This window comes from Adiantum capillus-veneris, chromosome 23, assembly GCF_014529385.1.
Source record: "Adiantum capillus-veneris isolate H3 chromosome 23, ASM1452938v2, whole genome shotgun sequence".
NCBI lineage: Eukaryota > Viridiplantae > Streptophyta > Polypodiopsida > Polypodiales > Pteridaceae > Adiantum > Adiantum capillus-veneris.
Window position 1 is genome coordinate 106377287 of NC_140953.1, and position 64304 is coordinate 106441590.

Here is a 64304-nt window from a genome sequence, read left to right on the forward strand (position 1 = left end):
ATTCCATTCAAGTAGGCAAGATAGTTGTGCCCGCATTTGTAAGTAGAGATGATTTCACACCTCCAACGCTGAGGTATAAAAGCCAACTTTTGTAAACCTAAGGGAGACTTATCATTAATCAAAGGTTGAGTTTTTGAGTGTCGTGACTGTGTCTGAGAGAGAGAGTGAGAGAGAGAGAGCCTTATCCTCTTGCTAGCGAGCTACGAAGCCGCCATTGGAGAAGCAACACCACCATTGTGTTAGCAACGGCGAGGGCTACACACCAATACCAAGTGTGCGTGCATTCGGTTTCTACGCGAGGCGAGCTCCCACGAGCTTCTTTGTGAGTTTTCTCTTGATCTGTGTGTCGGAATTCAGCGTGCTATATATCGATAGAACCGCAGCGAGTAGAACTACACATTAGAACCATCGAAGTCGAGATTTGGCGACTTGTAATTTTTGGCCCGTCTTCATACGCAATTACCGCATGGAGTGTTTGCAGGTTGAGATTAGAGTGTAAATTCATAGGGTACTGTCCTTACGTGGTGTATAGACTCCCCTTTGAGTTTGAGGCTGATTCGATGACTTTTGATCATGTTTCGGATAACGTTTGCTCGTAGGACAGATTTCAGTCATTTGCGTTTTAGAACTTAGATTTGATTTCCTTGATAGTGATTGTCTCTAGAAGGTTGAGTAGGTGATTGACATCCATCTATTTGTTTCCATGCGCCTGCGGGTCAAGCTCTGTCCTCGTCTGACATTCTTGTTTGTTGGTTGAGTTCTCGCTATTACAACATCCGCTAGCGGCGTAACCGCCCAACATTTGGCACCATTGCCGAGGACGAAAGCCCTAAGTAGGTGACCTTAGACTAATCCTACGAGGTTATTTGTTTTGTTACTTTGTATATTTTAGTTAGAAAGGTCTAGGAGTGGTGGACTCCGAGGATCTTTGAGAGGTACTAGGAAACTCGTGGTATTCCTGGGTCTTTCGTGTTTGACAATTTTTTGGTTTAGATTAGATTGATTTTTGTTGGAGTTTGAGTGGTTGTTGAGATTGAGGTATTTACTCCTCTGTGTGTGGTAGTAAATCTCTTTATATTTTCAATTGCAAAAAACCAATTTTATTATTAGAAGTAGCTTAGGTAGGACCTGATTTGATCCTGATCTAGAGCTATCAATTGGTGTTCTATTTGCTTGATGTGTTTGTTTGCATGTTGGATCACTAAACCGTTGATTTGGTAGTGAAATATGCAATAAAAAAATTCAGAGAAATTTTCTGTGAAACTGAGTGTTGCTGAGCACTTAAGAGAGCTCTTGGAAGAGTTCTGTGCCAAAAAACTGGAAATCTGCAACTTTAGACATCATACGCGTATGATGTCTTAAGGGCTAAACAGAGACCAAAACAGAAAATTTGACATTACCAGAGTGTTCAGAAGGGGGGTTTTACCCTAAGATCAACATAAAACAAGGGCTTTAACACTTCTAGAAACTCAAAATACCAAGTCAGAGTGCAAAAAACGCAAAGAATAGGGAAAATTGATTCAGAGCTCATTATTGCATTCAGACTTGATAAAAACACTTGCAACTCAAGATAAACACTGGAAGAAGCTTAAAATTGAAAATTGGGCAAATCTGTGAGAAAAGACATCATACGGGTATAATGTTTTTTGGCACTTGCTGAAGTGATTTTTCAACTTTGACTTGACAAGGTTGTTACAAATACTGTGCAAAGCTCAAATATCAATTTTGGACTGAAATTGGGCAAAAAGACATCATACGGGTATGATGTCTCTAACCTAATTCTAGGCATATTTTGATATTTTGCTAACACAGATCCTTTGTACTAGTTGTCTAGAGCTTGTATTTCAAGTTTCATGTCATTTGGATCACATTTGACCCCAAGTAAGTCAAAAATCGGGAAATTGCCAAGAAAAGCCTAATCTGGCCATAACTTGCACAAACAGAGCTCAAATTGAGTTTTGTGAGTGGACAGAGTATAAGGGTGATAATGAGAGTAAGCAAAGCAAAAATATCCAATTTCTATGAAAAAAGACATCATACGCGTATGATGTCTTGAGGGCTAAACAGAGACCCAAACTGAAAATCTGACATTACCAGAGTGTTCGGAAGGGGGGTTTTACCCTAAGGATGACTTGAGATAAGGGCTATAACACACCTTGAAACCTAAAAGACCAAGTCAGAGAGGAGAAAAAACGCTAAGAATACGCGTATGATGACCACTTGAGTATTTGTGAGCAAATTTTGACTTTTGACCTTGCAAGTTGATACAACATAGTGTTTCAATCACCCATAGCAAGATTGGAAGAGTTTGGACAATTAACTTGAGAGAAAATGAGTGATTTGAACCTAGGAGACTGAAAACCAAAAACCTGAGTTTTAAAGCAAAACAGAGTCTCAAATTTTGTTTTAACCACATATATTTGATACTCTAGACAGTGTGAACACTTACACAAACAGATCTGAAATCTGGACCAGTAGACATCATACGCGTATGATGTCTTTTTGCACTTCTGAAGGTGATTTTAGTTTCTGACTTGACCAGTAGCTTGTAACATAGTCCACATCTCAAATATCAAGTTTGGATCAAAATTGAGCGCTTAGACATCATACGCGTATGATGTCTCAACAGTAATTTTGAGCCCAAAAAAAAAAAAAAAAAGACATCATACGCATTTTGGCAACTCTAGGGGTGATTTTCAAATTTTGACTTAACAAGTTTCTTGCAAACATAGTGCACAGCGTACATATCAACTTTTGACCAAAATTGGGCAAAGTGACATCATATGCGTATGATGTCTCAACCCTAAATCTGGGGAAAATTTTGAATTTTTGCTAACACAGATCCTTATGACTTGTTGTTTAGAGCCTGTGTTTCAAATTTCATGTCATTTGGAGCACATTTGACCCCAAAAAAAGTCAAAAGTCGGAAATTGACAAGAAAAGCCTAATCTGACCTTAGCTTGCACAAACAGTGGTCAAATTGATTTTTGTGAGTTGGTAGAGGTTTAGGGTGACACAGATCTGTGAAAAAAGACATTATGCATATATAGTCTTTTTTGGCAAATCTGGAATAGATTTCTCAGTGAAGTTAACAAAAGTCTTCCATCTCATCAAACAATCCCATTAACCAAGTGTCGTTCAGTTTGGATCACGTTTGACCACAGAGAATTGGGATAAACAAACTGCTGAGACTGAAAAGTTAGACTCCTCGAGAAGGAGTAATGTATTCGAGATCTGGCAGATATCTCCAGAACAACCAACAAAGATTAAGGGAACATGTCTCGTTAGGAGATCGTATGGAGATAAATCCATTAGCAACTCTTAGACAAGAAGCCACAAAAGGTCTTGGAGAACAAATGCTACGCTTAGGAGACCACATACATGAGGCCGACTCGTTCTCTCAGTACAATGATTCATCACAGACAACAGAGTCCACGACTAAGCCAAATACAAGATTTGATCTAGATCAAGAAAAGCTAATAGAGGAGTTGGTTCAAAGACTTGCTCCTATTGTTAAGCCAGAATTTAGGGAACCCATGTGGTATGAGAAAGATCAGAATTGGACCAATCACACAATAGAGGAGTGCTACTACACAGGTTCCGTGTGAGATAGACCCTATGAACGACCACTAGCACCAATACAAGCACCAAGGTATGCACACGAGAAATTGCCAGTACCCCTAGGTTTTGAGAGGGTAACACCATTTGTCCGGGGACAACCACAACTTATGTCAGAGATCAAACCTATGGGACTGAGAAACACAACAATGGTGGGCCAACCGAGGATGCAACCGCTAGTAATGACCCGAATGTATTACAATGAGCCTAGGAGATACTTTACTTTTAGGAGTAGAAACGGGATATGGAACATAGGGAATGGTAATGCCAAAACAACGATTACCCCCTACTGCCCAACCAACAGAGGAAAGGTATAACATGGACGGAAAAACGTTGAGATTCATTGCAGAGAGAGGTATAGCACGGTGGCAACCTGCTTACAGCCACCAAGAAAAGCCAGAAGCCCTACAAACGAGGTTAGGCTATAATAAATGTGGTGGTAACCATTTGATAAACGATTGTCCACACACAGAAGTTGTGCTAATCAATGTTTATTGCCTCAGTTGTGCCACAGATCATTTCATTTGTGATTGTCCACAGAACCCAAATAGGGTAGCAAAAGCTACAAAAAATAATGAGTCTATAGTACAGTTACCAAGCAGCTCCGAACACGATAATGTTGTGCTTGTTAAAGCCATGACGAGATTAAAAACGCAAAAAGCTGCTAAAACCCCGTCAAGTGAAGAGCCTAAAACGGATATTCCAAGCGCGACACGAAGACAACGTAATACATGGAAAGCTAGGAAGGCAAGGATGAAAGTGAGAAAAGAACGTGAGGAAGCAATCCTAGCAGAAGAATTAAGACAAACGAGTGAAAGATTAGAGAAATTAGAGAGTCAAAACAGAATTCAAGAAGATGACTCGGAAAAGGAGAAGACAAAAAACGGCAAGGAAACAACAAGTGTGAGCTTGGAAGGGTTGGTGTTAGTTGAAAAGGTACACGAACCATTGGACACACTGATGAGAGCTTACGAAGCAAGAGTAAAGAACACTCAAACCCAGGAACAACGTTGGTTGACATATCCGAACGCGGAATTGGAAAAGCAGAGACTCGAAATGTGTCAGAGAATGATCGAGACTGCACAAGCCTTGTTAGAACCACCTAGAGAATCAAGGAATTGTGGAGCGGAAAACCCAATTCATCAAGAGACTATCCTCTCACGGGTAGTTGAAAAGCCTAACAGTGCACAAAAGCGTGAAAAAATGCACGGGGATGAACGTATAGTGATGAACACAACTGATCAAGAGATGGAAAGTTTTCATCCTGTGATACAGAGACTCGAAATGTGTCAGAGAATGATCGCGACTGCACAAGCCTTGTTAGAACCACCTAGAGAATCAATGAATTGTGGAGCGAAAAACCCAATTCATCAAGAGACTATCCTCTCACGGGTAGGTGAAAAGCCTAACAATGCACAAAAGCCTGAAAAAATGCACAGGGATGAACGTATAGTGATGAACACAACTGATTAGGAGATGGAAAGTTTTCATCCTGTGATACAGAGGTCTTATAAAAGAGACAAAGATTATGATGAGTTTTGGAAACAAGTGAGAGAGGCAAACTTAGCAAATGAGCTAATTTTTCAAGCTAATCAGACAAATGGGGAAAAGGATATCAGGAACCCACCCATCGAGGAATTTGAGACAGGATCTCAGATAGACCTAGATCTGCACTCATACTGGGGAGATAGAGGCTTTGTTAGATCGATAGAGAGTAAACCTCAATCGTTGAATACCTTACCCTCATGCTTAGGAGAGTATGAAGCCAAATCCGAGATTCGAGCACTTCCCTCACGAGGAATCTCTTCAGAGGAAGCCATGGACTTGCAAGGATTGATAGAGATATTGTCAACTCCAGTGACATGCACTATCACCCTAGCTCAGCTTCTAAGACTACGACCAAATATGTGGACAACGGTAGAAAAATGCTTAGAAAAATTTGGTGTAAAAGACCCAACTTCAAAGCTGCAAGAAGGGATACGAGAGTTGAATAAGCCGCAAAAAAATGCAAAATTGGTACCTTTGAACAAGGTCGGAGAGTATTGTGAAGGAGAGGATGGGAATACAACTTTACCAGTTGAATTCCAGGGAGTAGAAACGATGGAAATACTTGACAGCGGAGCAGGGGTGGCCATTGCCACAAAAGAAATATGGAAGAAATGGGAAAAATCGGCAATCAGGAAAACAAGGTTGAAACTCCAACTAGCTGACGGACATATGGAGAAACCTTTGGGACTCTTAGAGAAATTCATAGTGACTTCTTGCGGGATTGAGTATGAGCATACATTTGCTATTGTTGATTTTGGCAAGGAGAGCAACTATGATCTCATATTGGGAAGACCGTTCATGAGACAGTTGAAAATGGTCCAGGATTGGGGTTATGACCACATATACCTGAGACACAAGGAAACCACGACACGAGTAAACTTGAAAGACCATAGTTACAAGGACTTGAATCGAACACCTGTCGAGGATTTCGATTCAGCTACATTAGCAGGAATAGAACTTCCAGCTTGGCTAATTAAACCCAAAGAGCTATGGATGTGTGGAGCTTCAAATTGTGGAAGCCTAAAACGCGAGGAATTTGTCTTAGAAAGGGCGATTGAGGATGAAACTTACATTGGTGAACCCTTTCCAGAGGAAGTTCTTGAACAATTAGAATGGACACACATTCTCGCCACAAAGATGTCTGTGCGATTCCAGATGGTCCCACAACAAAGTTTTGCGACAAAGAAGGATACGATGTAGTTCCGTATTTCATGATGGGAGTAGTGATTGATAAAGAATAATATCAGAGTGATACACGAGCCAAAAAGGATGAGCGAGAAAAGATAAATGAAGAGGATATGTCTCATGACATTTTGGATCGTCTAGATTGGGGAAATGACGCAGACAAGGAGTCTTCAGACAACTCTAGTGCACAAGAGGAAACAATCAAGGTATCAGTGACCGGAGCTATCGACGAAGTCAAGGACCAGCAAGAAGTTCAAGAAGTGATGCTTACACAAAGCTTTAGCAAGTGCACAGAATCTGCTAAACCGAGTGAAATGGCAGAGAAGCTTAATTTACAAGAATCAAAGATTACTAAATCATGCAAGGAGGACATGAAAGACCTGGTAGTGAACAAGAAGATCAAATTCTTGATAAGTACGCATGAAGGAGTCAAGCTAAATTTCACAGCAGAGATTGATCACATTGCCACAACGAATGTTATGTCATATGGCATGTGGTTACTTTTAGGTAAACCAAAGCTTTGAAATTTCAAGTAAAGGTTTTTATCTCACCGGGAATAGAAGTCATAAGTTTGGGGATTGCAGGGGCGACCCTTAAACTACAGGTTAAAGAAGTAAAAGACAAATTCTTAGTGGTGGACTCTCAAAGAATGAGTACACACTTGATTTTGTCCAAGCAATGGGCAAAAATGTTTGAAGAAGCACCTGTATCTTCAACAGTGGTTAAGCCTACGACAACTCAAAAATCTTCGGCCACTATCGACAAAGGAAAAGCTAAAGCAAGTGAAACAGTGTTCTGCAACCAAAATCCTTTACTTCAGTCAAAGTCTTTAGCCCAGCCAATTCACGTACATGAATAAGGCTCTACATCAAAAGCCAAACCCTCGACAACACAATGGAAACCAAAGCGCAAAGTCTATCAACCAAAGTTTTCATCGCAACAAAGCCTCCACAAAAGAAAGAAGCAGGTCAACCAAGTGTTAGTATCCAAGGAACATCAAGGACAAAGATCCAATTTGGGTACCAGCATCAAAAGAACCACGACAAGAAAAAGTCATAGGTTGGATAGCATCAAACAGTTCAATCACACTGCTCGAGGCTACTATGACGAGAACATCAAAGTATGGGTCAAAAAAACAAAGGTAACAGCTTGGACATACCCAGCATGTGGTATCTCTTCACAACAAGATCAACAGGGCATCAAGCGCAGGTCTAACTATTCATACAGGAGTAACAACAGGTATAGGAAGAAGAAGCAAAGACCTTCCAAGCAACAAACATTGAAGCAGTTGTGGGTACCAAAGTCAGAGCTCTGGGGTGAAAATACCCCACAAAGTCAAGCTAAGGTCACACAGCAAGCAGTGCAACGAATGATCCCAATCAAGCTACTGGAAGCACAAGGATACTATACAGGTAACACTCAAATTTGGTTGCCGAAGATTAAAGCTTCCCCTGAGATCATGAAGAAAACTCATGTAGCACAACGTGCCCAACAACAAAAACCCAACTACGCAACCATGAAGGCTACAACTCCAAGGTGGATCCCTCGTCATTGACTATAGGAGCAAGGCTTTTACAAAGGTAACAACAATATTTGGACACTGAAGCCAAAGGACCATCAAGTCGAACAAGCAACAAGGCAAGTGGAAAATCAGGTCACACAAGGAACAAGGACAACTTGGATTCCAAAACCTATAGCCGGAACTCAACAACAGAGGCCCACAACTAGTCTACAGCCTCTTATCAACAAAGGTAAAGCAAGGATACAAGAAGAAGTCATAGTTTTAAAGAACACAGTCTGGAAGAAGACTTCATCAACCATTGCTTCAACCTCAAAACCTCTCTCACCACGCAATATCAGTGTGCTACCAAAGCATGAAGATCAGGTATTTGTCAATGTATTTGACAAAATGGCATCACAAAACCAAACCAAAGAGAATGGCCTAAACCTCAATAGCATATGGAATTGGATTTCAGGACGTGATCAGGTAAGTCCAAGTCGCCATTAAAAATACATGGCATAAGAGTCTAGAGTTGGGCAGCTGAGCCACTAAATGAGTAAAGTGTCAGACCCAAGCTTCAAGTCTAATATTTTCTATGATTCTAGCTAATAGATATAAGCTCAAGCTGGAGAGTTGAGCATACATAAAGTCATGTCGCTCATGCTAGAAGAGGTGAGCATAAGAGTCGAAGTCTATTATTTTGTATGGTGGAGAAAACGGAGTAGTCCAAAAACACTCACGCACTTGATGTAGTGAGGAAGAGTGGAGAAACCTCGTCAACAAAAACCCTTCTTGTGCGAAGTGATAGGTTTTGCTACACTTGCTCTAAGAAGAACCCCTCAATACTCTTCTCTAGCACCGCATCTTGTTTAACATGCATAACTCTGTGCAAGCATATAGATGTCCTCACATTGGACATATGCATCAGACACTCTTTGGTGTTCCACCCATGCACTTACACAAAAATAGGATGATGACTCGAAATGCAACGGAACTTCACAAGAAGTTTAACCTTATAGAGATCAAAGCAACCATGGAGTATCTCCGGGTTTGGACAACCAAAAGTGGGTCTAAACATCCGATTCGGCCGGCAGACACACAAAGCGTCATTTTGGCATAACGGCCAAATTTGGCAACCATTCGCCACAAAACTTCGCGAAAAGCTTTGAATGACCATCAACGACGAATGTCTACAACCAAAATCCAAGGGGAAGCCATTTCACTTACCAATGTGGAAAAAGACGCTTTCAGGCAACAAATGGTAAAAAGTGTTCGATTTTGACTCCCGAACAGGTCTGTTTTCAGCGAGTTAAAGGTGGCGATTGAGGTCGATTCCCCCTATTCTTAACTGTTTTTGCGAGATCTACAACTTTGTAGAAGAAACTTTTTGCAAATTCCTCACTGATCTTCTGATATTCACCTCAGAAAATTTCAAGTTTTCTGAAAATTTCAAGTTTTCCGCTTTGACGCAGTATGCGAGTTTGATGCACTTTTGGAAGACGAGAGGTGCTCAAAATTAAGTGCATAAATTATGAGCTGAAAATGTGATTTCAGCTTCCACAGAGCTTGTGGTTTGAGATTTTGTGGTAGATTTGGGCAAAGAATCACGGAGACGTATACACATCAACAGTGGTCTCTTGAGAGACGCGGTTTTTCGAAATACACAGATATAGCTTCTTTCACAAGTTTCACAGGACACTTTGGAAAAAAGTGATGTAAAAACAATCAAGGTCAACCTGAACCACATAGACGACTTCCCAACAACTCACACAAGCTCGGGACACAACTCTCGAGGACTAAGATCAAGAAAAGTCTACTTCGAAACCAAAAGATGGACTAGAAGACTGAAATGCCTACAAAGGGGGCTTTTAGCTAAACTTGTGATTTTTAAAGTTGAAAACTAGCTACAAAGGCTTAGGGCACAAGCACAGCACAAGCCTTGCATGAAAAAGGATTATTGACAAATCAGACATCATACCCATATGATGTCTCACAGCATTTTTGCACATAACACTCCACTTCTGAGTTCATATTCACTATATACATGCTAATACCATCCAAAATACAAAGTTACTGCAAACCCAAAAAACGCAAAGAAGGGCATAAAACCGACATATGACCGTAGACTTGCAAAAATAGCTCCAAATCAAGTGAAACTTTGTAGGAGTGGTGTAAATAACATGCACAAGCCATCTGGATATCAAAAGTGCAATTTGGCCAAAAATGACATCATACCCATATGATGTCTTTTCACTCATTTTGGGCCAGAACTTAATGTTTTTCATCATCTTCTCATTCTACACATAGAATATAAGCCACACAACAAGTTTAGTACCATCTGGACGAGTATATGGCCACATTAGTCCACTTAGCGGAAAAATCCCGACCTAAAGCCTATTTTTATCCAATTTCAGCCATATTCAACTTCAAATGATGATTTGAGTACAAACAGTACTTTACCACCATGTAAGGAGGTTATTCAACTTCAAATGATGATTTGAGTACAAACAGTACTTTACCACCATGTAAAAAATTATGCAAAAAATCCACAAAAGACATTATACCCATATGATGTCTCATGGAGCAATTTTGACCCAAATTCTTTTCAAATTCCATAAGATCATTGCAGAAGCCATTATAAAGCCAAATCCAAGCCAAAAAACCAAAATGAGCCAAATTGGGCCATATGGACATCATATGGGTATGATGTCTCCAAGGCACTTTGGCACATTTCAGAGCTATTTTGACCATACAGAATTGTTCAACATGTGGTATGAGAGCCATCTACAAAGTTTTATCCATTTGGATTCCAAAATCCAATCCTCACTCAATATCTCAACAAAAGCTGATTAGGACTAAAGTGGCCATAACTTGACCAAATGAGATCCAATTGCAAAATCAGGTATATATCTATGATGTACATGCTATCAACTATATGCATATCAAATATCAAGTGATTTTGAGCACTTCGACATCATACCCATATGATGCCTCTAGCATGAAAATGCACCCAAAATTCATATTTTTCCATATGCATTACATCCTTAGGCCCTGAATAGCTTATGTTTCAATTTTGAAGTCATTTGGATAGTTAAAAGCTTAGTTTCGGTAACCAGTAAGAAAAAGACGCTAACTTTTGAAATTGGAGTTACAGGAGCTAAGGATACAGGAAAGTCGCCTACAAAGCGGAAAAGAACCACACTCAAGGACAAAATAGCAGAAGCAAAACCCAACACTGAAGCCTACGAAGACATGGATGGAAGAGGCAATCCTTGAAGAGCAAGGAATCAAGGTTTATCAAGGGATATTCAGAGATCCTAACCATCGGCAACCAAAGAGCCATCGGGATTCCACTGAAGCAAAGCTCAAAGACGTCATGTCAGGGACGACATGAACGCGGAGGGGGGGGAGTGTTGAGCCGAAGGACAACACAGCCACACTTTTGCAACTATTCATTGTAATAAATGTCTTACCGACATTATTTTTCATTGAGCCAATCATTTGTAATTAGCGGGACTCGATTGAGTTTCCAGATTGTATTCCATTCAAGTAGGGAAGATAGTTGTGCCCGCATTTGTAAGTAGAGATTATTTCACACCTCCAAGGCTGAGGTATAAAAGCCAACTTTTGTAAACCTAAGGGAGACTTATCATTAATCAAAGGTTGAGTTTTTGAGCGCCGTGACTGTGTCTGAGAGAGAGTGAGAGAGAGAGAGAGCCTTATCCTCTTGCTACGCGAGCTACGGAGCCGCCATTGGAGAAGCGACACCACCATTGTGTTAGCAACGGCGAGGGCTACGCACCAATACCAAGTGTGAGTGCATTCGGCTTCTACGCGAGGTGAGCTCCCACGAGCTTCTTTGTGAATTCAACGTGCTATATATCGATAGAACCGCAACGAGTAGAACTACACATTAGAACCATCGAAGTCGAGATTTGGTGACCTGTAATTTTTGGCCTGTCTTCATACGCGATTACCGCATGGAGTGTTTGCAGGTTGAGATTAGAGTGTAAATTCATAGGGTACTGTCCTTACGTGGTGTATAGACTCCCCTTTGAGTTTGAGGCTGATTCGATGACTTTTGATCATGTTTCGGATAGCGTTTGCTGGTAGGACGGATTTCAGTCATTTACGTTTTTAGAACTTAGATTTGATTTCCTTGGTAGTGATTGTCTGTAAAAGGTCGAGTAGGTGATTGACACCCATCTATTTGTTTCTATGCGCCTGCAAGTCAAGCTCCATCCTCGTCTGACATTCTTGTTTGTTGGTTGAGTTCTCGCTATTACAACATCCGCTAGCAGCGTAACCACCCAACAATTGCCAAATTGATGGATTTCATGTCTTCAGAAGTTAGAACCACCATCGTGTCCAAACTATATAAAGACCCTGAGCTAGTCTCAGCTCTTCTAGCCTTCCTCAATGGAGAACTAAAGTTTGGGCTACCACAATTTTCACAGATGGATGGAGATGGGGAGATGCCAATAGAGGAGGAACACTTAGATCCACAACCCAACCTAGATGAGAACCTTGTTATAGAAATACATGTTAACAAGTTGGGACAATACTTTGAGGGTGATGAATCCAATGCGACCATACCAATCACTACTAAGGGATTAATTGTGAAGGGAATCCTTGATGGTGGAGCTGGGGTTAGCATTGTGACTAAAAATTGCTGGGAAACTATAGGAAGACCTCACCTTGCGACCACAACCATAGTAGTGAAGATGGCCAATGGGTCTATTGTTAAACCTATTGGGATGCTAGAAGATCTCAATATCAAGGTCTTTGGACATAAAATAAGAGTTACCTTCACTGTATGGATTTCTCCAAGCACACTATTGCATCGGAGATGATCTTAGGACGTCCTTTCATGAGGGAAGCAAAAATGGTGCATGACTTGTCTAAGAACCATGTCTACCTTCAGTTCCAAGATTATGTCATTCGAGTGGATCTTGTGACGGGTCGAGCACATCCTCTAGGAAACAGGTTTATAATTGATCATAGATCTGACACCACAGTTCACTCGGCCCCATTGCAGTATTGTTACACGTGTAAAGCGGACACTGATGTTGGGGAAGATTCTCCTTATATGGATGTACTACCTGGGATGACTGAGTCGGACAATGTGGATTGGGTCTACCTAGCAGAAACCATAGACACTTGGGGAAATAGGGGGACGACCTGGGTAACACCCGAGGGGGATGAAATTCCACCACTCGTACACTTAAATATGCTATAAGCAATGCATATAGCTTCTGACAAGACTCATCCTAATATAACAAAGAAAACATACAAGTGGGTCCCTAAAGCTTCTTTAGGGACAATAGCTAGTGCTAAAAGATAGAAGCCTAGTAAGAGACATCCCACTCGCTCCAAGAAATGTAAGAAAACGTGGCAGTGGATTCCTCAATGACTATTGGAAGCCCAAGGCTACTATCAAGGAAATGATCAAATCTGGGTGCCAAAACATAGATTGTGTTCTTACTTGTCACCTGACCCATGTGAGACCGATCCCGTAGCTCCAAAACAAATCAACGATCGTGGAAAGAAAAAAGTCACAGAATGCTACACACCCGCTCCAGAGCTAGTTTGGGTACCGAAGAAAGAACGATTTTGTTCCACCTAGCTCAGGAAGGGGGGAGTCCCATGAAGCTTCTAGCTCCTCATGTAATGCATCCATAGAGGTAAAAGCTTCTCCACATCCTCCACCTACAATAGTGGACCTCCATAAAGCTACAAAGGAATCCACACCTCCCATTGTTCAATTATTACCTGATGCACTACTTCAAGTTCGTTCATGGGAGAGTACCTTACCACCCTTGCAACTGGACGAGGCACCTAAGGTAATAGAAAACTACTCGCAAAAATCCTCACCTATTACCAACTGGAACAATTGGTTTCAAAGGGTGACGACATCATTCCAAAAGGTATGATCTAACCGAGGGGGGAGTTTTTGCTGACAATCATCATTCACTCACTCTCCTCTCAACCTTCCTCCCTGACCTCTTAATCTCCAATCTTAGGGAATGTATATATAAAGCCTTATACTAACAAAAAACAAAAATAATAAAGAGCAAGAGCAATTAGCAAACGAGTATGCACAATAAAAGTCAACACATTGACCCAGACCTACACATTCACATCCGGTACAGTGAAACAGAAACCTATGTCATCAAACACCTTTGATCCTCAGCACTCGAGTGATGGAGGGTAGGTAAGATTAGTACGATAGGAGTGTTTCTATTTTAGAGTTTAGTGATTAGCAAAGTTCTTTTTTCCCACTTATATGCCTCTTAGAGGTATTCTTTGTGTTTTCTAGTGTGTACAGGAACGTGTTGCTGTGGTTAGGATTTGGACCTTCATGGGATCTTTCTCTCGTTCACACTTCAAATCAAGCGTGACCATCAACACAAACAGGTGTTTCTTGTCCATTAACATTTCCCCTTATCTTTTTGCATCCATGTTTGTCTGCTTTAATTGTGATTGGTAGCATAATATTCAGTACATTTTCTTAGTACCAAACATTAAATTCAATGTAATATTTTGTCATAAGCACTTGTCTAGGTTTAAAAAGAAAGCAATCTGACTAAGTTAGTTTGACCAAGCTAGGTGTTAGAGATCTTCTTTTAATACCATGGAGAATGCCTTCCTAATAATCAATGGTTACTTAAGTTCTTAATCCGATTTAGGCAGCATTGTGTGAAATGTACTACGGCTTTCTAGTGGGCTTAGTCCCTATTGACCTTTAGCTTAAGTATTATAAAGGGAGTTTACTAGTGTGATGAGCTTGGGGAGGGTAACAGTGTTATATGACCCCCCAAAGTTATAAAATTAAAATGCTAAAAACGAATAAACAAAAAAATCAAGTGCCACAGTGTAAATTCTTAAGCTGCACGAGAAATCTCAGCTTGATTTGGTACTTCACTCACATGTATCGCCTATGGTACTAGAGCCCTAGAGGTTCCCAGTGTGGGCACTTTTCCTTGAAAAAGCAAAAAACCCAAGGCATACAAAATAAGCACACACATCAAAATTGAATCACTGTGAAAAGACTTTGGGGGGTCAAAGAAAAGGTAATCAGTGATTTCATGAGAAATTCCTTTTATTGTAGCTTAACTACAAGGTCTTCTAGGTATAGCCTCTAGTCAGCCCTCTAACATAAAATACTTGGCTTTCGCGATTAAACAACTTAATTGACCAGAGAAAATTAAGAAGCTTACCCATGGTATTAATAGTCGATCTCTAGTGCCTTTCGATCGTTAAATTAGCGACCCTAGACTTGCTTAATTTTTTACCTTTACATCTGTTTATGCATTTGATTATATTGCAATTTAATCTTTATTGCTGACAAATGGTTTAAAATTCTGCTACCAATCAAATTGTCTGCCTACAACTGCATATGCTTTTTAATCGCTTATGAGAATACAATTACTGTGCCAATGTTGTTTGATTTTGCAATGAACTGAAGAAGGCTAAGGACATTCATCTCAAATGCTCTTCCACCTCGACGAAAAAGCTTCAACTCAATAGCTTCCGAGGACGGAATCTACATCAGGAAGGGGGGCATGTTCCTCACGGCTCACAGACACCATATCAACTACAACGGACGTTGTATTATTTACTTGGTAGAGTCAGGTACCGGGCTTGTCGGTCCGATAGGAAAAGGGTAAGAGTGATCGCCGATGAGAGGCGCACTCTAACTAGAACATTCAAGGGATTAGTTGGCTAAGCATGGGCGCCCAAGTGTGAATGGGGCGAGCTCATATAAAAGTCAACTAAACCTAAAATTCACTCATTCTTTCATTTGTGCAATTGAAGAGTGCTCTTGCTCCATCTCCATCTTCTTCTTTTTCATATCCTTGTGTGTGTGTGTGTATGCGTGACACACACACACACACACAGAGAGAGAGAGAGAGAGAGAGAGAGTGAGTGATCGAGCATTGCGGCGGCACGACGACGGCGAGGCGGTTGAGCGTGGCGTAGCGACGTCTCCCTCTTCTTCGCGGCGAGGAATCCTTCATGACAGGAAGCATAGAGCAGTGAGTGACACACCAACGCCATCTTTGAGCTTACTAGTTTAGGCTTGTTGTGTGCTTGGAGCCATTTGCGGCTCGCACACAGTGTATCGGCAAGTTCCTTGCATTGACACGTGCGACATATGCGCACAGTCAATCCATGGGATGAAGCTGACTTGACTAGTGCATAGAGGCTACAAGAGGTTGTCAATCTCTCCAAAAACAACTAAAAACTAGCATCTAACTCAAGTTACACTCAAGTGACTGAACTCACCAAAAGCCAATCGCTCATCGGCAAACAAATCACGTCCGTTACAACATCAAATGATATCCAAACACAACAAAACTTCTAGGACATGTTTATAAGACCTAAGCACACATGCTTATGGTCTCAAACCCCACTTTAGGTCAGGTTCCAAAATCGCGATTATTAAAAGCAATGGATTTTTGACCTAGTCGTTTTTGACCCAGAATGCATCTAAATGCTTAGCAATGATGCCCCAATACCCCGCCTATGCTTAGTTTTTTATTTGAAAGTGTAAATTTCTAGTTATGATGAAATTAGGCCGCAGATCGGCGATGCAAAAAGCTACGAATTACTATGAACTGCTTACGTCAATGCATAGAGCTCTTACCTGGGGTTGCAATGCAACAAACGCGACTGCAATGTGACAACTGGGGAGGGAGTAGGAAGCGCGAGAAGGAGAGGAGTGCTATGTATTTCATTATCCAAAACTTGAAAATAACTTACAAAAATTGGCCTTTATACCTTAGCCAAGGTTTTTGGTGGTCAAAACTAATAATCTGGGAGTTCTACCAAAGATGGGTAATGATAAGCTGATACAATCTGGAAGCTTGTAGCCCCGGCTCATTAATTACAGAGTTTATCTGAGAAAATAGGAATTACAATGTTCTCAATTTATCAAAATAATAATTGTTTTACAATGAGAACTCCGAAAAATGATATCCGTGTTATTCGTGTTAGCTTGCTGCCAACATTCCCCCCCTCCTTGCCTGTGTCATCCCTTGACACATCTTTATGGGCTGAAATAGTCTTCGGACTGGCGGCTTGCGAGGCGGTCTTTAAGCGCATTCAGTGCCTTTTGGTATCTGATTTTCCTTTCTTTATCTGACACTTGCAAAAATTTCATGGTTACTCTGTTCTTCAACTCCGCCGCTGAGTAGCCTACAATCCTTGAGGTTAGATTGCTGATCACTGGCGCAAATATCTTCATTCGCCAAGTGAAGAATCCCATGTAGAACGTTTCCTCGAACGCCAGCATATTGTGTGAAGGTAGAAACATGCATCTGGCGTAGAAGCCATAGAGGACTTCTTCGGAGGTTGGCCACCGAGATCGTACCACATACCTTTATTACCCTCAAGGAATGACATCCACAGGGGGCCTACTTGCTTTGGCTCATGGAAAACTTCAATACATGTGAGCAGCATTTGGCATATTTTATATAACATTGCACATGAGAGATCCGATAGAATTTTGAAGAAGGACATAGCACCCGTTACGATTTTCACCATGTATTCCTCTATGGCCAGTCCCTTTTCTGGAGCTGGAAATCTTGAGTGGTTCAGCCAGGTTGACCGCTTCTTCGTCAGTGTCTCATGCGCTTTCCAAGTCCTTACTCTTGGTACAGGATAGAAAGTCGGATCTCTTTGCAGGGTGGTAGGTGCTCTTGTGAACAAAATCAAGTACCTTGGGTTTTTGTTCAGCCAGCTCAACCTCCACTTCGGGTGGTCTTTATCTGCGCCATCTATTTGCATGTCTACATAAAGCCTTTCTCTAACCTGTAGTAACTCCACTTTTATCAGAGGGTATGGCAGGGACTATTCATGCCATTGTGCATTGGTTTGATTGGGAGTGAGTTGTGTAACATTGACAGAATGAATAACTCTCAACTCCCAATCCATTGCTGCCTTCCACTGCTCATCCACCTCTTGTGTAATCTTTTCTTTCAGCGCATCTTCTTCAGCCTATGAGAGTTGGACCATGGGCACCGTGTCTGCATCTGTAATTTTTATATGAAAATCATCTACACCACTTAGCTCTGTTGTGGACTGTGTTTCCAGTTTAGCAAATGACACTGAGGGTATATCTATTTGAGGCTGCTCCGAAGTGCCTGCCTCTTCTTGCATTTCTGGCTTGCCGTCTCTCAGCAGAGCTGGTTAACTCTTTTAAGCTTAGCTATTTCTTTTAGCAATTCTTCTTCTCTTTGGACCCACATCAAAGACAGGTCCCTCCACTGAGATTGCTCTATCTTTAACTCCAGCTCGAGGTCTTTGTTCTTTTTCTCTAAGGCCTTCTACACTTCATCTGTCCCTTTGATCGAGGCTCTACAATTGAATTCTCTTGTATTTGCCGCAAGAAAATTGCATGATCATTTATTCTTTGTTCTGAGTATTGTAAAGAAGTGTTTGTGACATCCAATTGCACTTGAATTTTTTGAGTTGATAGGGTTGTCGTTAGAAGTTCATTTGTAACTTCTGCCAGCTGTTCATCCTTGGCTTTAGATGCATCTGATAACTTTACATCCTTGGCTTTACATGCATCTGATAACTTTGTAAGCAGATCACCTAGCTCCTCCATCTCCTTCTGCTATCTATCTCTGGCGAGCTGATGTTGTTTAGCTTCGGCTTTCATTTCTTGCACTTGCCTCTGAAGATTGGTGATGACATTCATTCTGTCTTCTAACTCTCCTTGGAGAGCGTCAATCACCATCTTGAGTTCTTTAGCCTTTGTGTTGTGGCTAAGTGCTGCTGATCGGAGTCTTTTCGTCATATCCTGCATTTGCCTTGCATATTCGTTGACTTGTAGGATTACCTCATCATTAGACTGCCAGTCTTCATGTCTTGCCAACTGGGTGGATGTTTCTGCAGCCTCTTTGCGGCTACATCGTGGCAGCTGTTTCTCCTTCTGCTTTGTCATCTTGAGGCTTTGTGGATGCCTCGGCCGTTTCATGTTGTGTTGAGGTAGAGGGTTGTGTCTCGACCTTCTCTTGCTGTGTTGCAGTAGAGGGTTTTGTCTCGGCCTTCTCTTGTTGTGCTACAATAGAGGGTGCTGGCTTAGACTTTGTTGTGTCCTCTTGTGCAGTACTTGTTTCCTTTTTTGGCTCGGGTTCTTTCTCTGGTTGCTACTCTTGTGTAGTGGTTGCCTGTTGTTCAGGCTCCTGTGTAGCTTCGGCTTCTGTGGCTTTCTCTTGTTCAGGCTCAACTTTCTTTCTCTTTTTGTTGCTCTTGTGTAGCAGTAGCCTCTTGTGTAGATTCTTCTGCTTCTTTAGTTGGCTCCTTTGTGGTGTCTTTACCTCTGTAGGTGATGGTGGTGGTGTCGCCATAGGATTATCCTGTTGTTCCGTAGGCGGTGAAGTGGGTCGGGGAGACTCGTGACCTTGGTCGTGTTGTGCCTCTTCCCTTGCCCTTTCCTTGGCTTGTCTCTGGTCCTATGCCTCTTTTGCTTTCCTTGCCTCTTCTTGGGCTTCTTTCAGCTTCAGGGATTCTGCATCTTGATACATTTTTTTCTAAAGATTTTGTTGGATCTTCAGCCTCTTTTCTCGTGTGATGCTTTGTCCTTGGTCCCTTAAGTCCACTAGGCACCCATTTGTTTGGGTCCATTCCCCGTGCTTGTCGGCTACGTTAGTAAGCCTGTTTTTCTCTTTCAAAGCGGGGTTGCTTTTGCACGGGCTCTTCTTGGTGTGCGGCCACAGCTCTTCTCTTCATCTCTTCTCTTCATGCTCTCTTCTCCTCATTATCTTAGCTTTCACTGCTATGTCTTTCCGGCGAGCTTTCAGTCGACTCTTCATCAGATTTGTAAGATCTTTTGGCTGATCTTGTATCTTGAGGAGACGGTTGTGCTGCCAGTATCCAAGTGTTTTGGTATGGGATAGGTGGCAGGTTGTCGGCCATGCCGATGGCATGGTACGCAATTCTTGTCAAGACTTTTGGTGCACCCAGGTACATAATCTTTCCTTCTTTCTTTGCGCCTTTCAGAGTGGTCAAGACATATTGGGCGTGGTCCACCGGTTGCCTGGTTGTTGACTTGAGGACTTGTGTGAAAGTGGTGGCAACCGCATGATTTGGTGTGGTATACCTTGGTGGCCTTTTAGCCAAGAAGTGGAAATGGTGGTGGTATAACCTGGCTGGCTCTTCCACTTGCTTGTGAATTAAATCCGCAAAGGTGGCTACGACGATTTCTTTGGTGAAAGTACTGGCCGTTTTCCTATCCCTTGCCCTCATCATCATTCCTTCTGTGGGTAATCTGAGTGCTTCTGCCACTATGTCTTTGGTCATTACCACTTCGATTTTATTTCCCTGCGGGTCAGAAATTTGTGCAGTTCCATCTTCTTTAATCATGGATAAAAGCTCGTAAGCTTTTTGGAAATCCACACCGCACGGCTCCTGTTCATAAAAGTCTCTAAGTCCTAGCCTGCGTTGGTTGGCTTCTTTGGTCTCAGGCTTTGCGGCAACATCGTATACTTCTTTCGGTAAGAGTTGCAACTCTACCTGATGTCCCTCCTCACTCTTGAAACTGCCGATGAACACTGTGGTGTGATGGCTCTTCTAGTTGTTCTTTTGACAGATTTGCTGCCCTGGTGGCTTTGACTGAATCTGGATCCAATTGGTATGTGGGCAGCTCCTGCAACTTTTCTTTCTGGTTGAGCTTCTTCTTGGCCCTCTCTGCTGCTTGCATGGCTCCTGTTCAGTGAATAGAGTGTCAAAGTTAGCAGATCTGTCGGATTTTTCTCTAAAATGTTCTTTAGATGAAATGCTGACAATTTTGGTCCAAGTTGCTTCAAATCAATTTTTGAACAAGCATAGAGGTATAAAAACATGCCAGGAACAAAACTATGAAGTCCAAACAAATTTTTGCAACCAAACTAAATAATCGCGATTATTTACAGATGAGTAATTTTTTCAATATTTTGCAAACTTGGCATCACAAGCTTGAAGTATATACCAAATACATACTCTGAGTGAAATATGGGCTCATTTGGGTGCATAGGGTGAAAATGGTACTAGATTTTGACTTTAGGTTTATGAAATAGTAGATATGAAGGAAATTTGAGATATTGAGCTCCAAATTGGTTCAAACTTGGCTAGTGGGGTTAACACATCATGTACTTTGGATGTATGATGCAAAATATCAAAATTCCCCCATTTTGTCTAGAAAATAAATAATCACGATTATTAACTTTTCTACCAAAAACAGTTTTTGGTACAATTTGGTTCTAGGCATTGTATAGACCCTATGTATGAGATATGAGGTGATTTGGATCAAGAAATGTTGTCCATAACCCAAAAATTGGCTTGCAAAGACTTCTTTGCGTTTTTTGGCAATTTTCCAAGTTATAGGTGCTCATTTTGGCTCATACTTGATTTTTGGCATGTAATAGGTGTGTACACATGATAGGTGAGGTGATGATATAATTTCCAAGCAAAAATGGTGCAAAAGTAAATAATTGTGATTATTTACAACAGTCACAAATCTTTTGCAAAACTTACAACTTTTGACCTAGACACATTCTATACACCGGGGGTGGTTATGGAGCAAGCTTTAGAGCGAGCTTTTTTTTTTCCCCACCACCTCTACCTCCCATTGCCGCCCCTTACCACCCATGACCACCAACACCCTAGCCCACCACCAGTGGTTGGTGGTGTTAGCTCACTCCCACCATCTGCCACTCCTCCTCCTCCTCCTACCACCACCGCCCATTGCCGCCGGTTCTCCTCCCACTCTTCCTTCCAGTGGGCTACTCAAGGACCTCCTCTCTCTCTCTCTCTCTCTCTCTCTCTCTCTCTCTCTCTCTCTCTCTCTCTCCCCCCCCCCTCTCTTTCTCTCTCATTTGTCTCTCTCTCCTCCCTCCCCCCAACACACTCTCTCTTTCTCTCCCTGTCCCTCTCTCTCTCTCTCTCTCTCTCTCTCTCTCTCTCTCTCTCTCTCTCTCTCTCTCTCTCTCTCTCGCCCTCCCTCCCTCTCTCGCTCAGTTCCTCCTCTCCTCTCTCTTTTCCTCTCTCCCATTACGGGCCCCATTAAATCCTTCTCTCTCTCTCTCTCTCTCTCTCTCTCTCTCTCTCTCTCTCTCTCTCTCTCATCCTGTCTCTCTCTCTTTATTATGCTGATTTTGTCTCTCTTTCTCTCTCACTTGTCTATCTCTACCCCCTCACCCCACACCCACACTCTCTTTCTCTCCCTGTCTCTCTCTCTTTCTTGATCTCTCTCCCTTGCTCTCTCTCTCTCTCTCTCTCTCTCTTTAGAAGATGCACAAAAGCTTATGGTTGTCCTTGAGAACTTTTGCTTGCATAGTGGGCTGATTGTAAATGAATCCAAAACAAAGGTTATGCTTGTGAAAACCAACCATAAGGAGAAGCCATGCATTGTGTACAACAACGAGACACTTGAAGTTGTTGAGAGCTTTAAGTACCTTGGCCTTGAGGTTCCATCCAATCACAAGTGGCATGAATGTGCTATGCGTCGTTTGGAAGCGGGAAAGAGAGCATATTATGCATTTGAGAACATGTGTAATGCGGGAAACATCAAGTGTTGGGTTCTCAAGAAGTATCTTTTTGATGCATTGGTGACACTGGTTCTTCTTTATGGAGTTGAAGTGTGGGGCGGGAGCATCTCAAAGTCTACTTGGAAAGAGTTTGAGAATGTCCAAAAGCGTTTTCTTACAAACTTTCTCCAAGTTAAGACACAAACACCATATATGCTCCTACTTCTTGAGTCGGGATCTCTTCCAATTGAGGTTATGGGCATGGAAAGGGTTGTGGAGTACATGATAAAGATGCGTCAAAACCCCTCACATCGACTTCCTACAATTGCATGGGAAGCAAGCAAAAAAGTTCAAAAGACGCATAAAAGCAAGATCTTGAGCACAGGATGGATGCAAGACATAAAGAAGTGGTTTGGGAGATGGGATGCATTACACTTGCTACATGATGCTTCAATTGACTCTCAAGTGAATGAAGCTTTTCTACAACGCCAATGTATTACGGCTTGGGAGAAATCTGGTGGGTCACGCTTCATACATTACACCACCTATATTGCCCCCAACTGAGAGAGGAAACCGTACTCACACTTACATGCTTGAGCCTATTCCCTTGTCCGCGATACGCACTATAGCAGCAATTCGGCTTAGCTCCCATTTCCTTCGATGCGAGATAGGGCGTTGGGGCAATGGAGAAGAGTCAAATCGATTGTGCACATTATGCTCACTACAAGTTCGAGAGTCTGAGTACCACACACTACTAGAGTGCTCAGCTTTTGATCACATCCGAACTTGCTTCTCTCACATTTTCAGCCATAACTTAGACCTACACACTTTCCTCTCCCAGCCAAAGTGTGGGCTCTCCATTGAGACTCTCATCACTACAATTTTGGAGCATCGAGAGTCACTCATCAGCCATACACATACTACATCACATGTAACTTTGGTCCCATAGGTCATATTTGACCTCCGAGGACGATAATAAAATCTATCTATCTATCTATCTCTCTCTCTCTCTCTCTCTCTCTCTCTCTCTCTCTCTCTCTCTCTCTCTCTCTCTCTCTTTCTCTCTCTCTCTCTCTTTCTCTCTCACTTGTCTCTCTCTCCCCCCTCCCCCCCCACACTCTCTCTCTTTCTCTCTCCCTCTCTCTCACTTGTCTCTCTCTCCCCCCTCCCCCCCCCCCCCATACACACACTCTCTCTTTCTCTCTCCCTCTCTCTCTCTCTCTCTCTCTCTCTCTCTCTCACTTGTCTCTCTCCCCCCCCCCCCCCCCCCCCACACACACACACACACACACTCTTTTTCTCTCCCTCTCTCTCTCTCTCTCTCACTCACTCATCACACATTCCCTAATTGAATATCAAAAGACAACAATGACAGAATTCACTTTGTTGAAAACTCAAAACAATACCATCATTTGCACAACTCAAGGTAAATGTGATATCCCAACAAATGCTAGATTATTACAACAATCTTTTGCAGTCTGTAAAGTTTTGAGCTCGTTATCAGCCAGACTAGACTGATGAATGAACATGTTGTGGTTTATGTCCATTCCAAACACTCTCAAGTAAATATAATACAAGTGTTTGCAAGCCACATAGGTCATTCCATCCCCTAACCTCCTTTGGAAGTCTCTGCAAGTACAACTAGGATTCCTAGCTATTGTGACTTGATATTTCTCGCCACGTAACTTTGAGACTTCATGCTTACCAATCTTTACCATTTTCACTTGTTCGATGACCATTTCTAGTCCTAGAGCATTGTGGATCCTTTTCAATGCCTCTTCAGAAACACCTTTCCTATACCTTCCCGCACGTCTTTGCCCTTGCACTTCCATAGTTTCTGTTGCGATATGAAACCCCGTTAGCTACAAAGACTTTACTTCTAGCATTCTTAAGTTCATGCCCTGTGCCAGTGGCTACTCAAGTGGAGGTCTTGGAGGCCGCATCACAATATATGGACATACATCCCACACATGTTTGACATCGTCACTACAAAACCATACCCATGTCTCATTGTTACGCCCCTCCCAGTTGCATTTTCCCCAAAAACTTGGTGCCGTTGTTCCCTCTACGCATAAATTCACCTTTTTCTTGCACTTTCCTCCTTTGATTTTTCCTTGGCAAGTGAAATTGGACCCCGATTTGCACCTACGGATTGCCCACATGGTGTCATTTATGTCAATCTTGATGGCACTAATTGTCACCCCGTCATTCTCCCCATCCATAGAGTGAGCTTGGGTTACCTGTGATGCATCTCCAAATGACAACTTTTGAGCCTTTCTTTGTCGAGCAAAATTTTCAGTGACATACTCTGGCCTGTGTGAACTATTTTCCTCCTTGCCTATAACATTGCCGACTGTCTTGCGTCGCCTTCTCATTGTAACCTGGTCTCCAAAAAACTCAGGCACCTTTGGAAGACCAGCTCCTCCAATTGAATTGTTCACAACACGGCTAGTTTGTGATGGAGTAGGTGTGTGGAATTGTCGTGAAGGTGCCCTGTCTCTCATCTTGCTTATGCTTGGTCCGCTTCCTATATACTTTCCCTCTGTATATGCCATTCTTTTGGATTGTTGAAGAAGAGTGTTCCCAATATCCGAAACTCTTGCATCGTACAAAGAAATTTTAGGCTTGTGACCTTCACCTGCTAGCCATAAAGCGAGACGTGACTCTGAGAGATTTTTTCGAGGGATGACCTCGATGCAATAGTCATCTAGAGCCTACAAAACAAGAAATAAATATATTTCATTGATATCATGAAGGGTTGATTAAATGGACATCCTACAACCTATTCTAGAATAAATTTGAAAACTCACACCAACAATTTCCTTCCTCCAATGAGGGTACCTCACATGCCACCAACTCAACCAGCAATCCATTGGGCCTAGATTCCCATATGCCACCTTTCCTGTTGCCCATCAAGCTCGATTGAATCTATATTGGGCCTCTGCATCTTCACTGCTTTGCGTGCACTGCCACATTCAACACAGTCGCTTCTGCTCGTCTTGAAATGCATTGAGCACATATTTTGTGGTGTGGATCCCTAGACTTTGTTCCCAAAGGAAAAGGAAAGATCTCTCCCTACCTTTCATCACCATATCCAGACCTCCATAGAAAATTGTGCGCACCCCATTGCGCTCTAGCACGTTGATCATTTGTTGCCAAAATATCATCTGGGATGTAGTGTCCTCTTCTTTCATCTCACATATGGAAATTGTCATTAATTCTTGGACATTGAACATCAACACAAAGCCACATTAACATTGAATTATGTGTCAATATGTGTTTAGTATTGAACATAAAATTAAAACTTGCCTCGGATTGTAAACATGTGCTGCCATGGTTGTCCATCCTTCTACCCGTCGAACGTGATCAAAGAAAACCCACATCTCCATTTCCATTTCTTCGCATTCTATTGACAAGATCTATGCCTCAACCGAGCTGGTTGTCGACATCTTGAATACAAAACATCTATCCTCCTCTCTATTAGATTGACCAGGAAAAAGCATGCCGTGGATAAACAAAAATGTCAAGCGTCTCTTTAAGTCAATTATCAATGACTCCTCTCCACGAGCACTCGACTCCCCACGAAATTTATGCACCCAATTCTTAATTCTGTAAAGAACATCATGAAAGCTTAGAAATATATAAGACTTTATTAAGTTTTAAAATGCATTTCCCATACCTTTGGCTTTTAACAAGAGGAAATATTTCTTGGAGTAGAATTGACAACTCTACTTGTCCGAGCGACATGCATTCACCTGAAGAAGGTTGAAAGACAGCCATTTGGATTTTTCTCAGCCCAGCTTGTATACCAAGCGAATCAACAGCCTCAGCCGCCAAAGACTTCACCCTTGAAATGGTACTTTTGGATGACCCTAGTTTGACATCATGGTCATGGAAGCCTTGGTGCACCATGGCTCGAGAATAGTGTTTTTCGGTTGGCATTATGTAGTAAACTTGGCAGCCGCAGGTTTTTCGAATAGCAGGCACATGTTGACAATAAAAGCACTTCAAGGTTCCATACTTTCGCAAGTCACCATTTAGCATTGGTCTCTCAATTAGTTTACCTGTAATTTCATGCCTACAATTGTGATTTTGTCACTCTTCCCTTGTACATAAAACAAAAGAATAAGGAATACCTGTCCAAGACGATCGGTTGGGTATGCTTGAACACTTGCAAGCACTCTGCAAACACACATTCGAAATCACCTCCACAATAGCTTTTCCTTATAGTTGCTGGAAATGTGATGTTTGTGGTAGTTGGTTTTGTCCACACATGACCATCCACTCATTGCTCCATTCCATCCATAGCTGACCTCTCGATATTTGGTTGTGGTGGAAATTCAAACACCATGTTTCCATTGTAGCTTGATGGAATTTCTTCCACCCACTCCCATTCCGATGATGCGTCAAGGTCTTTATCTTTGGAGATCTCATAGTGGAATGTAACGCTAGCTCCACTATGCTAAAGGAATCACCGATTGGAGCCCGGTCCTTCTTACATCCCTCTTGTACTGGGGAGTTTTGGTCAATCACCCCATCTTTGGGTGTTTTGTTGGTGGGGTCAAAGTGAAAGTCGTATTTCTCTTCATCATCAGAAGAAAGCAGCAGTATATCGGCAGATTGTAGTGGTGTAGTAGGTTTCATAGGGGAATCCAAATATGCTACATACTCTGTCGAAACTTTAGCATCCAAAACATAAAGAGGAGAGCTAATAACTTTACCTGCATTGTGCAAAGGAAATGTTAACACTTCACCTTCAACAGATTTTGCTAGGGCAAACACATTATAACCAGCTGGTGCATTTATGTCAGCTCCAGATATAACCAACAAAGATTCTTTTTATGATAGGTGGTGTGGTTTGCCAACCCCCTCACCACCCACGTAAACGATGAAATGTGAGCTTTCCATTGAGAGAGAGAGAGAGAGAGAGAGAGAGAGAGAGAGAGAGAGAGAGAGAGAGAGAGGAAATAAGTGTGATGGAGGTGGGAGGAATGTGTTGGCAAAGTGAGGGACAGGAGGAGAGGATGAGAAGGGAAGATAGAGGAGAGAGTGAGCGATAGTAGTGAAGGTGCCCTGAGCACAGGATGTAGGTAGAGTGGACAAACGGATTTGGATGTAGTGAAGGGAGGGACAGCTAGAGGGAAAGATGATAGAGAAATGGGGTAGAGTTGATAGAGGATTATATAGATAGTCAAGAGAGAGAGAGAGGTTGGAGGAGCGAACTAAGGTAGAGTGGATATAGGTTTGTATAGATAGTCAAGGGAGGGAGAGGTTGAAGTAGAGCTGAGAGAGAACTCAGGGGTAAAGGTAGAGTGGATAGAGTGGGGTAGGTAAAGTGGACAGAGGGAGAACTGAGGGGTAAAGATAGAGTGGATAGAGTGGGGTAGGTAAAGTGGACACAGGGATATAGAGATGGTGAGTGATGGTAAGTAGAGAGGTAGAGGAGGAGAGATCACTAATAGATGGAAAAAAATGGTAAGTTGTATTGAGCCATCTCTTTATATAACTCCTTGATACAAGTGAAATAGTGAGAGTAGGGAGTGTGGAGGTTGAAATGGTTCCAAAGAAAAAAAAAGTGGACGAGTCACTAGCAATGTCACTATTGCCTCCTCAATTTTTTATATTGAAAGCAATACTCTCTAGATCTTTAAGGTCTCTTTCTATAGTTTCCTACCACGTTAAAACTCTGTTCTTCTTCTTATCTCTCTCTCTCTCTCTCTCTCTCTCTCACACACACACACACACACACACACACACACACCACACATCAACAGATTAGATTCCTTTGACTAGCTTGGGTGTTGGTACCACCACAATTGATGGAGGTTGTGTATATTTCCTTATTCTCATATGCAATGAAGAATAAGAGTATGTATACACGTGGGCGCGCGGTCGGACATTGGATGTTTGGGCAAAAGACGGAACACCTTTATCCCAGCAATCTCCCACTTAAAGGCAATGCGCAGATAAGTGAGGCCTACTAGATAAACTACTAGTATGTACTAGAAAACAGGTGAGAGACTCTCTCAACCTACGCCCACTGGCTCACTCTGTCAATCTACACACAGTCATATCAGCTCTGGTGGTAGGCGAGTATGCGTACCCACACTAGAGGCTGCATGTAAATCTTGTAGACAACTCTGTATGGTTTGCAAAGCTCCACAAGTGACATGTTAGTGTCAGCCACCGTACGGCTGACAATCCCTGTTGTAAATTCTCTCACTGCAGCTGCTAGGCCGGGCCTCAATAGTAACAAGTCGAACATGAGACACCCAAACGCTAATGAAATTTGTATATAACTGGTTGTACTCGGCTCCCCTGCGCTATTTACAATCACTGCATCCTCAAGACTACCCAACGCATATGGATGTGTCAACACCGACACTGGGGAAGCTACGTCCCTCTCACCCATAAATAGAATTGTGCATTTTGGCCCAACTCATCAACCTCTAACATGAGCATATCAAAAAACTCCATATATGTCAGCTATGTCTGTGTATCTAGGGAGAAGACCTACTCTACCTCTGCCTGCACAAACTCTGACAACACCTATTGTGTCTCACTTGAGCATGATGGAGATCACTGGCAAAAGGGACACGTTTTGTCTCTTGATCCAGCACCAAAACCAAGACTACACCATCTTGAACCTCAGACACACGCATAGGATATACCAGGTTGCTGCGAGCTCCTCTTGTAATCACTAGTGAATCGCAATGCATCTAGAAAGACTGCTCTCTAAGCAGTATCTGACAGCCAAAATGTGCCAACTGTCTCACAGAGATCAAGCTCTATCTCACCTGAGAAACATAGTCTACATGTCGTAGCATGTATGATGCAGCACTGGGCAAAGACAAACAAACGTCTCCAGCACCCTCTATGTCAAATGCCGAACCATCATCCAAGTGCATAAATCCAAATCTCCCACTAGAAAATGTGCTAAACCACTCACGACATGGTGTGAAGTGGAAAATTGCATTGCTATCTAGTAACCTTTGTGGAAAAAGTGTGCTGACCATAGACAAATCAACAAGAGGTACACTGGAGGCAAGCGTGATATCATCGTCACTGGCATAGACTGCCACTACAACTGCCTCTCTAACCTATGTCAAAGTCGCGTTTGCACTACGCATACATCTCCGTTGTTGCCTCATACGTCCGAAACAACGGCGTCTAATGTGCCCTGTGTGATTGCAATGCCAACAACACAAGTATCGATAAGAATGAGACCGTTATCTCTCAAAAGTCACCGTAGTGGACTCTACACTGTCACACATATCTGCAAGTGTTAGCAGATCCCCGCGAGACGGACGTCTATAGCATAGCGATCTGGCACTAACATAATGTCAATACTCAGGGAAGTGACTCAGATGGGGCATAGAGACTCTTTGAGATCGTCAATCTCAAGAAGTGAACCTTAACAAGCAAACACAACAACTCTACAAGCAAACCAACACTCAGTGATCAGGGAAATCTGCCTATGTCCTTTCTCACAGCTCTAGGTCATCACACCATTTCGGCACTCAAACGGACTCAAAATGCAACAAAACTTTACAAGGAGGTCTAGGACACCTAGGGGCACTATCCTACCAAGTCTGGTTGCAATCCAGCAAGGTACCAAAATCACAATCCATCATGAAAAAGGTCCTGAAAACTGCAACGAAACATACCAAAAATGTCGCCCTATGGTCTAAGAACACTCTCCTATGGTCAAAACGACTATAAATAGTAATTTACGCACTCAAATTTTCAATTAAGGCTCACAGATGCGTAGTCGCGAACCACAACTTACACTTGAATGAAAGAGCAAAGAAAGAGGAACACAATGCAAGTTTCAAAACTGAAATTTGATTACCCATTTATTAGCTGCGATGATTACAAGTTGGAGCTTTGTAGTCGCTTGAGCGTACGTACATCTAAGCTCTTTCTTCTCTCAAGATAAGCCTCCTTTCACATTAAATTTATTGACCTTTATACCCAGGGCTTTCTAAATGGCCAGTAGCCAGTTCACATGGACTTTTACAAATGCCATGATAGCATTACAACTCAGGGAATTGATGACCTACTACTCTGGAATCAAGATTTACCCAAAGTATCACTACACTAGCTCGGCAAAATTATTGACTACAAATAAGGTGTCCGACTACGAATCCGACGAGGTGGACGTCTATTTGATCTGTCTCTTAACATTCTCCCCTTCCTAATTTATGTCGTCCCTTGACAGGACCTTGTGCAGTCTTGTCATAGGATTGTCTTCAACTTTGTCTTTAAGGTTGGACTTCAGCTTGTGAAGTGCTTTGTCATTGATGACGTTCCCACCTTCCTTGAGTGATTTGTATTTGCCATGTTGTTGATACATGATTTAATTCTTGATTTTTGAGGCAACTTTTCTTCTTGTTGTGCATTCGCCTCTTTGTTGCCAATCTTAGTCGTCATCGAAAGATGGAAGTTGATGTGTCTAAGCTTGTAGAACTGATCCTCTTTGTGGTGTGGACTTTTTGATGGATTTTCTTTCAAGGTCCGCTGCAATTTGAGTTTTCCACAATAGGTAGCCAATGTTGAAGCACTGTGTGAGCTACGTATGGTTGTTGTGGATAGCTCGCTTGCTGAATTTTTCATTGCTTGTCGTTGTAGGCAGTTTTTAACTTGCCATTTTTTTTATGGATCTTTGCTGCTTGCGACAATAAGCATGTTGTGATTTACAACTTTATCTCCAAGTCATTGATGATTGATTTGGGTAGCCATTTCCTTATTGTTGATGTAGAAGGAATATATACAAGAAGTTGATGATGAGGGTTTTGTAGATTAGGGTCTTAAAACCTGGATGACCAAAGGGAAAAACCCGGTGGGAAAAAGGTGCCTTTCATACCCGCTCTTATTGGAGTTGAGCATTTGGATTTGAAGTACCTGTCATGCAAGGTGAGTGCTTGGGAGAAACAAAGGAAGAGTGTCTAATGCAAGTGCCAATTATGGGACACTCCGATATGCATACAAAAAATTTATCGAACAAAAGCATGTAGTGTAAGAGATGGAGTTCATGGGTACTTCAAGGAACAAATGTAGCATATGTGACATCAAAGGACGTCTCAATAGCTTCCACGTTTCCAAGAAGGGTTTTTGATGTAGAAGCTTGTCCACTCATACCTCACTGTGCTAAGTGCGTGAGTGTCTTTTGGAGTTCCTCCTTCACTTACCACTATACTAAAATGACTTTGACTCTTATGCTCACCTATACCAACATTAGCAACACAACCTAATTATGCTCAACTCTTCCAGCTTGAGCAGTACCTAGAATAGCTAAGATGCTTAGACCACTCAAAATATTACATGAAGGTTTGGGACTAGTGCCTCACTCATTTAGTGGCTTAGCTGTCCGACTCTGACTTTTATGCCATGTATTTTTAATGGCGACTTGGACTTACCTATTCAAGGCTAGAAACCCAATTCCATAAGTTCTAAAAATTTAGGCCTCTTCCATTGTGTTGGTCATTGGATGCCACCATGTTGTCGAGTAGACTGGCATATTTTGGCTCCTCTTAACTTGCTTGTCGTATGTTGTCACTACTTTGTGAAACAAGTTCTGTAGCAGTTGTAGAGACTGATGGGGCCTTTGCTTTATCTCCCATGAAAAGCGGTTGAATCTGTGTGTGGGTTCTTTATCTCCCATGAAAAGCGGTTGAATCTGTGTGTGGGTTCTTTGTGATTGAGTTTCCATTAGCAATTTTGGAACCTATCTTGTTTTTGGTCTGTGTGTGACCGTCTTTTGCATTTGCTTCTTTTCTCGATGACTTGATGGACACTAGGCTCTTATATCCCCTGGGAAAAATTCATGATCCATGTTTATCTTAGGGATAGGTGTTGAATGTAAAATAGCACTATCATCTTTTTGGTTTCTAATCGATTCCCATAAGGATTATGGCCACGGTTCTTCTACCTCCGGAATAGGCATCACTGCTTATGAGCCCACCCCATTTGTGGTATTGGCTACTTCCCTTGTATCTAAAGGTGCCTCAACTCCCGGCTCTTCCTTGGCTCTGTTTACAATACCATGGCCTTTCAATTCTTGGATTTTTTGTGGATTAGCACCTCCATTTTTGGAGCATCTCGAACATGTGGTCCCATAAGAACTTGGGTTTTCCGGATGAGCTCCTTGCACATTTACAACCTCTCTTTTTTATACCCTAGATGAGGATATATTAGCCATCTATCCTCTTGGGCTTGATTGGGTTTTAGCCTAGCTTCATAGGCCTTCAAAATTGCATCTAAAGGTTCAACAACTTTGTCAACCAAGACTGAACCTCCCGAATTAGTCTTTGACTCTTTAGGTCCCTTTGCGTTTTTCTTGCTCGTGTTTAAGTTGTTCTCTTGTTTGATTCAGTTCAGTTTCCAAAGCAGCTTTCTCATGTAGCCTTTTTGCGTTCATTTTGTCCCTTTTGGCTTTCCACGATTTTTTTCATGTTCTCACCGATATGTTCTCAATTTCTGTTTGAACAGGCAATGTGGCTTCCTCCTCAACAATTGTGTTTTTAGCAGCTTCTTGAGCTTGAGCTCGAGTCATCACATTTAAAGGAATGGCGGGTTCTACCTTGGATCCGCTTGAAGAAGGCATCACGCCTACAATGTTCATTGTTGCTTTTCCCTTGTAGTCTAGATTCTTAGCACGGTGTTGGCGTAGGTGGTCTCTCCCACAACGTTTACAGAATCCAAATAATTCTATTTGTGGCCCCTTGTTTGGACAACTTCGTGCTAAATGGTCACCTCCACACTCATAGCATGGACCTTCCTGTTTCATTGTTGACAATCCAGCCAATGGTTGTTCTTGCCTGGTAAGAATGTTCTTTGAACCAGGCTCCAGATTGGCTATGAACATGAGCGTATTTGCATCCATGGAGTACTGGTTTTTCACAGGTTGTGGCACATACGTTGGCTGAGTGTAGTTGACTACTACTCTACCATCATTCAAAAGATGTGGTTGCTACCCTAGCATTTGTTGCATCTTTGGTTGAGTGCTACACCATGGAGTGGGATGATCCCCTCCACAAGTATTACGTCTCCTCAATTGAGGTTGTCGTACATTCAGATTTTTTTTGTAGCCTTGGTTTATTCTTCTAATGACCCCCTCGACCACTTGATCAATGATTGGTTCCTAAGGAGTTTGAACATCTTTCTTTCTTGTGGGTTCACTCTTTGGAGATGAGGCACTACTAGCCGTGTTGTCTGTATCTTCAGTCACCTCTCCATAGGACTTACAATTGTCAACTAAATATAGAGATTCTCTATTGACTTGGTCAAACATCGTGCATCCTTTCAAATGTAGGTCCTTTTTTAGAATCTCATTTTTTAAGCCCTCAATGAAGAGAACTGATAATCTCTCATCTTGCGATAACTCTCTCACAGGACATCTGTCTATGTATTGTTTGAAGCAAAGTAGAGCTTCCTTCACTTTTTCGTTTGCTTTTTGTTTGAATGCGTAGATTTGGGACACCGTGTTGTGTTCGATCCCCCTTTTCGAGAACTTCTCTACAAATTCTTGTAAGAGTTGTGCTATGTTGGGAAAATCATCTTTGTTTAGAGGTTGGAACCAAGTCAAAGCTGTTCCTTCTAATGTCAACCCAAATCCCTCATATTGAGTTTAAAAATTTGCAATTTGTTCAGCTCTCAAAACTTGTTTGAAGAGTAAGACATGAGCATATGGATCCCTTGATCCATTGTATTTTGTTTTAACACATTGAGTCACTTGATATGGTCTTAATCTTTGTGGTTCAGTCACCAATCTAACCAATTTGTGGTCTCTTGCAAAAACGTCTCTCGTACTCTCCTCTTGTTTTGGAGAAAATCCCGGTGGAATCCTCTCTAAAGTGTACTTTGGCATCGTTTTTGTCTAAAAGTAAGTAGAGATCAGAGTACCCTTGTATGTATACCGTTCTAAGTCAATTGGATCAATAAGTTTGTACTCTCTTAGATACTTATCTACCATCAAAACTCGCACTCCATGGGCATTTGTATATGTGAAGGCATAGAGATTCTTATGGGTGGTCTACTCTCTAGCATATGATTCTACACACTGATAGAAGGTATATGGCTCCCCATTTACCTTGTGAATTTGTAGAATCCATCATGAGTGTAATCTATAAGAACTCGCATGGCTTCATTGGTTCTAATGAATCTTACGTTCAGTTTATTGATCAGAGGATGTCTCTCCTCTATGTATTCTCCCAATCCCCCTGTTGAAGGCATTGCAGTTTTTCATGTCTCTGAGTGGAGTAGAAAACCTTGGTGGTGGATTATTTGTCATAATAAAAGACTCACCCAAAACTCTCAAGAGAGTCCTTGACAATCCTACTTTTTCTTAGTGCAACTTATCCCTTTTTGGCTCTGGTAAGGTCTCTCAAAATTCAAGAATTTGTGACTTTTTGGCCTCTAGAAACTGGTCTTGGGGTACCCTAAAAGTTTTCATTTAGGAAACTTGGGAAGCAAGCTTTCTTCCTAGCTATACTTGACTCAATTTGGAGTTGTCTATCAAAAGTTAGAGTACTTTTGGTAAACTGCACTTGAAACAATACTCAAAACAATTCCAGGACCAGAACACGGGAACTTTGGCTTGTATCTTGGTCTCTAGAAGGTATTTTTAGCTCAAACTTGAGATTTGGGATGTCTTCAAGTATGTCTACAAGATCATCAACTTAGATACCCCAACCATGCTGAGGTACATGGATTGCGATCCATGTTCTTGTGTCAAATTTTTTTCTCCAAATTTTGACTATGTGTAGACAAGGTCATATGCAGGCTTTGTACCAATTTTCATCAAATTCTGAGGTTGAGGTACATGGATCGCAATCCATGTTCAACCACATCTAAACTTGATCTCTTAAGAGCTTGTTCCTGACTATGTCCACACAAGCTAAATCTCAAATCTTTTTGGATTTGGACTTGTTTTGACAGGTTAAATGGCCAATACCAGGTCTGCACTGCGGTTTTCTGTCAGTCATCTATTTTGCTTCCTTCTTTCCCAAATTTGTTGGTTTTTTCCAAAATTGGACTTGGGGATATGTTTCTTTATGTATGCACTACTAATCTGGAAAGTTTTAGGTCAAGTTGTCACTATGGGTACATGGATCACGATCCATGTTTGGAGCCCAAATTGACTTCTCTTGGTACCATCATATTCAGCATGATTAGGAGGTTCTATGGTATCAGTTTTTTTGAAAATGGAACTCTGGATTGAAAATTATGTCAATTTTGGCACTTGCACTGAGTACTTAGCAATTCTGGGCTTTTAATCTGGTTTTTTATATCCAAATTCAGTTTTGAGAAGACCACTAGATTCCTTGTCATGTCCTCTAGCTATGGTGCAAATATGGTATCAGTCTATGACAAAGGAACATGGATCGCGATCCATGTACCTATGTGTCAGATTGCACTGAAACTTGGCACACAGCTTCCCCTTGGTCTCCTGATGCTAGCTATGTGGTTTTTGTGTGATTTGGACTTGTTTAGGCCAAGCAAAAGTCAATCCCTAGGTCTGTTTTAGGGTCTTCCTCTTTGAACAGTTTTTTGCCCTTTCCACCCAGTTTTTGAACTTTTTTGACAAAAATTCTTTGGAGACTTTTGCTCACAATGGTCTATGCTACAGAGCTGGAAAAGTCTCTGTTTAAAAATTTCCTAGGGATACATGGATCATGATCCATGTTCCACTACTTTTGGATATGAATCTTGGTGTGCTGATAGCTTGTGATGTTTGCAGCATGCTCCATAAAGAATTTTTGAATTTGGAGCAGTTTTGCCCTACCAAAACTGACTTCTACAGTATGCTTACAGTTTTGACAATGTTCTGTTTTTTTCTCTTTTGACCACTTTTTACAACTTTTTTGCATATGGTTCTTTTGGGGAAGTTGTTCCAAGTGGTACCCCCTATCTACTGGTCTAGTTCTTGTGCAAAATTTCAAAAAAGATACATGGATTGTGATCCATGTTTTGAAGCCAAATTTACTTTTCTTCGTACCGTTAGGATCAGCATGTTAACTAGATGTTATGATATCAAAAGTTTTCGATTTGGACTAGTTTTTGTCATTCAAAAGCAAGTTCTTCTATCTGTCCTGCGGTTTCTGGCTATCTGGCAAAATTTTGGTGTTTTGATCAACTTTTATCAATTTTTGGCTATGGTCCCTTTCGGCAAAGTTGTTCCACTAGTTATCAGGGATGTATTTGTCAAATATCATCCCCAAATGTCAAAGGGTACATGGATCGCGATCCATGTTTGACACCTTTTTTTCATGAATTTTGTTCTTCAGGTTCTCTATCCTCCGTAGAAGCCAAATCTCACCGCTTTTTGAATTTGGATCCCAAAAAGTTAAAAAACCTCAACTTTTGTGTCTGCAATGCCTGTTTTGCTGTTTTTGCCCTAACAATCAATTGTAATGTGATTTTTTGCTTTTTCTTTTAAGAAAATTTGATCAGACCAATATCCCATTAATGCTCAGTGTCACTGATCATTTTTCACCAAAAATGGTCTCTGGGGTACATGGATCGCGATCCATGTTCCTCCACAAAATTTGGCCAAACTTTACAGATTGCTTCTAGAGAGTCTGTTGATGCTCTTGATCCACAAATTTTTGAGTTTGGATCACTTTTGAAGTCTCTACCATCAAATTTTTAGAATGCCCAAATTTGATGGTGGTAGTTTCTACTTATCCTACTCCTAAGTACTGAAATGGAACATGAAAGAAAAATAAACAAAACGGTACAAAATAAATTCAAAATGAAAAACAAAACAGCACTCTGAAAGCATAGAGAAAATTAGAGAAAGAAATTCTTTTGGCCATCTCACTCACAACCCTCTTTACTTCTCAAGAATAGATCTAGCAAGTCCTCGACTTCTAAACTCTATCAAGCACTAAACCCTGTGTCTAGCTGCTTCACTACTAAAGTGTAAATGGAATGGAGAGACAAATCTTCAAAAAAGAACGCTCTAAATACTCACTAGGTCACTCACCATCTAAGGATCATATCCCCGGCGGCAACACTTTTAGCGGGCGCCGCGATGGACGTCTGTAGCATAGCGATTTGGCACTAACATAATATCAAGATTTATGCAGAGTATCACTACACTAGCTCGTCAAAATTATTGACTACAAATGTGGTGTCCGGCTATGTGTCCGGCCAGGTGGACGCCCGTTCGATCTCTCTCTTAACAGCAACCATAAGTGAATGGCTAAGAACCCAAAGTATGGTGAGAAATCTAGGAAAAATCTAGCAGAATCTCCCCTGTAAACTGAGCAAAACCTCAAGTACAATCTCAACCATAACCCATGCCAAACTGACAACAAAGTGAGAGGTAACTAGACCACTACACAATGCTCAACCGAGCGTAAAGCGCATAACCATATACGCAAGTAAAGAGCAAACTAGCTCAAAACGCGTCCCACAAGAGAAACTACTTGCAAAAATTTGAGAAAACCTGTGAAACCTGTGATTGAGAGACTGTAGCCACACAAGCATACGCAAATCCTCACTCCTGCGAGAGTGGGTACAAGAATACCAAATTGTGTCCAAACTGACAAAACCTGTGAAAGTGAGAGTGAACACTCGATCATTGTCAAAGTTGGAGCCTATCTCGATCACTAAACCATCAGAGAGCAAACTGCGAATTCGCATAAACCATGGCGAGAAATCCTAGGAAAATTTGGCAGAGTTTTTCCTCGAAACTGAACAAAAACTCCAAAAAAAAAAGTCTCACCAAATGGCATGAAAACTAGACACACAATGTCTCAGTAAACAGATCCACAAATGGTCTACATACACTGCCAAAAGCCTGGCAAATTGGCTCACTCTTAACCGAGTGGCTCTATGGACGTGTACCTATCCAAAAACACATGTAAACCTGTAAATCTGCTACCTACGAGCTATCTAAGCTCAAGTTGTCTCCACATATGCATACATAGGATGAAACTGCACAAAACCATGCAAAAACTGCTCTTTAGTGCTCCACACAAGCTGCACTGTAACCTGTGAGCAAAACCGTTGAGAAACTGGTAGCTACTACCTCATTGATTGGTAAACACGTCGATATTGGAAATGTCGTCAAAGAGCTGTGTGTGCTCAAGGAAAAACACGCTCCGGAATGGGTCGTCGAAGCCGAAAATGTTGGTATGCGTCGTCGAAGCCGAAAACTTGGAGAAAACCGTCGAAGTCAAAAAAGCCGGGGATTGCCGTCAAAGCCGTCTTCTACCGACAGGTGGAAGTGCCAAGGCTATGGCCGCCTGTGCTCAAAGTCGAGAAAAACACTCGATGTCAGCTTTCATCGTCGGGCGAAAGCGTGCTAGCCAAGTAGCTGCATGATAGGTGTCAAAACTGATGCGCTAAGCCGTAAACGTGAAACATAGAGAAGAATGCCGAGACGCTGAGAAAAAACGTCAAAATTGGTGTCGAAACCGATGTCGGGTCGTCGAAATCCAAAGTCAAGAAGGAGGAGAAAAATCACCGAAAAGGTCTGCGAAATCGCGTCGATGTTGGGTGATGTTAGGGCTTACTCACCTAAACGCGATCGTGTCGCTCTATCTCCACTCGCTCGCTCTCGTGCCGATGATGAGCTTGCAAAGATCTACTATCACCAAAATCGAAGGGGGGATGTCGAAGCTTCACAGTGCTCATTCCCTTTCTCTTGTTTGCTCCTCACCTGTAGCTGATGGTCAACGTTGCCCTAGAGTGCACTGCACCCGCTTGCTTGACTCGGTGTTGCAATCCAATTCGACCCGGCTTTCCCTTGCTTGGCTTCCTTGCCTGCACATTGTCCGGTTGCTTTCTGCAATCCTCTCCCTCAATTGCCAGCGCGAGCCTTGACCTGCTTGGCTCACAAGCCTTCAATTGCCCCATGTGTTGCTCAGGGCCCTGCTTCACCCGGTACAGGCTACCCGCCCCCCCCCCCCCCCCCCGGCCCCCCCCCATGCCTGCTATTCGGTTGCAAGCTTTTCGAGGCTCTTGAAGCGAGAGAGAGAGAGAGAGAGAGAGAGAGAGACTATTTTCTATTTCTCTTTTTGAGTGCAATTGTGCACTGCTCGACCACCTTGCATTTAAGGTTTCAAAAAAATGCTTTGTACACACTGTGTGAGCGTGTGTGAGCGTGCGCGTGCGCGTGCGTGTGTGCGCGTGTGTTTTGTCACCACACACCCATTCCCCCCAATTCCAAGCTCTCGACTTTACCTGCTCCAAGTCCCTCCAAGCCCCGCTACTCCAAACCTTCAATTCCCCCCATTGCAATGCTTGCCCGATTCTGTGCACTCTAGGTCCGATTTGCCTCAATGCAAAACAGTGTGTGTGTACCACACATCGCCATTCCCAAGCTTTTCAAGCTTTCTTCGTATGCTCTGTTTTTGCTTCTCCAACCTCTGCAGATCTACAATTGCTGCAAGATTTCTCAAGAATCTCCAAGATCTCCCTCCAAGCCAAGAGGGGTTGCGCACGCCGGGTAGCCGAGAACTTCCGACCTCGCTTGATCTCTCCGGTTTGTGCCGGATCCGCCCCGTATCAACCGGATCCAGTGCCCGCAAGCACCGAGCTCCGTCGCTGCCGAGAGATCACTGCCGCCGCCGAACCAAAGCTCTGATACAATTATGAGTGTGCGAATGCGTGCATGCGTGCGCGGTGCGATGCGTGCGGGGAAGGGGAAAGAGCACAAGACCGTGTGGGTGGAGCAACCTCAAGAAGTAATGATGATGAGCTCTTTATTCTCATATCTAATGAAGAATAAGAGATATGAGAATAAGGATATGTACACACATGGATGGGTGGGCGGACATTGGATGTCCAGGCAAGCAAAAGGCGAAGCGCCTTTTCCCCTAACAATTTCAAGAATACCTGGATAATTTTGTACTGGTATTCTTTGATGACAAAGAGTCTATTCTAAATATGTGAAGGAGCATGAAGAATATATATGCAAATTATTGAGTCTCTTTCGACAACATCACTTATATGCCAAAATGAGAAAATGTTTTTTTTGTACCCCGAAATCAGCTATCTTGGATTTATCATCTATACTATATATGAAGCAGCTCGAACTTTTCAAGCAAGGAGAAGGCATCCACTTGTCACTCTTAGGTTCACTTAAAAGAAAACTTTGCAAAATGTTTCATTCCTGGCCTTGGAACCTGTGAACCATTTCAGCTTTCAAATTGACAAGTTTAAAAAAAGGATTGACTTTACTTTTTCATTTAAGGAAGACTTTATTTATCCTTGTGAAAGCCACTTTTGGGTGGCTCAACTTTGCTTTTCAAAAGCTAATGGCCCTAAAAATTAAAAATTTAAGGAATTGTTCGTATGTGCACTAGCAAAATTTTAGTGGTTTACTTCAAGGCAAAATTGGAATCTAGCTAAGATTTTGCAATTTTAGACCATTAAAAATATTTAAGCCCACTTTTTATCTAACATCGGACTCGAATAGTCTCAAAATAAAAAGACGTGTGTGTATGTGTGTGTGTGTGTGTGTGTGTGTTGGGGGGGGGGGGGGTTTCAAAGAGGACACCAAATCTTTTTTCATGATCGAAATAATTTAAAGTAAATAAGGGCCACACTAAAAACTCTTTTGAAGAATTGATGGTATTTATACTAAAACTTGCAGAATTTTGTTGGTTTTTTCAAGGTAAGCTTGGAATCCTGGGGGGGTGTGTCACTATATGTAAAACCTATATCAGGTGTCTTCAAGCACTATTTATAAAACCCTTAGCTATGAATTTCTCACCAATAAAAGGGAGCATTTTCTATTCAATTTGTAAAGTGTTTTTCAAGAATAGTTTTTCCATTATAACACTTGCAAAATTTATTAGCTCAAGTTTTATAATTTTAGCTGGTTGAAGGAACATTAAACTTTGTTTCTTTTTGTGAATGCGGGTTTCCAACATACCCAAAATGGAAGGGTATGAGAGGCACTCAAAAGATGCACGCTCAATATATCCACAATCACTCTCTCAGGACCTTGAGCACAAGCTATGCACCAAGAGGAGAGGTGCACTTATCAAAAATTTGTTGCACCCTTGCATGGGACATACTTGAAGAATTGTCAGTATTTACATTAACACTTGCAAAATTTATTAGCCCAGGTTTTATAATTTTAGCCGGTTGAAGGAACATTAAACTTTATTTCTTTTTGTAGACGTGGGTTTCCAACATACCCAAAATGGAAGGGTACGAGAGGCACTGAAAAGATGCACGCTCAGTACATCCACAATCACTCTCTCATGACCTCGAGCACAAGCTATGCACCAAGAGGAGAGGTGCACCTATCAAAAATTTGTTACACCCTTGCATGGGACACCAACACAAGAGAGAGAGAGAGAGAGAGAGAGAGAGAGAGAGAGAGAGAGAATTGTCATCCTTTTGGAGTGATCCACTCTCTCCACTTGTGTGCATACATACACTTATACACACCTACAAACATGTGTGTGTGTGTGAGAGAGAGAGAGAGAGAGAGAGAGAAAGAAAGAGAGAGAGAGAGAGAGAGAGAGAGAGAGAGAGAGAGACCCAATGTCCATGCTTTTCTTAGCCCCAGCAACGTGCGGGTCACACACTAGTATCTTCAAAAGGGATCTCGGTGGATTTTGCAAAGGTTAAGGACATAATAGAATGGCCACAACCCAAAACTATCAGCGAAATTTGAGGCTTCTTGGGTATTACAAGATGGTTCATAATATTTGTCAAGGATTATAAGCTCATTGTTGTACCCTTGACTCAATTACTCAAGAAATCATCCAAGCTTACATGGGAGAAAGAGCAAGAAGATTGTTTTCAACAACTAAAACAATACCTCACCTCTGCTCCCGTACTCAAGTTACCTGATTTCACTCAAGATTTTGAGATAGTGACAGATGCAAGTGGACTCGCCGTAGGAAGAGTCTTAAATCAGGAAGACCGACTAGTCGCCTTTACTCCACAAAAATTCAGTATTCATGAGTTGAATTATCCAACTCATGATCTAGAACTTTTGGCTATTATTCACGCTCTCAAACTGTGGAGCCATTATCTTTTGGCACGTCAGTTTCAGCTAATCACTGACCATCAAAGTCTAAAAAATGGAATTTCTCCCAACCAACACTCAACATGATGCAACAACACTGAATAAAGCTTTTGCAGGAGTATGACCTTCAAATAGAGTACAAACCAGGTAAGGAAAATGTGGTTGTTGATGCCCTCAATAGGAAATCCTTTTATCTTCAGATTTTACAAATCCTTGTCCAGGAGGACGCAACGGCAAAGGAAAGAGTGTTCCATGTTGAAGTCATTATGCAGAGGCTCTTCTACTACCCCTTTGTTCACACTACTTGGTGGAAAAGAGAGGGTGGAAATTTTGGAATAATATAAACAATGCTGAAAGAGCAGATTTGGAGTTATTTTTGTATGTGTGGCAACCAAGTGGACAACTTTTGCAGACGTAGATGGTGGAAAAAGGGGAGGGGGGGGGGGGGGGGGGGGGGGGGACAAAAAGGGAATTCTCTATCGTAAGCTAGCATGAAATTGTGTTACTGTCATCGCATCGAGTGAAGCCCTTTTTTGAGGGGGGACAAAAGGGAATTCTCTACCGTGAGCTAGCATGAAATTGTGTTGTTGCCTCTGCATGGTGTGAACCCCTTTTCCTACATGGCTTGCAACCATTGGTTGCCTTTGCATACTCTTCTTTTGCCGTCACCTACAATGAACCCACCCTAAATTGTTTACAAGAGTCCACCAGGGACTGCTTAGTAGGCGGAAGGGTAATTTTAGTCCTAAAAGGGACAGCCCTTTCGCCAAAAGGCACTCAAACTTTTTGGTCTAGGGCGATCGAACTAAATTCAAAGACTCTCAAAGAGTTCCAGAGGACCAAAAAATTTTATTGATGGATTTTATGGTTTGTAATGGATTTCTATTGGAGGTATTCCACCCTGCGGCCAGCTAATTATCGATTGGAACGAACTCCGGCTAACGAGGATTATGTCAAAAATTTCTTTTCTTAATATATCCTCGAGTATGCACAAAAGAAAATAAAATTGAAAAGGGCATACCACCTCGATCACGTTTGACGATATACCTACTGAAAGAGTCGAGTGCACCCTCAACATATTGTGCACATAAATTTTGAAAGAAGGCTTCGAGATTTTAGCAGCCTACATTTTGGAATGTAGGGGACGCTCTTATAAGATTTTCTAAGATCTAGGTCACGTGGAGCATGGCTTGCGCAATTGTTCGCAACCGGTAATCGAGGAAGTAGCCAGCCGCTACTAGCGTCGTACACAAACTGAAAAAGCTGATTTTGTTTTCGTCTTTTTTTGGAGTTATTTTTGTATGTGTAGCAACCAAGTGGACAACTTTTGCAGACGTGGATGGTGGAAAAAGGTCTCGGCAAGGGGTGCCGGGGGGGGGGGGGGGGGGGGGCAAAAAGGGATTTCTCTATCGTAAACTAGCGTGAAATTGTGTTACTGTCATCGCATCATGTGAAGCCCTTTTTTGAGGGGGGACAAAAGGGAATTCTCTACCGTGAGCTAGCATGAAATCGTGTTGTTGCCTCCGCACGGTGTGAACCCCTTTTCCTACATGGCTTGCAACCATTGGTTGATTTTGCATACTCTTCTTCTGTTGTCACCTGCAGTGAACCCACCCTAAATTGTTTACAAGAGTCCACCAAGAACTCCTTAGTAGGTAGAAGGGTAATTTTAGTCCTCAAAGGTACAACCCTTTCGCCAAAAGGCACTCGAACTTTTTGGTCCAGGGCGATCGAACTAAATTCAAACACTCTCAAAGAGTCCCAAAGGACCAAAAAAATTTATTGATGGATTTTATGGTTTGTAATCGATTTCTATCGAAGGTATTCCACCTCTAAGGCCAGCTAGTCATCATATGTAAAAAGTCCCTTCGATTGGACGAACTCCGGCTAATGAGAATGATGTCCAAAAAAAAAAAAATCTTAATATATCCTCGAGTAGGGAGTACCCGACTGGGCTAAATTGAAAAAGGCTGAGAATCTTGCGGTATACTCACAGGAAAGGCGAACAGGGGCTGAGCCTGCAAAAGGAAGGCGGGTGGGAAGTTAAGAGGCAGGTGGTGGCGGAGCGTGCAAGGGAGGTAGGTTCGCCCTGAGCACTGCCCAATGCATGCCAGGTGATGGAGACGAGCAGGAATTGAAGAGGATTGGGGGAAACATTTGTTTTTTAAGTGCAAAGAGCTTCATGTTGCAACCTGTCATTGTTGCAGATGTGGTTACTGCAACGGCTCAAGAGTCAATCCTTCATGCGCATGGGTTCGAATACCCTCAAACTTTTGGCTTGACCTCGGGTCGGTGAGGGGGGTGGAGGGGGAACGCAGGAATCTGTCAAGATTTTGGGTAATAAAATGGAGTAGCCAGTAGTAGGGGATACCAGCGAGAAAAGAAAATAAAATTGAGATGGGCATACCACCTCGATCACGTTTGACGATATACCTACTAAAAGAGTCGAGTGCTTGCCGCACCCTCAACATATTGTGCCCGTAAAATTTTGAAAGAAGGCTTCGAGATTTTATGTAGGGGACGCTCTTATAAGATTTTCTAAGAGCTAGGTCACCTGGAGCATGGCCTGCGCACTTGTTCGCAACCGGTAACCAAGGAAGTTTTTGGAAGAGCCAGCGTCGTACACAAACTGGAAAAGCTGATTTCGTTTTTGTCTTTTTTCCAGCCGTCACGTGAACGGAAAATGTTTGCAAATGGTTGGCAACCACTTGCAAATTAAGCGTCAATGTAAACTGCCTCTAAGGGATTCATAGTGGGGGAGATACAAAAAGTGCCAAGGGAGTTTCCGGGTTTTTTCTAAGAAACTTGACCACGACTTCAGGCGCAGGAATTCTGTGTTGACTCTTCCGCGTGAAAGTGCCACCCGCGCCTCTATAAAAACTGTGTGTGTGTGTGTGAGTGAGTGTGTGTGTGTGTGTGAGAGAGAGAGAGAGAGCCCAGCCTATCAGTTAAGCTCCTCCATCAAGCAAACTGTGGATTGATGAATCGTAGAGACTCGTATGATAGTAATTCATTACTCACAGATGATATGCTTCACTACTTTGATAGCTCTAATTTCTATCTCCACAATAGCGAGCCAGATATAATCAATCAGGAGTTTTCAATTTGCGACACTGATCCAACCATTTTGCCTGTCAATTATGTAAATGAGTATATTCCTCATATAGCCAATGTCACTACTAGCCATGAGCACAGTTATTCAATTGAGCATACTGATTCTAATTACTACACTAATATAGACAACCTAACTCCTAGCCATGAGCATACTGATTCTAATGACCTCTACATAACACCCAAATTACAAAGTATGAGTAGTAATTATGAGCTCAGTTATGAGACATGCTTAGAGCCTAATATTGACATGGTGGGTGATGGTGGTAGTCTTGATTCACATCAATTGAAACTTAGTCACTTGCCCGGATTTCGATTCCACCCTACTGAGCAAGAATTGGTGGGGTTCTACTTGCGTGGCAAAGTCGAAGGCGCTTTGCCTCCCAGCTTCACCTTCATTCCCGAGGTCGAGCTCTACCTCCATGACCCTTGGGACCTTGTTGCAGGTGGAGTCTCTCTCTCTCTCTCTCTCATCAAGAAGGGAGGCTTGATACCCTTTTGTATTATGTAATCAAGATTACAAGCCCAAACTAGGCACACAACTTAAAATGGATTTGATAGTGAAAAACCCCTGAGATATTTAACAACCACAAACCGTAGACATAGGGTAAAACTACTAGTGATATAGAGTTACAAAAGATGGGTGATGCTACAAAAGCGAGGAGTAGGGGAGTAAGGGAAGAGAGTTGAAGCATAGCCTAAACTTCGACAAGGAGGCCGAAAACTCCACCAAAGAATCTTTGATATCTAGCTCTGAGTCTCACAGGCTATGTACAACGACACATCCTAGTAGAATGAGCACCACCATGGCCAAGGACTTTGCATCAAATATTCGGGAGGGAGATACCGTGAGCTATCCCTAGCAATAATCCACAGGGCTATGGCCCTCTGCAACCTAGATAAGCAAAGCATAACATGGAGCAATCTGAAGTAGGTTCCAACTATCCAACCCTCCATGACGACAACAAGCCCAAAAAACCTTAGAGGGCTCCCCTCTAGGCCCTCTAAAGTGGAGATTCCTATTCTGGAAGGTGCACCCTCTACGCAAGATCTCGCACCCCATAAACCCCTTGTTAGTTGATGCACCTCTTTTTCGTGAGCTACCAATAGTTGTGCGATGCGGTTAAATTTGAGCGCTAGTACTTATGTGGCACTAGTGAGTGTGGTTGATTTTATTGATCTTTAATTTTTTAATGTCGAGTGTTGTTGCTTTTGCCACATAGGCAAAAGCGCTCAAAAATTATCATCGCCTGTAGCTGTGTCGCTATCACTCGAGCATTTACCTATTGTGAACTGGGTGGATACAATCAACAGGCGCTTCTATTGGTTGGAGGATGGTTGAAGCACCTCCCGGCAAAGCTGCTAGATAGAATTTCGGATGATGGCAGTTGAGCATGTGGGTAGCTATGGGGCTGTTGTCTGAATCATCAAGGGCCCTCCAAAGGCGGTATTAGCAACCCTATGGGGGAGCCCTCTTAGCCTACTATTCAAAGACAAGGGAATTAAACAAAAAAAAGACATAAAACATATAGCATGCAAGCTGTGCACACATCACCCACATGTAGACAAGCAAACACATGGAGATGAACACACAAGCAGCAACCAAAACATAGGTAACCAACAAATAAAAAATCAACAAGCATTTTCAATAGACAAACAAGCATACAAGAAGGCAATCGAAAGAAAATGCCTGCATAGAAAAACCAGAGAAAACAAGAAAATGGCACAAGTGAGAGAGCAGTAGCAAAGACTCTAGGGTTAGAAGAAGAGGAGAAAGGAAAGAACCATGCAATTCATTGAGGACTGCATGCAAATTGTGGAGTGAAGAACAAATCTAGCAAGTAGAGGGGGAAAAGCATGTATTGGTGGTATCAAAAAGTGGTGCCTTGGACACTCCTTTGATAGCACTTTACAAACCATATATTCATGTTTTACATGTAAAACAAACTAGTGTACTATATATCAATGGGTAGTTTTTTAAAAGTAGCATCTAAAACCACTAATACATGCTTTCACCTGGGGCGAGTTGTAGGTAGAGAATGTGCAAGTACCAAGTGGCACATGCATATAGGGAGAGTAGAACTCTGTTGCCACACATACGCAAGAGCTACACATTCAACTCAATGAATTTCTTCATTATCCCCTCTCTCTCTCTCTCTCTCTCTCTCTCTCTCTCTCTCTCTCTCTCTCTCTCTCATCCTTAAGCATCAAGAGTCACTTATCAGTTCTACATATAGTGCATCACATGTATCTTTCGTTCCATACGTAATAGTTGACCTCTGGGGACGATAATAAAATCTATCTATCTATCTCCAAAATATGTAGTCTATATCTCTTCACAAACACAACCCTTATTATTTGAATCATTCGTCATCATGGCAAGAGGGTTTTTTATAGCAAAACTAAAATTGTATTAAAGAAGAAAGGGAAGTTCAACCGTGGCCTCAAAGGTAGGGGAAGAGGTAGTCCCAAAAGAGAAAAATTTCTACATTGCTAAACAAACATCCCTTATCAAAATCTTTCTTTGGAGTAAAAGCTCAACATTGTAGCTCTCCATTTGTGCCATCTTTGAGTTCTTTGTAAGAAGTACAAAGGGAACTCATCTCTGAGTTCCCTTAGGGAGAACTCATCTCTGAGTTCTCTATAAGAAGTACAAAGGGAACTCATAGACCTCCCTAGGATGGGAAAAAATATGAGGTAAAGAACTAATTTCATAAATAACTTTTGGAGCCACTTAAATCTATATATCCATTGTACACTGCACTTGTTGTTGAGCTTCTTTTTAAAGGACTGCTCGACTGAGCACATATTGCATCCTTGCAACGCCTTGCATAGATCCTCCTATAACTTGCCAAACCACTTCAAAAATTATTCACGTTTTCTTGCTTTGCCTTACTCAACATTTGTAACTTATGCCATATCTTGTCCTAATGTGAATCGTATTGCAGACAAAGGATCACAAAAAGAGTGGTTCTTCTTTGTGCCAAGGGACAAAAAACATCTAAAGGGAGCAAGGCCAAATCGGCAAACAAAATATGGGTTTTGGAAAGCAACGGGCATTGATAAGATAGTCAAGCTCAATGACCCTTTTGCACCATCTCATTATAATGGACTAAGGAAGACCTTGGTCTATTACAAGGGCAGGGCCCCCAATGGCTCTCGCACTCCATGGATCATGAATGAATATCGCCTCGCTAACAACAAAGCTACAAATCAACATAGCAAAGAGGTAATTTTCTCATCTAGCTATACATTTGACACTAGCACTTTATTAGTTTAAGAGAGGCATTAATAAGCACTATCCAATGGAAGCTTGTTTTGAACCTTGCAAACAAATTTCCATTGGACATGTAAAATGATGATATTGACTCTCAACAATAAGTGGAAGTAAAGTATCTTAGTGTAGGGAGTCTACTACTACGACTACTACTACTACTGTTGTTGTTGCTACTGCTGCTGCTATTGTTGCTAGTACTCAGGGAGTTGTAGGCATTGATCGTTCATACTCTCTTCTTCATCTATTTAACTTGATCTTAGGGACTTGCATTGAGCCATATAATGTTTAGAAGTCAAAAGTGTTCCCAAAACTATCCATAACTCAAAGTTAACCACAACAAATCAACGTAAAATGCATGAACTAAAATTCAAGCTCAACGACATGGATGCTTCTCAAGTCATGCCCTACACATAAAGCACCCACAAACATTTGCTAGAAGAATCTGCTTCCACTAAATTACGACCAAGCTTCAAATGTTATCTTCTAATGTTGTCCCTATTTTGATAGAAATTTTTTTTGTTGCCTCAACAAAAAATTATTTGGAGTGGTTGTAGATTGATTTTTTAATACAGAAGGTTTGACTCCTTAAACTGCCAAAGAAAAAGGCGCTCTTAGATCCCATCCACTTCCTAATGAAACTCTTAATCATGCTTTTGACCTTAACTAGATGGTTGAGGCTAAAGATAATAGAAGTTTTATGGTTAGTGTCTTCTTATCTTACCAAAATGTTGCTAATGAATTTTTTGTATGCTTATTAAGCAGAGCGTAATTACTCTTTGCAAACTCTACCAGAAAAAGATGCTCTATCATCCGGGAAGCGAAGTACCTCTTCCACAAAATGTATGTTTGTAAATTATCAGTACTTAATTTTCCTTTTTCCTAAGTTCTCTTCAGCAACAATGTATGTATAAACTACTCCAAACCCACTTTGTGAAAAATCTTACATCTAACTCTAAGCCAAAAATTCCAGCGTGTCATCAATGAAGAGTAACATCTTTTGATTATTCTAGATAAGTTATGAGAACCATAACTTGTGAACCATGCAATCAATGTAGAGCAACATCTTTTGATTTTGCCAAGCAAATTCAGGTGTGGTTGTGTGTATAGGAGACAGTAATTAAATTGTAACACTATTTAACAAGAAAGTAGACAAAGGAGGAATTTTGCACGAGCCAAATGGAAATAACATTTACAAAAATTTATAGTGGCTGAAAAGTGAGCCATAAAGGGGGTTCTGCAAACCCTTTTTGTTAGGCCTTGTTGCTTGTGTATTGTCGAAGAGGATTTGATCAACCCTCTCTAGGGTGACATCTTTGACGGTAACGATACAAACTTGTTCAAGACAAAACATTGAAAGCAAAAAAAAAATTATGTTCCCTACAGGTATCAAAATAAACAAACATAAGGTTAGTTCAAAACTAAAATACGGGTGTTCGTATAGCTTCCCAATTGCCACTCATGTCACCTTCTGCAACATGCAAGTGTGGGGGTGTGAACATAATCCCGTAAATCTAGCTGATGTGAAGCATCAAATTGCTATTAAAAAAGAAAAAAGAAACCATGGTGAGCACACATGTGACCTATGTGAAGCTTTCCATCCTAATGAATGGAGAAGTAGTGTTAAAAGATCCTAACAATTGCTTAGTAGGCCTAAAGGTACTCTTCTCTATACCAAGTATTTTTCTATAACATTCATGGACTTTCTCAAGATCCTCAAAAGAAATTAGTAGGATAAGAGAAGGAATGGGTGTTTTAAATGATGCCATCATGAGAGCTTGTTTGAGGTATTCAACCTTGGAGTGGGTGAACTCATGGCTTGACGTCGCAATGCACTCATAGATGGTACGAGTTTAAACTATGCTCCAAAGAAAATATATTGCCACAGAAAAAAATATTACAAGTTCGTGACAAAAGAGAGGTAGGTTTATTTCAATTCACAAAATGTGTATAGGGGATTTTTTATTAGGCTCTAATTGCATGTGATATAGAGGATTTTGTAAGGTGCACCCCTCGAGGGGAGGTTCTTGTGCTAGATGCGTGTGTGTGTGTGTGTGTGTGTGTGTGTGTGTGTGTGTGTGTGTGTGTGTGTGTGTGTGTGTGTGTGTGTGTGTGTGTGTGTGTGTGTGTGTGTGTGTGAGAGAGAGAGAGAGAGAGAGAGAGAGAGAGAGAGAGAGAGAGAGATGAAAATCCCACCATATCGTGATTGAACTAGAAGTAGCCCATAACAAATAAAAATCCCATCACATAGTGATTGAACTAGAACTCGCCCATAACAAATAGAAATGGTGTCACTCTTAATTACAAACATCATTATTTATTCTCAAATATAGAACTAGACTAGAACTGCCCATAACAAATAAACTGAACTAGACTAGAACTGGCCCCCATACCAAATGAATTGAACTAGAGCTGCCATAACAAATAAAAATGATGTCACTCTTAATTACAAACATCACTATTTATTCTCAAATATAGAAAATTTGATGTTATTTAAAATGTTTTTTATTTGCCATAACAAATAAAAATGATGTCACTCTTAATTACAAACATCACTATTTATTCTCAAATATAGAAAATTTGATGATATTTAAAATGTTTTTTCTCAATCAAAGCTACTAATACATTTCATAAAGGATATATGTATCTTGCAACATCTGCAAATGATGTTGCAGTTTTGTTATACTTCCAAGGAAGAAACATGTCACGTGCAAACAATAACATCGTGCATGCACACGCACAAAGAAATGTACATTTGATACTTCCGAAGGTTGTTGGAGGATGCCTCGGAATATATATTTATGTAAATAGATGTGCAAATGATCTTCAAATAAAAGATAAAAGCTTTCATGTAAGCATCCAAGAAAAGGCATACTAACAAGGATAAAAACTCCCCTAAATTCAAGATAAATAATTGGGTGTTGTTGAAATTCTCCATGGTTTATTTAAAATATTTTTGGAAAGGGACCAATTCAATCACTAAAGAAAGATTATGCTAAATTGGATAAATGATGTTTTTTGCCATTCAATATTTCCTAGCATACAAGTCAAATCGACCAAAATTCTAGACTATGGCAAAGTTAGAATTCCTTTGGTTTAATCTCATTTGATTCTTATGACGCCTCTCAATGAAGGTGCTCTAAAATTGATGAGCTTGAGGAAATTTTGTAGCCCAATACCAACCGTTGGCACAAGGATGAGCCCTTATACATTGCTCCAGTACTCTCTAAGCATTGGATGAGTTTCAAAATTTGCCCATCTAAATATGGGACATGGGTGATGAAATTACAATAATGTCATTTGCAAATAAATATGATTTTTTGCATGGGTTACCTCTCACATATATATATATATATATATATATATATATATATATATATATATATATATATATATATCTATAAATATAAAAAATGTTGGTATAAGTCACATTTTTCCATGAAAATGGACCAAGCATAGACTTTTATACCCCACAAGTAGTAGTGACAAGAAAGCATATGCATGGTCTGCTCTGATTCAAACTCTCCCAAAAGAACGTCAAGATCATGATCCTAAGACTCGCAGGCCGAAGCTTATTTTCCCCTAAGCTGGCTCTCAGCCTATCCATTTGTACATAAGTAATGCATACCCAAAAGCTCCCACTCAAATAACATTAAAAGCCTTCCAATCCAGCAAGGGCAAGAAATATAGCAAGCAAGCAATGAGAACTGTTGGGACCACCTACCATCAAGTTTTAACTATCATTATGTGTGTGAGCCAATTGATGTCCCTACTGACAGTTGATTGCTTCTTCTTGAGGAAGGTGGGTAATTGTCAACAAGTACGGTAGGGGGCTGCAATGCTTCCGGATGAGCAATGGTCATCAATAAGGCTCTCACAAACAAACTCGGCTATTTGAGTTTGATTGCATGCAATAATGCTAACCACATTGGTATTCAAGAGGGTTTTGCTTCTTTTAGAGTTTTACTTGCTACGTCCACTATTGTGAAGGCCCCTTTTACAGCGGCATCGCACTATCAAAAAATCACTTTGTAGTTAGATGCACATTCAACCATCCTGCATGGTTAACCAGCTTGTCTCAAATGATGGGTGGGGTGACATCCCTCTTTCATTCAAGCTCATTCGTCTATAGACAAATAGGATTGCAATCCCACAACTTTTAGAGGAATTCGCCCATTTTTTCAATTAGTAGCAACAGGTTTATGGTCTTCAGGTATTGACATAAAAAAGTGCTCTGACTTGGTGTGATAACTATATTTTTTCTTTCTGCTCAAAAAAGATTCTACTAAATAGTTTTTAATCTGTCTAATGACCTATATCTCCCCTAACAAAGAGGGCACATTATACAAAAGAAAAGTGACACTGCCAAGATCAGTAACACATGTACAATGGCTAAATCACAAAATGGGAGGGGAAAGTTCCCACAGACGTGGTGTATAGTGCCCATGGATACCATGGTCCACCACAAAGAAAGGTCATGCCACCACAGCTGAATGTATGTCGGGCGCTGTCTCTCGGCCTCATGAAAGCTGCCCTATATGCTGTAATAGTGTCCTTTGGGAGTGTGAATAGCAAAACCGCACCGTCATTGCAAGGGATTCTCGTCCACCCTCAAAGACTCTGATGCATCGGACCCACCACACAAACCATAGGCCAAGTCTACTTATCAGCTCCCATATGTAGTCTCCCCTCTGTACAAACTACTTAAGAGAGATCATGCATCGAGCACTGCTAAGAACGTTCTACCGAAAGCCTGATTTCTAGGCTACAATGCACTGTCTCAAAACCAAATGCTCACCCTGAGCTAGCTGACCATGCTGCGGTCCCTGAGTGTGAATCATTTTTGGAAGACCAGAGGCCATCACCCAAAGGATCCTAAGCAAGATCTGTTGTGCCTATGAACAGTCCCAAGAAAGTGTCTTTGGGTTTCCTCCGGGGGCACACAACAAAGGAAAACTAAGGGGTGCCCATTATATGCTAGCCAGACCCCCACCAATGTCCTACGTGCACCCAACAACTGAAATCGCTACTACAAGACTGGCAGCTAGCCCAAGTCGAGTCCAAAATTCTGAGAAACTCTTAAGTGAACCCCTCCCTACTCCAATGCTGAGCTGCTGCTAGATGGCCCTTGCATCCAGCCATCAAGATGTGCCATCCAAGCCGTGCAACACCCTGGAAAAATGAAACCACAGGGTGATCAGGAGAGGCAAAAGGATCTCGCCATGGCCACTCTCCTCGGCCCCATTGTAGTTGAGCTAAAGGACGAGCCACCGAGCTGCGTGAATGTCCTGCTGCATAGCTAATCCTTCCCAAATAAAGCACAATCTGTCCGCCTATACATCCTCAAAGATGCTGCAAAAGCAAACCCACGCCGCATAACTATGTGCAGGTCCAAGTGCCATGGGACTCCAAGCTACATATGGCCAACTCCCTAGCATATGGCCATGTTCGCTGCATAGAGCTTCTCCATGCACTCAACAAGCTCATGGAAAATCTGTCCTACCATCATCTCAAGCCAACCTTGTACATCTATGTGAAAATCCATCAAGTCTTTAGATGCCACAGGCCACCTGCTAGGGGAACTCGATCCTGAATCCTGGCCAAAGATCATGTGTAGCTTCTAGATTTCAGAACAAAATTGAATGAAACAACTGGCTTTGGCACAAGCTCACACGATGTCTACAGTAGAGCTGCGATGCAAAAACTACTTTGAATGACATGATACACGTAGTCCAAATGGAAATTTTATCTGGGTCCATTTCCTTAGTTAACTACAGCAATGTAGTGCAGACGCAACCACAGACCTCAAGCATTGCTACTTGTGCCGATGAGCTCTCTAGATGCAGTACTGGCTTCAATAGCTACCTTGGAAAATCTATTTGAGACAAGAGAATGGGATGGAATGGGATGGAACGGGATGCTCAGAATGGCATAGAAGCAGTGTACCTCAAAAATTATCAGAATTTATCTCCCTTCACTTATGCATCACACTCTGCTTCGCATAGGCTTTGCTGGTGTCAACAAGTTGCCAGTGCTTGACCAACATAGCTAATCAAGTAAATGCAACACACACGAGTTGGCAATGTCAACAAGCCCATGTATGTCATATTGTTGACAAACAGACTCCGAGCTTTTAATGGTTTTCTTCACTGACAAAATTGGTGGAGTGTCGCTGGACTCTCTCAATGGTTAAGCAGATCCACTTCTGGCATACAACCTTCACTATGATGACATGAAAGCAAGGACTTCAGCTTTCTGTAGCAAGCATGCAGGGAAGGATGGTTTTTACCTCCTACAACAAACTCATGTAAGCATTGACCGACTTCTATAAAAGCTTTCCCCGGCTTTCTCCAGGCCTGCATCTTGTCCCTAAGCTCTGCCAATTTTGATGCATCAGAATACAAGCCAGCACCTGAAAACACAGTACACATCAATGTGTAGGCAGACCCATGTGTACAATCAAGTAGGAAGATATGCTTAAAGCAGTAAAACCCGAAGGTCACATTGCTGTAACTCTTGCAATTGCTAAGCAATGACATCCAGCTTTTGAGTGTCGGTTGCCACGGCATGTTTTGAAGAATGTTTTCAGCTTCACCGAAATTCCCCAAACGACCCAAAAGGTCAATTACACAGTTATAATGTTCAACTAGGGGCAAAATTCCATATTGTACTATCATTAATTTTAGCTGGTACCATCCCTCCTCCATCAAGCCCATGTGGCTACACATTGAAAGAAGACAGACAAAAGTCACCTCATCCGGCATCAAACTCTCCCTCTGCATGCCATTCAGATAGTACATTGCCAGCTCCTGATCGTTGTTTGTGGTGCAACTCTCAACAATAGCATTCCATACTCCCATATCTTTTTCAAGCAGTCTGTTGAACACGCTTTGAGCATCTTGAAGCCTACCATGACCAGAATACATGTCAATCAGAGCACTACCAAGAAACACATCCAGATGCAAATCATCTTCAACAAGATACACATGAACTAATTGCCCTTGATCTGCTGCTGCTGATGTTGAGCATGCATTGAGTGTGCTCACAAATGTATAATTGTCTCCTTTCACTCCAAGGAACTGCATTTGCTGAAAAAGTAGCAGAGCTTTCCGATCATCACCATTCTGTACATACCCTGTCACTAATGCACTCCATGCCACAACGTCTTTCTCTGATAGCCTGTCAAAAACATCTCGCGCATCATCAATGGTCCCCTGTTTGGCGTAAGCATCTATAAGTGAGCTTGCAACATAACTATCCAGCTCCAAGCCAGTTTCTATTATCTGAATATGGAAGAACTTTGTCTGATCTAGAGATAAATATGAAGACGCTTTGATTATGTTAACACAGGTGATATTGTTTGGCTTTTTACCCTCCTTTTGCATTTGCTGTAAAAGCTGAAAACATTCTTGGACATTGTCGTGCTGGAGGTGTGCTGCAATCATTGCATTCCAGGATGACACATGTTGCTTCGACACTCCAGCGAAAATTGCACATCCATCTACAATACTTCCACAGCTAGCATACATGCCAATAAGAGTGTTGGCAACAAACTTGTTAGACTCAAAATTAGCATCTATTGCATAGAAATGGAAGACCTTGACTATAACAAGAGATTGTATGCTTGCACATGCCTTAAGGCTCACGACAAAGACCACTGCATCAGGTTTTATTCCTGATTGAAGCATAGCCTTGAAAAGCTCGTAGGCTTCATGACCTTGCCCATAGCTTGCAAAAGCTGAGATAATTGCACTCCAAGTGAACACATTTTTTACAGGCAGTTCATCAAAGACATGCTTTGCATCTCTCAAAGTTCCGCAACATGAGAGCATGCGGATGACATGACTACCCAGGAAAGCGTTTGAGTGTTGTCCACACGTCTTTATGAAAGCATGCACTTGTCTTCCTAATTCCAGGTCTTTCTTGTTAATGCAAACCTGCAGTCGCTGATAAAGAAATTTCTCAGATGCTTGAATATCATGACGGTCGAGGTCCTCCGGCAAGTACAGGGATAATTCACATTTTCCTTCAGGAAACGCTCTAGTTGAACTTCTCCTGGTTCCTAAGTTCTGTGGTATCCTGCGCAATGATCAGCATTTAGTTGTTAAAAGAAAAAGATGATCTACTAAGATCAAAAAATCCAATATAGACTATCCTATGATATAGTTTACAAACCCTTGTGTCTGGCTCAGCTGCACTCCAAGATAACCAATTAGCCTTCTATGATGAATAGTGTGAGCTCTGCTTAATTCAAGCAAAGGCATTCAGTTTCTATCCAGATGCATGATGGAGTATTTTCCATCCAGATCTCCCCTGCTTCGCAATGCAATTCATGAGAGTCATCCAGAAATCCAATCACCGAATAAATCACCAAAATCCAATCCATATTTCAGCATCACAAAGCAAAAACCGATACATTGAAAGATTGTTATGGCTCGAACTCTTGTTATTTCAAGCTATACAATTCTCAAACTTACAAACATGGACTAACGATACTTTATAGTAAAACCTAGAGATTTATAAATGAAAAGAGTGGAGTTGATTCAAGGGTCTGAAAGATAGGCATACCATCATATTCGTAGTCAAGAAACTACTACTTCACCGTTCATTTTCCAAGTGGAAATGGAAAACAAGAGACTACTGATTCAAATTTCACCATTCATTTTCCTTGAGGGAAAATCATGTTCAGCATGAAAGGGAAATTCCCCACAAAATTAGGAATTTTTCCAAGCTCGTTTGGGCTTTTCATGCTAAAAGTGGGTCAACTTTGGGTGAAAAATGGCCGAAAGGGCAATAACATCAACAGAAATTACCCAGTTTGGGTCAACTATGGTGCCTATGGCCTAATATATCAGCATCTTCAACTCTCTAGGGACACACAAGGTTTCTGTATGGTGTGTTGGAATGAGCTGGAGCTTGTATTCCGCAGTTAAGACTCAGAGTGACTGAACATGAAATCTGAGTATCGAGTCTAGCTGGAGGTTCTGACTTCAAATGTCAGACAATCAAATGGCACAGAATTAGACAAAATGTAAACCAAATTACTAGACAAATAGATTCAGATGAATGTGATACCAGACTTAGACTTATGACTAGACTGAAATGAATAGACAAGTTCAGATTATGAGACACAGAATAGACGCAACTCCGAATGTAGTTGAGATTCAGATTCAGATTCAGTGTTACAATGGTACAAGACTCTGGACATGATTGGCTGACAACCTGAAATCAGGTTCTGGCTTGAAAAGTACATATGATACAATTGATCAGCACTGAGAGCTCTCTTAAGCTCTCCTAGGCTCTCCTGAGTGATAGTGGAAGAGTGATAAAGTGTTACAAGAAACCAGAATCCCAAAATGAGATTAACAGGTCCTATTTATAGGTGCTACCACTAGGGTTTTGACTGACTTTTGTTCCACGAACATACAATCTAGAGCCGTTGACACACCTTCGTATGCAACAGCTTCCAAAAGCTTCTAGGGGTCGTTCCAATTATTTACATTCCTCCTCCCCTTTTTTGAATTTTGGTATATCCAAAATTTGAGTAGTACAGGGTTTCATCTTTTCGTTTTGCCCTTCCTTTTTTTCGATGCCTTCTTCACCGCAGGCTTCTAAACTGCATCAAGTGGCCCCTAAAGTGAACAGAGTTGGTGGCCCACAGATTTGTTGACTGGTTCCTGCTTGTCTGGTCACCATCTGATGCTGCGGAGTCTTGGCAGGCCCACTTTCTTCATAATCAATCTGTAAATAGGCTCTTGCTCAAGTTGCTCCTTTCCGTCAATAAACATCTCTACTTCATAGGGCGTGAGCCAATGGTATTTCTTTTGTGTCTAGATTTTTTTGCCCTTTGTTAATCTTGCTCTGGCCAGCTTGTGGCATATGGAAGTAGTGGTCATCCATCCAGCTGGATCTGGTTGGTTAACTTTTATTTTGGCCTCGAACAAATTTTCAGACATTTCTCTAAACTAAGGCTCATGACTAGCCTTGTTGGGGAGATCCTTCTCTAGAATCTTGGACGCTTGAATGGACAATTGGAGTAGATCATTGGTGTGCTTGACAAGCCGCCCCAACTGGTCTTTCCATTGAGTCACCATTTCTCTAAAGCTAACTAGATTCTCCTTGAGTTCAACGATGGTGCCAGTGGCGTCAAGCACTGTTTTCCACGCTACCTAAAGAGCATTAGTATGCTCATTCCAATCTCGAAACTGGTCGGAAATCTAGACATAGGCCATTTGATCCACAAGTTCATTGTACATTGGGTAAATTGCTTGGAACCTTGGCAGTTCATCTTCTTCATAGGCAATGCATACATTAAGACGGGGTATCTCGTGCACCAATAGCCAGATCCCATCAGCATCTCAACATCCAAGACCATTGTATCAGGATTTGTGCAATCTAAAGCAAATACCTCTCTAGCGATAGAGAGGGGGGTTTGGGACCTCGTCCAATGTTAGTCTTCTTCTCTCTTCATCACTCACAGTATCATTCTCTCTTCTCTCTCTAGTCTTTGCACATCTCACATGAAGTAAAATCTCATTCACTAGAAGGAACCTTTAGTACACACCGAACACTCATTTTGAGCATTCACCATCAATCACTTCCGTTGCACATTACATCAATAGTTGCATACCCTCACTTGCCCACTACAGTTATAAAGTCACATGAGCATATAGGCATATGAACAATCACTAAAGTCATTTATCATTTTTAAAAATCTTCTTTTAATGAAGTCGTGTGGTTCCAGAGACTACTCGACCTACCTCCTTTTTCCTGCATAAGCAAGCCAAGGGGCATCACTAGAACCAGTACCCCTTGCATGGGCAGTCGGTACCCAATACCATCCTAGTGTTTTTGCAAGACATCAGCATCAGCATGAAGTATTTAGTATTCAGCATTTAGCCATTGTATCAGCATTTGTGGAAGTAATCTAAAGCAAGTACTTGCTCTGGCAACAGAGCAAGCCCATACATAATAGTGTCATGGTAAACCACTTTAAAAAAATGGTGTATATCTCCTCCATGTATCATCGATAGAGAGATGATCCGAGGAGGATTCTTCACGAGAAACGTTGCTACAAAGTTCAGTTTGAGGCATTGGACGAGGCTAGCCTAGCATTGGCACAAAGTGTAATATAGAGCATATTTTCATTTGCATAGATGGAGGCAAGGGATAGATCTTGCTAGCCTCGTCAAGAATCCAGCAGTTACAGGTAGGTTTCCGAGACGATTGCCAGAGTTTCAGCCACATATCATAGAGATTGGCAGTAGTCTAGGAGCTCTTTTGAGTGACCGTGCAATGGCGTATACAACCCCCACCCGTAGATTGGTGCTCAAGATTGTCTTCAGGGCTTGTTCATCTGACTGCATCTCTTCTCTTCTCTCTTGTGTTTTCCATCCCTTTATGACGCTGTTTCCCCATTCAAGGCTCAGCACACTTAACATCCAAGCAGTGACCACCAGTTTCATATACTCTTGCACCGAGACAATAACTAGCATCAAGGGAAGAAACTTACCTGAGATGACCACAGCCGACTTGCAAGTGGCCGTCATGCCCGCTTCTCTCAACAGCATTGTCCAATAACAAACTATCCCCCTTGGACGCATTGGTCTAAAGGGATGATTCCGCAAGCTCCATCTCCATTTTCAGAAAGCGCTGAATGGCAGGCTGTTACTACCCTGGTACGCATGGTGCAGGAGCATAAGGTCATACCAACTTCACCGTGGCAAACAGAGGTAACTCATGTTTTGCAGGGTTTATATCTTCACTCTATGACATTGAGACTAAGGCCGTGTCACACGAGGACTCCTGTGGCCAGTTTGCCTATATAGCCAACAAGATGGTGTCACACACGGGCATCAGACAAGCCCAAAACGAGCTCGTTGGGGCGCCTACTGTATCAAACGGTAGGGTGGACATCCCATACACTTCATTTTTAGCCTAATGGCCCCATTCAAATTCTCACTTCCTAATGCACCCACTTGGCAGCTCGCTATTGATGCACTTTTTCCATGGTGCTATTTTTTACGAAGGCAATCTTTCTTGTTGTTTTTAGCGAAAACAAGGCAAGAAAAATGGTGCAATTTGTCATGCAATGTCTCTGAGGGCTTAGCATCGATAATTTCACTAATGTTCGAGAAGGTTTACTGATGCAATTTGAGGGAGGGCGCATTGCTGCCACTGAAACAGAGAAGGCGCATTGTTTGATGGGCTTCCCATCCCGATTGTCATCACTTGGAACGTGATTGCAAGATATGCCCAACATGGCGTTGGCAAGCAAGCTTTGTGCTGTTTTTTTCCACAAGATGCGAAGGGAAGGCCCTTGAAGGCTTGTGGCCTTATGCAAGATGTTGACATGGGTGAGAGAATTCATGATAATATTGCTAGTCTTGGGTTGTTGGAGAAAGACTTGTGCAATATGTATGCCACTTGTGGTGCCGTCATGAAAGCACAAAAAGGTTCTTGATGGGCATCCTTTTCGGAATGTCATCACTTGGAACATGTTGATTGCTAGATATGCCCTACATGGATGTGGCAAGGAAGGTAGATGCAAAGGGAAGACCTTTCTCCATATGCTTGCACCTTGAGGGCATGTGGCCTTGTGCAAGCCCTTCACATGGAAAACTCATAAAGAGATTGCTAGTCAAGGGCTCTTGAAAAGATGTCGTGTGTTGCGGTCCTTTGATCAATATGTATGATCTGCAACCATTCCGCATGCTCCTATTCCGAAACGTTGCCTTGCATTTTCTTTTGACTGATCTCTTCAAAACGAGAGGTGAGGGCTGGCATCTCATAAGCTCTATTCTTTTCCAGTGTTGGCCCAAACCTCTTTATTTTTGTTTGAATATTTTTGTAAATTTTTTTCCCAAGGGTCTTCTCTCTCATTAGTAATGTTTTGATTGAGCTCAATGGATGCTTGCAACACTAGCGCCTTGAAGTGAAGGTCCTTGAATAAGGTTGGGCTGGTGAGAAGCAGTTCCTTGCTTCCCTATGGTTGGTAGTGTCCTTCTGTCGTAAAATCCAACAATCCAAGAAGGGGAAACTGATCCAATAATCCTTCTTAAATGAGAACTTGCATCTGAAGCAATGATGGAACCCAATCGTCATTGTGCGAAAAGTATAGCCTATCAAGCCTGGAATCTGATTGGGTTGACTAAAGACAATGATAGGTGAACCCTGCAACATCTCTCTAGGGACCAATCTTCTAGGCATCAACAAAAACCCATTTTTCCTCCAAAGTCAACCATTTCCTAAGCTCGCCCCCTGAAATAATGTTTGAAGGAATGTTAGGGTCTTGTCTTGAGCACACCATGTTAAAATCCCCTAGTAAGCAAAATTCCCCCACAATTTGCAGTTGAGAGAGGTCATTCCAAAGATTTATTCTACTTTTGGAATCATTGGGTGCATACACATTAATGATCGTGATCATAGAATTGTTTAGCTTCATCAACGCACCTAGTGCCCTCTCAGACAGGTGTTGAAAGACAACCTTTGGCTCAAGATCCCTATGAACTCCTGTTAGGACCCCATTGGACCCGTCTCCAGCATTACCGTAGAAAAACAGGATTTCCCCAAGAGACTACTTTCTTGGAGAAGAGACCTCAACTGGTTCTCTTGGATACACAAGCAGGATACCCCCCTTCTCCTCTTCATTACGTGCCAAAGTTGTTCTTGTTTCTCCCTTGTCTTTATACCTTTCACATTCCAAGAGATCACTAGGGTTCACACAACCCTAAACTTGTAATGATAGACCAAAATTGACTTTATTAATTACCATGAAACGAATTATAAAATGTGGTTGAGTGTGGATCTTTAATTTTATTGAGTAGGAAAAGACCTCATAACAAAATTATTCAATAATATCTAACAATAGCTCATCTTGCTATAGGCATACAACAAATTTGAAGCATGCAATGTTCTCTAGGGGTTGACACTCAGATCCTAAGAAGCTCCCTCCTTCACAAGCTTTTTAGGCAACTCGCATGAAAGAAAAATGAAAGTCCAAACACGATGGCTCCTTGAAATATGGATGCTCATGTTGTGTAAATTCTTCAAACTATTATGAGCATCCCTTTCACAGGGAGATGAGGAATGCACACAAAAGACCTCTTTGCTTTTAATCCCGAGTATGTTGAGCACTATATATGATTAAAATAATAATCTCTAATTTACTTGGTTGGCCTAAACAAAGATTCTGAAATGAGGCAAGGAGATTCTCTACGTAGCATAAACAAGGCATCCCAAGGACGAACGCCACTGCTAGAGGCGAGATGTGAATACACAGCTTAGAAGGCAGGCACAATAAGAGAAAGCCTTTGTTTCCTTCCCCTCCCTCCCTCCCTCCCTCTCTCTCTCTCTCTCTCTCTCTCTCTCTATATATATATATATATATGTGTGTGTGTGTGTGTGTGTGTGTGTGTGTGTGTGTGTGTGTGTGTGTGTGTGTGTGTGTGTGTGTGTGTGTGTGTGTGTGTGTGTGTGTGTGTGTGTAGCATGGAAACAACGAGAACAAAGCTTAGCAAAACCGCGGAGCATAGAAGAGAAGATGGGTTCTGGTAAAGGATAATTTCTATTTCTGGTCAGAAATTCACAGCCACATTTTTGTAGTAAAACATTGAAATGTTCCATTAGTAAGAGCCTCTAGCAATGCCAATAACTACCATCAATTTAAAAGATCCGATAACAACATCGCATGCTATTGGCATTGATGATGGAGTGCAATGTGCTTAATTAATGTTGGCAAAAGCCTATTGTGTACCATTAGCTTTCCTTGTGCCCAACGAATATCTTTGTGGAGTTGATGATGGGTTGGAAGCTATAGAGTATTCGTCCCTTGTTTCGATGGTTTGCACATAGTTTGAAGCCAACATGGGATTCTAACAAGGTGTTAGCAGAGCATCATCGACCTTGCCCACTAAAGCAAGACTACAAACAAAGAGAAACATAGATTTTCAATCCCTGGTGTGATAGAGGAAAAATCAAAGATCTACAAAATGAGCTTGACATGGGGCTAAGTTGAAAGAAGAGGTACAACACAGAAGCAGTGCTCATGATAGATATGATAGCAGAAGTGAATGTGAAGGTTGACATGAAGACAACAATCTCAGAAGAGATGATGATGGATATCTCAATAGATAATCAACATGATGATCTAGAGATCGGGACAGACATGGTCGACATGATAGAAGTATGAAATTTGAATATAGAAGAAATCAAATCCAAGGGATGTTGTGATCTAATGACTCACAGAGAGCATAATGATCATAGGGATAGATACAATGGTTATGCTTGCAGTGAAGATGATGATGAATATAGAGACTACACCAAGAGGGATCAATCTGATAGAAACCTTAGCTATTCAAAAGGGGATCAACCATACGAACTTGAGCCCTTCAATGTTTGTTGAGGTAAGGTTTCACATGTCATGGAGCATGGCTACTTTGTGTAGCTTGTAGGCATTTGTGATCAAAAGGAAGGGAATCGTACATGTGTCGCAAATTGCCACACATATGATTGTTATTTCAAAGATATTGTGAAGAGAGATGAAGAGGT

At 41.7% G+C, this 64304-nt stretch overlaps 2 protein-coding genes and 1 long non-coding RNA gene across 3 annotated transcripts; 1 reads left to right on the top strand and 2 right to left on the bottom strand.

The window, feature by feature from the left end:
* Positions 1–38105: 38105 nt before the first annotated feature.
* LOC147428308 (uncharacterized) lies at positions 38106–40714 on the bottom strand. The gene is made up of 2 exons (XR_015186062.1): positions 38408–40714; positions 38106–38313 (listed from the first exon to the last, which is right to left on the bottom strand). It is a non-coding gene; the product is annotated as an uncharacterized LOC147428308 (long non-coding RNA).
* A 4543-nt stretch (positions 40715–45257) lies between these two features.
* On the top strand, positions 45258–50931 carry LOC147428309 (transcription factor JUNGBRUNNEN 1-like). The gene is made up of 3 exons (XM_086497448.1): positions 45258–45927; positions 48430–48710; positions 49521–50931. Exons 1-3 carry the CDS (start codon positions 45351–45353, stop codon positions 49608–49610), a joined length of 948 nt encoding a protein of 315 aa, XP_086353574.1. The 5' UTR covers positions 45258–45350; the 3' UTR covers positions 49611–50931.
* A 2144-nt stretch (positions 50932–53075) lies between these two features.
* Positions 53076–60524, bottom strand: LOC147428310 (pentatricopeptide repeat-containing protein At1g11290, chloroplastic-like). Its single transcript, XM_086496440.1, has 3 exons — positions 60268–60524; positions 56931–57068; positions 53076–56834 (listed from the first exon to the last, which is right to left on the bottom strand). Exons 2-3 carry the CDS (start codon positions 57017–57019, stop codon positions 54938–54940), a joined length of 1986 nt encoding a protein of 661 aa, XP_086352566.1. The 5' UTR covers positions 57020–57068; positions 60268–60524; the 3' UTR covers positions 53076–54937.
* Between the last annotated feature and the right edge of the window lie 3780 nt (positions 60525–64304).

Bases quoted from the DNA above. Each gene is read 5' to 3' on its own strand.
- LOC147428310 (XM_086496440.1), bottom strand. From the start codon at position 57,019: ATGCCTTTGCTTGAATTAAGCAGAGCTCACACTATTCATCATAGAAGG. The intron at 56,835-56,930 runs GTTTGTAAACTA...ATCATTGCGCAG, and splicing joins CAGCTGAGCCAGACACAAGG to GATACCACAGAACTTAGGAA.
- LOC147428309 (XM_086497448.1), top strand. From the start codon at position 45,351: ATGAATCGTAGAGACTCGTATGATAGTAATTCATTACTCACAGATGAT. The intron at 45,928-48,429 runs GTGGAGTCTCTC...ATCGTATTGCAG, and splicing joins CCCTTGGGACCTTGTTGCAG to ACAAAGGATCACAAAAAGAG. The intron at 48,711-49,520 runs GTAATTTTCTCA...CTTATTAAGCAG, and splicing joins CAAATCAACATAGCAAAGAG to AGCGTAATTACTCTTTGCAA.